General features: G+C 40.0%; 3 protein-coding genes across 6 annotated transcripts in view; 1 reads left to right on the top strand and 2 right to left on the bottom strand.

The window, feature by feature from the left end:
- Window positions 1-10568, top strand: part of LOC139325926 (fibrinogen-like protein 1) — an 18628-nt gene extending 8060 nt beyond the window's left edge. Inside the window, exons 4-8 of the mRNA XM_070955972.1 lie at window positions 2929-3088; window positions 4257-4354; window positions 6780-6868; window positions 7657-7847; window positions 10264-10568. Of these exons, the coding sequence (XP_070812073.1) occupies window positions 2929-3088; window positions 4257-4354; window positions 6780-6868; window positions 7657-7847; window positions 10264-10444 (719 nt within the window). The 3' untranslated portion in view covers window positions 10445-10568. The remainder of the gene's footprint in view (window positions 1-2928; window positions 3089-4256; window positions 4355-6779; window positions 6869-7656; window positions 7848-10263) is intronic.
- An 898-nt stretch (window positions 10569-11466) lies between these two features.
- THSD1 (thrombospondin type 1 domain containing 1) lies at window positions 11467-28760 on the bottom strand. The gene is made up of 4 exons (XM_070955959.1): window positions 28692-28760; window positions 26450-27400; window positions 21802-21969; window positions 11467-13714 (listed from the first exon to the last, which is right to left on the bottom strand). Exons 1-4 carry the CDS (start codon window positions 28747-28749, stop codon window positions 12339-12341), a joined length of 2553 nt encoding a protein of 850 aa, XP_070812060.1. The 5' UTR covers window positions 28750-28760; the 3' UTR covers window positions 11467-12338.
- Window positions 28761-33979: 5219 nt separating this feature from the next.
- VPS36 (vacuolar protein sorting 36 homolog) lies at window positions 33980-57939 on the bottom strand. 4 transcript variants are annotated; one of them, XR_011601123.1, is made up of 15 exons: window positions 57796-57915; window positions 55571-55639; window positions 51078-51148; window positions 50411-50525; window positions 49547-49636; window positions 47902-47988; window positions 45929-45961; window positions 45375-45452; window positions 44549-44683; window positions 41737-41802; window positions 40511-40575; window positions 38306-38390; window positions 37038-37158; window positions 35696-35772; window positions 35586-35597 (listed from the first exon to the last, which is right to left on the bottom strand). XR_011601123.1 is itself a non-coding variant. In XM_070955933.1 (14 exons), exons 1-14 carry the CDS (start codon window positions 57889-57891, stop codon window positions 35504-35506), a joined length of 1161 nt encoding a protein of 386 aa, XP_070812034.1. In that variant the 5' UTR covers window positions 57892-57939; the 3' UTR covers window positions 33980-35503. The 4 variants fall into 4 exon arrangements, 3 of the variants coding, with proteins under 3 accessions (XP_070812034.1, XP_070812039.1, XP_070812047.1); XM_070955933.1 differs by lacking the exon at window positions 37038-37158 and having other exon boundaries at window positions 33980-35597; window positions 57796-57939; XM_070955938.1 differs by lacking the exons at window positions 37038-37158; window positions 57796-57915 and adding an exon at window positions 57563-57725 and having other exon boundaries at window positions 33980-35597.
- Between the last annotated feature and the right edge of the window lie 4950 nt (window positions 57940-62889).

Below are 62889 nucleotides of genomic sequence, written 5' to 3'. Positions count from 1 at the left end.
ATAGATTGAGATAAACACTCAATAAAGTGGTTGTTGGGTCCAATGGATGAAATTTTCAAATAAGAGAACTGGAAAGTTTAGTAGGCGGTGTATAGAAGCTAAGTATGGATGTGGCAGAAGCAAGAATGATTTATCAAGATAGAAAAATATGGTGAGTGCTTTAAATGTAAACTATATTTAGCTATAGTTCTTTGCTTTCATTTGTTTTTACTTTGCAAAATTTTGCTTACCTGGAAATGTAATCCCACACGAAATGTTTATTCTGGTGATTGTGTTGTGCCCCACCAGCAGCCAGGAGAGCTGACAGCAGATTTGAACAGTGAGGAGGTTGGGGAGGAATGTGGGCCAGTCCTGTAGTCTGGGGAAAGGCTCAGACGAGGGCTCTGAGTCAGAGGCAGAGAGGTGGCCAAGGCCATCTGGTAGTTCTTTGCTGCCTCCAGAGCCTGACATCAGCGAGGCAGAAGAACAGTGAGAGCCTGTTCCCAGTGTGCGCATGCGCAGAGCTGTCAGAAGACAGGAACAATTTAATTTAATTTAATTAATTCAATTTATATGCCGCCTCTCTCCGAAGACTCAGGGAGGCTCATAATACATTTTAAAAAAATCATTATAAAAAAACATTTAAAAATTAAAAACATTAAAAACTCATTCATGGCATTCATGGCCGGATCTCGCCAGATCACAAGAGCAAGATCAACGGCCCCAGGCCTGCCGGAAAAGCCAGGTCTTCACCACTTTTCGGAAGGCCAATAGGGTGGGGATGGTCCGGACCTCAGGAGGTAATTAAGAAAACAGGGTCGATTTAGGAGTAAGGCTTGGAGATGATTGGCCCCTCCCATAAGATAAAAAAGCAATCAGGACATGAGCTTTTGCAGGAAGCAATTAGTTAATCTGGTTGGTAAAAGCTTTGGGAAAGTTCTGTTTGACTCTGTGCTAAGTTTGGCCTTGCCCTGCATGTAGCAGTTAGTTCTCTGGCAGCATTCCAAGGGAGATAAAGTGAGTGTTTGTAAACAAGACTGTTTGAGAAGCCTTTCGGACTGGGAATGACAATAATTCACAGCCGTATGAATAAAAGAGATTTGCCGGGACTAAGATAGTGCTGTATACTTTCTAAGGAAGCGGACCTTGCCACTGAGAAGGCATGTAGAAAGGCAGCATCTTCAAATTATGTTCTTGAGAATTTGGGAGAAAGATTATGCAATTGTTGTTTGTTTTAGATTTAGAAGGATCGTTTTTCAGAGAAGGGCTCTATCTGCTTTAACATTGGCTGTATCAGAGTGGAAGTACGGCTTTTGAAATCTTTCCCAAAATGGGACTGAAAACGTTCTGTGTGTCTGATATAAATCTTATGAATAAATTTAAATAACTATGGTTTATCTGTGTCTACACCAGAATTAGGATTGGTATTCGAACAAATGGGACATACAAAACAAATCAGTGTTCAGATTCCTCTTCCACAAAATCTAATTATTCACTTGTAGCTTTTAATAAGGTATAGTCAATCTTTTTGAGACCATGAGCTACACTTTTTAACTGTTTCTGTTAGATCGGCGCTGGAAAGAAACACGACTCAGCTCTGGTCCATTCAGCACTTTATTAGAATGGTGAAAAACAGACTGCCGGCAGTGGCTCCCGAGCCTCCTTATATTCTGCTCGGGCCAGCCAGCCGGCCAATGACAGCTGTTCAAACTTCCTGCCAGTGGAAGTGACCAATCCCCCGGCGGATGTCCTTATAAGGACATAACAGTTTCAATTTTAAATGTTTATGGAGATTCTCAATCATCCAGGTGATGGTTGTCTCAAAGGTGCTTTTCAAAAGGCAATTGGGCTTTCTTGGTTTTTTTCCTTGAAAAAGTTTTGCTTCTCATCTAAGAAGTTTCTTCGGAACTGAAGAAGCATCTTGGATGAGAAGCAAAATGTTTTCAAGGAAAAAGGCAAGAAATTCCAGTTGTCTTTTGAAAAGTACCTCTGGGATATGTTTCAGTTTTATTTGCCTGGGAAAGCAATGGATGGTCTGAGCACACACTGGAAGATTCAAAGGAATTGATTGGATGTCTTTCATCTCAAGCTTTGCTCACCCGTGCCACCCTTTCTTTGGGCCCCAAAGAAGGAAAAGTCACATCATTGAAAAGCAGTGATTTTCTTTCAGATGTTCTAAAAACTAGGGATGAGATGGAGAGTCTCCATAACCACCTGAATTGGGAATTGCCCAGCCAGGAGGATGTACTGGCCAAGTGTGGCATCAAGGAGACTCAAATTCAAGTCCACTCTCTGGCGTGGAAGCTCAATGGATGATTTAAGGCCAGTCACTCTGTTCCAGCTTACCTCAGAGGGTGGTTGTTATGGAACCCATCAGTAAAGAATTTTAACTGGTGGGGTCTAGGAAGAAAGCTTTCTCTTCTGTTGCCCCTGCCTTATGGAACATTCTGAACCCTGAGATAAGGCAGCCCCCCCCCAATTCTTCTGGCCCTCAGAAAAGCTTGGAGACCTAGCTCTGCCAGCTAGCATGGGGATCTATGAGTAGTAAGCAACCCTGGGATGGGTGGTGGCTTGTGGGCACTTTCACTGCCTTTTTAGACTTTGCTTTCAATTCTGTTTTCAATTCTGTTTCTAATGCTGTTTTTTATGTGGTTTTATGGCTTTTATTTATAAATCGCCCACTCAGAAAGTGAAATGGGCAGTGTATGTATTTGATAAGTAAATCAATAAAATGGGAGGAGGGAGTCATTACATATCATCTTCAGCTCTTTCAGAGAAAATGGGATATTAAATAAATGCATCCACGATTTAGATGTATAGTAATATCCTATGAATTTGGGGCAATAAAGGAATACAAAAAAAAAAAACATTTTCCTGTTCTGTGCAGGATTGCTGGATGTAGTTCCAATATTTGGAGCTATTATTGTTTTGTTTTGATGCTTTGTTTAGATTGTGCAATGCTGTTTAACAGAGGAAAAAGAGAAAGTGGGTACTATAGAATTAAACCACGACAGGACAGAGAACCTTTTCTTGTGTACTGTGATATGTCAGATGGAGGTGGTTGGACAGTAATTCAACGGCGGTGCAACGGCAAAGAAAATTTCTACCGGTAAGTTTTTGAGTGTAGTTAATAGCTCACCTGGAAAGACTTTACGGCTTCTTTATGTGCCATCCCAAATTAAGAAATGCCCACACAAAGACAAAGATGTGCATAAAATTTGCAGACATTATTTGCTATGAATCACACACACACATTTAGAAAAATATATTTCCAAATGAAATGCAAGAATACATATCCCCCAGCTAGAATTAAGTCTTATTCTCAGTTTCTCTCCAGGATTATGGATTTCAAAAGCCAAATTGTGTTGCTTTATAGTTGCAGGTTTATCTGAAGACCTGGCAAAACTGATATTTTCTTTTGCAACATGGTAGTTCTGCAGGAGTTGTAGACCAACTGTTTTCCTGTGGCAAAAATTCCTGTTTTAGTTCCTGGCTCTGAGTTTTGGTGTTGTGTCTGTACCGTAATGGTTGCAATATACTGTATATACTGTGCCTCTGACCTCCCTCTATTTCAGCTTCTGTAGGAGCAAACAACTGTGGTTAGAGCTTTTTAGCTATGTATTTGGTTACAAAAATGGGATTCTTTATTTTCACAATATTCAAAAGGCTTTAAATGGAGAAGGCAGCTATACAACCAGAAATATATTTTTTTCTCAGAGAAACTGCTTAGATTTTTTTTTCAACAAGGCACAAATAAATGCAGACATTGTAAAGTAGAAATGTGGAAGGGGAGGCCCTAGAAATGGATTTTATTTCACTGAATACAAAGCACAGAAAGAATAATTTTGTTATCCCTGTATCTCTGCAGTAATTCAAGAGGGAGGACAATGGACAACATTTTTGGTGGTCTTATTTTTTAGCTGTGGATGAACAATGATTGACTCATGATGTTCTTTCTACTGTATGTTATCTCCATTATCTAAAAATAATACAGCTGAGATATTAATTAATTAATCAAACAAAAAATTAGCACAACCCAATTGGGGGCTTACAGGCAATTGGCTGGTAATCAGACGGAATGGCCTGAATACATACAATAACTGCCATTTTTACAGCAAATTCTAAGTAATATTCCTAAAAAATCTCATGTACACTGTCTTGAATTCTATCATGAAAAATAGATGTGATGTAAAGGTAATAATCATTAAAATACTATAATCACATATTACTTAGCACTAAGTTACTGAGCCTAATTCGTGTATACCTCTTTGTTGCAGAGAATGGCTCGATTACAAAGAAGGATTTGGACAATTACAGGGCAAGAATGATGAATATTGGCTTGGTAATGATAAAATTTATGATCTTCTTTTCAATGGTAAGGATACCTATCAATTAATTTAAACACAGATAAATCAATGTTTTGTATTAGCCCACTAGTGAATGCAGACATTTAGTTCTTCTTAATTTCTCTTATTTTCATTTTCATTTTCATTTTATTAGATTTCTATACCGCCCTACTCCTGAAGGACTCAGGGCGGTGCACAGCCAAACAATAAAAACACATACAATACAAAATTTAAAAAATAGAATAAAATCAAATTAAATAATTTTGGCCCCGACAAATTTAAAACCCCAAACTTTTAAAACCAATTTAAAATTGAATATATAAATACTAAAAGATATTTAAAATTTTAAAAATCTTTATAAAAGAGGGGGAAAATTAGGCCAGGCCGGCCTGGTGAAATAGTAAGGTCTTTAAGGCGCGGCGGAAGGTGCGCAGATATGATACATTCTGGAAGAGTCTATTAAGAATAAATTATGTATAGTGGTAGAAATATGTTTGACCTCATAGTTTCTTCTTGCCTCCACACAAAATAGCAAGGAACACAGTATTGACGAACATCAAGGACAAGCAATGAGAGAATCTAGGCACGTTTAGGTGTGGAAGAACAGGAGAATAGTATATTACCAAGACTTGACCTGGTATGGGATATATACAGTATGGGAACAGAGGTGGGGTCCAGTATAGATTTCTATGGGTCACATTGCCCATGCTTATTTTTTGTGACTCCAGATAATCTTATTTATAATTAAAGTGGCCAGAACAGGTCTAGTTCTGTTAGTAAGGAAGACTATTAATATCGCTTTAGGAATGCAATGTATTCTTCTCTGCCTAAAAAAAAAAAAAAGGAATGGGATACAGCAGTTAAAAAAGCCAGTGGGATCTCAGGTCACATTACACATGAAATCTACCAGGATGTCAGTGGGTCTAGAAACCAAGCATTATAAATGTTTTGCTTGTAAAAAAAAAAAAAAGGAGGGGGACATGTTTAGTTTGCAAAATAGGAGATTATGGATGGATACAATAGCAATGTATACTACAAATGTTATACAGTATGCAAGGTAGGATAGGCCTGTTCTGTGTTGAAACCAAGGGCAGAACAAGACTAATCAGTTGCAACAGAAGGAGATTTAGGTGGAATATTAGAAAGAATTTCCTGATGGCACCAACTGTTGAGCATCTATAGTTCCTTTAGACATGTTGTGGGTCCCCGTTTTCTCTTTATTGGGCATTTTTCATTTGGCACCTAGATGGCTGCTTGTTGGGATTGATTGAATTCCTGCCTTGACCAGTAGGCTGGACTAGATTTTCTTTAAGATACCTTCCAATTCATGTAATGTAGGATTAGCAAGATGTAGACTTTCAGTTCCATCTACTTCTGAATAATACTGTTTGTCTGGGACCATTTTCATTGGGTTTGACTGAAATTTTCTTTCATGTCAAGCTTGATTCCTAGGAATATCATTGAACACGCATGTGGTTTTTTTATCAACAAGATGCAAACAGCTAGACATTGCCTTCTTCCAGGATGTTTTTTCAACCTCCATCCTACAGTAGTCTAAAACTCAAGGATGACTGTCATCTGAGTATAAGATGACAGACTGTATAAGTTGGATCCTACTTGTTTTTTTGTGATTAGTGAAGTTGTCAGCGTTCCAAGTAATGCACCCATTGAAAGCAGAACTCTGAGGCAGGTAGATTCCTCAAAGAACAATTTATTGGATATATCATATTGGTACAACTGGTGAAAACTGACTCTGAAAGTTCCCAGTTTTCACTCAATTAAAAGTGAAAGTTCTCCTCTTCCCCCAAGACATCCATCATATTGTCCAATAGAGATGCTGACAGGTTGCTTAGTTACTCTACTCCTCCTCTTTCCAGCCATCTGTTTTAGGTCTTTGGTTCCCACAGGAAAACTTTATGTTTAGGCTACAAACCCCGAGTTATCTATTTCCTCCTCCTCCCATCTAGTGGCAACCCTGAAGCCGCAAAGATGGTCCGAGCCAGATTCGCTTCAGGGTTAACACAAGGTAGATGCTGCTACCAATTGCTTCCTAAGCCCAATATTAAGGTGGTGATACTAATTTTTGATCCTCTCTAGATAATGTAGAGCTCAATCTTTTTAGGGATTATCAGTCCTCCTATAAAGATACTGTTCTCAGGAGAGAACAAAAACTAATTTGTATAGTTTTCCATCAAGTTCAAGGGAGAAAAGATAGAACAAAGCCTTTAGTCATGCTTTACACACTTTAAATGTTTATCATCAACAATTCAATTAAAAATGTCTTGTTTGCATGACACCTTAATATCATCCCTGCCCTGTAGTTCTAATCCACCAAAAATAATATTTTAAAAATGTGGTCCCTCAAGTGAAAGATTGCTCACTCTTGCAAAAATTGCAGTGAATGGTTCGCTATGCCCCTTATTAGTGAAAAAAAAAATTTTTTTAATATTCTAGGAGGAATTTCACTGAAAATTGATCTAATGGACTGGCATGGAGAGAGAAGATATGCAATTTATGATGACTTCCAAATCAGGAATGAGACAGTGAGTAGTTTGACCTATGCGGATGAATAAATGGTCCTATAGACCTGTTATATGAGAGCTGGCAGACAATAGAACGCTATGTCATCAGGATCCCCATTAGCTAATATAGTAAATGAAATATATGACCAAAGACCTATATAAACAGAAAACTGAAGCAATCTCCACTCAATTTGAGCTGAAAATCATGGGGAAAAAAGTCTTATTGGTAAATCGAGCTTCTAGAATAGAAGTCCAGAAAATCGTAACAATGATTCTAAAGAACCCACTAGGATCCCCTCAAGAGAGGTGAAATCATATCATAATTTGGAAACTCTTATGGAAGCATTCTGCTTCACCAGGGAAACGGCTCCCCTTCCCTCCATAATTACCACTTGCCATCCTTTCCTCCATTCAAATGCAGAAATGTCAAATAAGGGGTTGGCATTTAGAAAGCTACGTTTCCAAAGGCTGAGAAGGTCAAAAGAGCATTGTTGGCGCTTGGGAGAGGTGGTCAAAGGCGAGGCAGGGAACATCTGCATGCTGTCTTCATTTGTGGGCCATTAAACACTGCTAGCAGGGGCTCCATATTTAAACGGTGCCATTGTTGGGTGGGAATTATGGAATGCTCCAATTTCTGCCTAATCCATGAAAAGCTTTAACTGGGTGCTAATCAAGACTAAGCATAGCTGGCTTCCATGTGATTAGGCTCTGAGGTTTTGTGATACTTTGTGATGGCAGCAGTCTGTGACATATGACTCGCTCCTTAATCTTGAAACTTAGTAACATGAGGTCCTGTGGCTTTCCTTCAGAACAATTACAGGCTATGGTTTGGCATTTATTCCGGGACTGCCGGGAATGCTTTGTCTGGGGGGAGCAACTTTGAGAGCCAATGGTCTGCATCACTCAACGGCATGCCCTTCTCTGCTCCTGATCGGGACCATGACAGGTTCCTAACAGGCAACTGCGCAGAAGAGAACAAATGCGGCTGGTGGTTTAACAGGTGAGTTAATTAGCAGCAACCCTTTTGAAGTCAAAAGAGAAGGCAATTGAGCAGATCTCCCTTCTCAATGTCTGAATTTGGGGAGGTTTGCGATTTTGTGTGTCACACTCAAATATACCCATTGCCAGTTGTAGAGAAAAATAAATGTGATACAGAGATAGGTAAGGAAATCCAGGTTTCCTCCTTCTCCACAGCTAGGAAACTTCACTGATTTATCTGAGACCAGGCACCCTCACTTAGCCTAATTCATCCCTCAGGATGGGGGAAAGGATGAAAAAAGAGCCATCTTCAGTTTCCCTAAAGGGAAAGTGGACTTTAAAAAGAGATGAACACAAATCAGTTTGCAAGCACTAGCATTATCTCCATGTCTTCAGGAGGGGAGCACAAGAACCTCCATCCTTTCCATTGCTGCTATGCTCAAATGCAAGCAGGTTTAGAAAAAAAAATTATTATTAACACAATTTCACGTGGCAAAAGGTGAACAAGGAGAATTGCAATGTAGAGAACAAAAGTACATTGGTTCTCTTCGTGGGCCAAATTATGTAGTGCTTTTGCCAAATAAGACTTAAAATAGATCAGTTCTCCACACGTCCTAAAACTAGATAAAGAGAACCCAATTAAACTTGTTCATTGATTTGTTGAGTAAAATGACCCAAAGCTACAAATTGCTGCAAGGCAAAAGTATGTCAATTTTTGTTTCAGTAACCAGTGTATCCTCATGTGGCAGCAATAACTCTGCCAGCAACTAAATGTTTCTGAAGACTGTTGATCAACCCTGCATAATTGGCTTGGAGAAATTTTTGCCCATTTGCTCATTCCTCCTTGAAAAACTGTTTCAAGTCACGAATATTGTCGGGCTTCCTCTCCTGAACTGTCTGCTTCAGGTCCTTCCACATTTCTATGGGTCTAAGATCAGGCCTTTGACTTGGCCGTACCAAACATTAACTTTCTTCTTTAACCATTCTTCAGTCATACAACTTGCGATTGTTGTTTTCTTGCTGCATGATCTACTTTCTCTTGAGCCTCAGTTCACGGAAAGGTACCCTGACACTTTCGTACAGAATTTGCTGATATAATTCAGAGGAACTCATGGTTTCATCACCAATGATGGTAACCTGTCTTGATCCAGAGGCAGCAAAGCAGGCCCAAACATGATACTTTCACTACTATGTTTCATAGATGGGATAATAAGGTTCTTATGCTAGAATGCACTGTTTATCTTTTACCAAATATGATCAAGCGGAAAGGATTGCTTTGGTCTTATCTGTCCGCCGAACATTCTTTCCAATAGCATTCTGGTTTATCTATGTGCTCTTTTGCAAACTGTAGAATGTTTTTTGGGGGGAAGGGGGGCAGAGCAGTGGATTTCTTCTTACAATCCTGTCAACATATACCATTGTTCTTCAGTGTTTTCCTGATGGTGGCTCATGATTCACCGATGCAAGAGAGGATTTTATTTCCTTAGACATTACCCTAGGATTTTTTTAGATTTTCCCTTGGTTATGATCTTGGTTGGTCAACCACTCCTGGGAAGGGTAACAGTGGTGATGAATTGCCTCTATTTCTACAGAGTTTGCCTGGCAGTTGACTGGTAAAGTCCAAACTCTTTGGAAATAGTTTTGTAAGCTTTTCCACTCTGGTGAGCACCAACAACTATCTTTTAGATATCTTCAGAAATCTCCTTTGTTTGACACCCTTGCACATAGTACCTCCATGTGTTATGAAGATCAGATTTTGATAGTGAATTCCCAGAATTCTATTCTTTAAATGAGGCAAGACCTCCTATACAATGCTTTTCACTCATTTAGTTTAAATGGGTTCTCTCTCTCTCTCTCTCTCTCTAGTTTTAGTATTGTGGGAAGAGCAGATAATTTTTTAAAGTCATATCTATATAGAAATACTGAAAATTCAGAAACTAAGGATCATTGTATATGTTCCTTTTCCAATCCTGCAATCCTTCATCCATCTTTTCTTCCCATCTTCCTTCTATTTAAAAGATTACCATTAACTGAAGGGCCCCAAATGGAAATAGCATGAATTCAAGAAAATATAGATCAGGCAACAGGCCAAGTGGCGGCTCATGTGGTTTTATTATAGAAAATGATCAATTTTATTTAAGGGCAACTGGTTAAATTGTAATTTTTCATATTAAACAAAATGTGTATGCTACTTTCTTGATCTGGTGCCCTTCAGCTGGGTTGGAACATCCCCACCCCCAATGAATCCCTGGTTCTGCTCCAGTGCAACTAAAGTTCACCTGGTTGAAAGACAATTCTAAGACCAATTGGTCATAATGTAATATCTGGTGATAATTAAGATTTATATCATTTTATCCACTAATCTGCATTTGGGCCATTCCCTGGCCTTTCATTAACATCTTTTTCTGGTTTTTTTTTTCCTCTGACATTTCCACAAGGTGCCATGCAGCAAATCTTAATGGACGATATTACAAGAAAGGGACATACTCTGGTCGCTTTGATAATGGAGTGGTTTGGTCAACCTGGCGAGGCCTATGGTATTCCCTGAAATATACAGCTATGAAAATCAGGTTCCAGTCCTTTCTGGATGGAGAGAGTGGAAATGGTGAAATCAACTGAGATTTTTTTTTAAATGCACGTTTGAGAAAGAGAAGCAGGCATGCCAAAATTACTGTATATGTGGTCCTTGGCTTGAGACTTAGCATACTGAAAAAAATCTTACAGTAAGGAGCATGCTACAGTAAGGAGCAAAATTAGAGTTTGCTTTGGTTTGCCAATCATTGTATTATCCCTGTATACCAGCTGACAATTAAAAAGACGGCTTTTCATATATACAGAATCTGCCCTCAAAAATGGGCCTGGAGGAAAAAAAAGCCGCTCTACTTTGTTGAAGGCACAAAAGACAATCCTGCTTATTATTTACCTTTCCTTTACAAAAAGTATTCAGTTGTTGAATTCCCGCTTTCCATAAACTGATATTTTTAAATTTGTTTTTGGAATTCATTTTGTTCCCTCTCTTCCAAAAATTAACCACCCTTCAGGGAAATGTAGAAAAAGAAAATGTTGTATGTCATTGGGAAGAAAGGGTTTTATGGTACATAAAGAGAGAATGAAATCAGTTTCATGTGAATCCCATCAGAGACTTTCTAAGGAAAGGAATGGGTTTCTGGCTGCTGTAACAGATTGAATGAATGTTAGATTGGGAAGGCAGGTTTACCTGGAATCTCCTTGTCCTTTTTAAATTTGTATTTTCAAAACTGATGACTTTCTTAAATTTGAAAAAAGGAAAGAAAAGTGAAAATCTTGACAGCTGCCTAATTAAGTATACAGCTAGATGTGCATTTTCACAAGAGTTTTTTTTAATTATTCTCAATAAGCACCATGTGTTTAAAGCTGTCACTTTTCAATTTATAATGTTTGAAATATTACAAATCCATGATGGGCTAAGTGTAGCTTTGGGATGGATGTTCCCAAAGCTTTGGGATGGATGTTCTCTCAGCCTTCTGGTAAAATGTGAACTATTATATTAATTCCTAATGTGTGAGAAATTATCTAGTACATTTACATCAGCAATATTTAATGCAATTAAACCAGCAGCAATTGCAAAAAGACATAATTACAATTATATCATTGTCTTTCAAACAGCATAAAAATAAACATTAGTTCATTGTTTATCAATGTCTAGAATTTGTCCATTACAAAACACTAATAACATTTCTTGTTTCACATTACATTTTTTCACTTACATTTTCTGAAACAAACACTTTCTATTATTCCCATGTCAGTGGGAGAAACCAAGCCCGAACTGCTTAATTTTAAACATTCTTCAACTGAAATTTATTGAAATTTGCAAAAGATATGTTTCTTTGTAGGGGGAATAATCTTTTTTAAGGTGGATTCTTCTGAAGCAGACTATTGCTTTGCGACTGAGTATATCTAACAGGCTTGGCAAATTTGTAATTGGAGTTGCTGTGATGCAAACAGTGGTTAAAGAAGCATCCAGTGCTTGTCCAATAGAAATGAATAGACTGGCTATATTCCAGCTGTGCCTGTAACCACACTAACCTCTTAACTAATACCAAATGCAGACCTCCAAGTCTGATTTTATAGACCACTGAATGCCACGGTGTAGAATGTCAGACATCTTCACAGTCACTTAGCAGCCATTGGCGAGGAATTCTGAGGATAGTAAGGGTAACCAATTTAAAATGTATTATATGCTCCAATACCATTGTCCAATACTGTAAACTGTATATGTAAGCATACAGGGTAACTTTGGCCCTAAAGAGTCTATTTCTGAGATAGTTTAGAGAGAAACTCTGCACAAGTACATATTTAGTCATTATTTTTGTGTTAGGGTATCATTTACTTTTCCCAAGTTTTGGCCTGCTTCAATGGAATGATAATTAGGTCTCCTTCCCTTCTTAAGGAGTTTTCTGTTAAAGTACACTTTGAAAATTTAAGAGCTTTTGCAGTTGCTAATGCTGCAGCTTCCCTTTTGCCCACAATAAATTCAGATCACCAAATTTTCAGCAGTCAAAGTACTTATTTCACCTTCATTTAACTCAAAATATCCAGGCAGGTCATACATTTGTTGTTCTGAGTCAATCAGAGCAAAGGAAGTGTTGTCATAGAAGTGGCATCCAGTATCAGATGGAAAGCTTTGACATCTGCTCTTTCTATACTGCGAGGGACTCAGGGTCTCTGCTTTCTGATGATCATCCTTGAGAGTTAGGAAAGTAGACTCTTTCCTCCAAGTACTGGCAGGGTTTAAAAAACGTCCACTTCTGGTTCTCTTATGCTCTGAGTTATCGACGCAAGATACAAAAGATCCCAGTGGACGATTGTGAACCAGATCTGGTGTCTTCTCTGGAAGCTTCTGTTTGTGAGCAATATGTCCCCCCCAGCTCAATGACTCTGTGGTCAATGGAATGCTGTGATACAGTTCAAGTTCCGTAGTGTTCTGTGCTACATTTTTAGATTTAACGCAGTGTTGTTTTTCCATAACATGATCCCACACTTTGGCTCTGCAGTGGTTGAATGAAGGCTGACTTGGCGTCAGGGTGGACATGCTTCTTTTCCGAAATGGCTTTGCTTTTCTAGTTTCATGAAAACTTGCTGTTCTTCTGAACTGTGAACTTTTTTGGTATCCTCTTTCTGTTGACTCTCCTTTGTTATCAAAATATCTGTGATGGCTTCTCCTCATTGAGGAATGACCAGGGCTCCACACGGAATCGGCCTGCAAAAATGTACTATCCATTCTAGAACAGGGTCTGTCCCCTGATAACTTTAGGTAATCGGGTGGCTGTTCTGGAAATGGAGATTTTATTCTAAACTTACTTGCAGCAGCTACCTCCTGGTTTTCTGTTTTCATTGTGTCCATGAGAGAGTTCTGAGCCACATGATAAAGTTTGGTTGTTTCTGTAAGTCCCTTTTTCTTCATTTCTTTCAACTGCTGCTGGGCAAGGCGATAGCTGTAAATGGGAGGGATGATTTTTTGAGCACTGGACTGCAAATTTTCATGAACTAATCCTCCTCCATCTTCGGGGACCGAATGAAGGCTTCTCCTGAAATTCAAGGTTATATCAGAAGTGTCTCCTGGGGAAAAACAAGAGGCTTCTCCCTCAGAAAAGGTTTCCTGTTGACATCTGTCTGGACAAATATCCTCTTCATCAGAATTTTTTCGGAAGCCAGATGAATGAGGGGAGTCACAGTTAACTGGACTGCTGCACTTCGGGGTTCTGCAAAGCTTTCGCCATAAGGTGATAAGGATCGTTGCAAAGATGATAGATAAGCATAATGATATCCCAGTGATAGTTATTAGATTATTGGCAGCTCTTTCTCCTTCCATTTCAGGAGACAGTGGTGTGAGGAGGCCAGTTGTGGTGACTGAAACAAAGAGCAAAGACATCAGATAACAGACAGTTTATAAGTGCCAATCAACCCAACAAATTAAAATGCTTACTGTTTCTCACTCTATGGCCTTAAAGCACTTTGTAAACTACTTCAGCATTGGCTTCCTGATATCACTGTATGCCAGAAATTCACTAGTTAAAATGCAATCTTTTAACAGACTGATTTCTGATGCTTAAATATATGTAGCTTTGTAGTCACTGCTTTTTACTCAGATGTGGTGTTGGAGCTGGCCCAAAATAAGTTTGGAACCAATTTTCCCTCTTTCGTAACTAAAATTTATTGCACAATTAAAACATAGTACAAATGTGTGCTATTTGTGCAGAAGTGACAGCTTCATTCGAAATGGCTGTTCTAGCTATTCAGGAAACAAGGCATTTATTGTAAAAAAAATCTACTTTACTGGGACATTTTAGACCTGCTCTTCGTGTTCATGATTTTGTGAAACATTTTTGAGATATGTAAATTAAGACTGCATAAAAGAAATAAGCTTGCCATCTCAACTTAATCAGGTATTTAGGCCCACACAATGCTCTGTTGACCAGGAAGTGGACAGCACCAACCACAGAAATATTCTCTCTAAAGTAGGACTTGTAGTCAACCTTGTTTTGAGACAGAGCAAGCTCTGTATCAACCTAAATCTTTTAGCTTGACATGCTGTGGGCAGCAATTCGAAATAGGGCTTATCCTGGGTTTCTTAGGAATTTTGTAATCTTGGAGGTAAGGTTAAAAACTGTTAAAGACCATGTATTTACATAGCTGTCACTCAAGAATAATTTTATGACATCAATTGGTCAATGGGTCTACTTGTTGTAAGGATATGTATCTCAATATGTCCCTGATGGCGAACCTATGGCACGTATGCCACAGGTGGCACGCGTAGCCATATCGGTGGGCACGCAAGCTCAGCTCCGGAAGTTGGCAAATGGGCCATTTCTGGCCTCTGGAGGTCCTCCGGGTGCGGTGTGGAAGGCCGTTTTCACGAGCCCGAAGCGCCTAGAAAGGCTCTGGAGGCTGGGGAGAGCAAAAACGGGGCTTCCAGTCCCACCGTGCCATCGCGTGCCAGGAGTGGGGGGGAGCAGGGGGGGAGAGCACGCACATGTGTGGGGGGTTGCATAGAATTATGGATGTGGGCACACATGTGCGTGACCACCCCTCCCCCCTGCTCCTGGCACACGATGGCAAAAAGATTAGCCATCACTGCAATATGTAAACAATATATGGCAGCCTTTCCCAACCTTATGCTCTCCAGATAAGGGGTGTCAAACTGGCGGCCCATGGGCTGGAAGTGACACGGGCAGGCCACACCCACCCCAGCTCCGTGAAGGGAAAACGGACGTTGCTTACCTGAACGTCCCTTCTCGACGCGCAGCTGGAGAATCCAAAGCTTCGGGTAGTTCAATAGTTGAGTAGCCTACACTGAGTGTGTTCCTTTAAATTTTTCTCTTCAGACACGCCCACTTGCTCAGCAGAGTCCCAGTTTTGTTCACGAAGTAAGGAGCAGTATAGCGTAAGGAAAAATCATCAGCAGCCAAGTTGGGAGGGTTGGATTCTCCAGCTGCGCGTCGAGAAGGGACGTTCAGGTAAGCAACGTCCGTTCTGCAACACGCAGCTTGGAGAATCCAAAGCTTCGGGATGTACCCAAGCAAGTTCAGACAGGGGGGGAGACAGGCTGCTGCACGTCGTCTGAAGAGTTGCATACAGCTTGGAGCACATGGCGACCAAAGGATGCCTCCGCCGAGGCAAAGGAGTCCACCTTGTAGTGCCGGATGAAGGGATTCAAGGATGACCAGGTAGCCGCCCTGCAGATGTCGGAGACGGACGCGTTGGTAGCCCAGGCGGCCGTGGTGGCGGCGCTCCTGGTGGAGTGAGGGAGGATTCTCTGCGGAACTGGTCTGTTCCAAGCTGAATAAGCCCTGGAGATGCAAGATTTGATCCATCTCCCAATTGTCGTAGAAGAAACCTTCCAGCCCATGGAGGAGGGCAGAAAGGAAATGAAGAGCGATTCAGATTTTCGGAAATGCTCCGTTCATTTAATGTATCTGCGCAGGGCCCGGCGGACATCTAAGAGGTGCCAGTTTGCTTCCCGAGGATGTCAGGGTTCCGGGCAAAAGTCCGGGAGAATCAACTCCTGGGCTCGATGGAATGAGGAATTTACTTTAGGTAGAAATGATGGGTCTAGCCTCAGTACGACACGATTGGTGTGAAAAACACAGAGATCACTTCTCACCGACAAGGCCGCAAGTTCAAACATTCGGCGAGCCGAAATAACTGCGACCAGAAACGCCACCTTGAGTGTCAGAAACCGGAGACTGATGGAAGCGAGAGGCTCAAATGGAGGATGCATGAGGGCCTGTAGGACCAAGGTCAGGTCCCAGGACGGGTAGCGATGGATAACTGGTGGACGCAGATTTGCTGCCCCTCATAGAAAGGCGCGAATCGTAGGGTCCTGCGAGAGAGGAAGATTTGCGGAAGAAGAGAGAACAGTATTTAGTGCAGCCACCTGGCGACGAAGAGTGTTAGGAGCAAGGTGCTTATTGAGGCCCTCCTGGAGGAATCCCAGAGCTTCAGGAACGGAGACGGACGTTGGGTCCAGGTGAGACTTGGCACACCAGGAGCAAAAAGAAGTCCAAGTTGCATTGTAAATGCGGCACGTAGACGGCCGCCTGAATAGTGGGGATCGCACTGCTGGGTACGTTGACTCTCCTTAGCAAGATCCTCTCAAACGCCAGGCAGTCAACTGCAACCATGGGGTTCTGGGTGCAGCATGACCCCCTGGCTGAGAATGACCCTGTCCCCTGGTATCCGCTACGGTCTTGCCACCGACAGGTCCATCAAATCCGCAAACCAGGACCTCCGAGGCCAGTGGGGTGCGACAAGAATGACTTCGGCCTTGTCTGTTATTATCCTGCGAATCAGACGAGGAAGGAGTGGCAGAGGGGGAAAGGCATAGAGGAGGCCTCTGGGCCAGGGAGAGGCGAGTGCGTCGACTCCTTCCGCCTGAGGACACAGATGCCGAGCGAAGAACCTGGGAAGGTGTGTGTTGTCGCGGCTGGCGAATAGGTCGACGAGAGGCATGCCGAATCTGCGAACGATTTCGGTGAACAGATCTGGGTGAAGGCGCCACTCGGCGTGGTCCAGATGTTGCCTGCTGAGTCAGTCCGCTCTGATGTTCGTGGTCCCGGCAATGTGCTCTGCTGCAAGGGATAGGACATGCACCTCCGCCCAGGTCAGAAGCAGAGTCGTTTCTTCCATAAGTGGCCCCGAGCGGGTCCCCCCTTGGCGGTTTACGTGCGCCTTTGCTGTTACATTGTCCGTGCGTATCAGGACATGATGCCCCGACACGATCTGCTGGAACGGTAGGAGGGAGAGGCGGATCGCGCGGAGCTCCAGCCAGTTGATCCCTTTGCGGCGATCCTCTGGTGACCACGTGCCCTGGGCGACGTGAGAGAGAAGATGACCTCCCCATCCCGTCAGGCTGGCGTCCGTTGTCACTACCATACGCTGCAGATTCTGAAAGTAGCAGCCCTGGTGCAGGCTCGGGGAAGACCACCAGAGGAGGGACCGTGAGACCTCCGGCGGGAGGGAGACTTGCGTGGAAGAGTTGCTTCGTCTGGCCCTCTGAAAGGGTAGGAGGAACCATTGTAGCTGGCGGGAGTGAAACCTCGCCCAAGGGACGACTGACAGGCAGGATATCATTTTGCCGAGCAGGCGGGACAGGAGCAGCAATGCCACCCTCCGGGAGGAGAGGACCTGGGATGTTAAGGACTGGAGACTGGAGCACCGATCTGCTGATAGGAACACCTGGCCTTTCACTGAATCTATTACTGTTCCTAGGTGAAGGATCCGCGTGGTGGGCTGCAATTGGCTCTTCGGAATGTTGAGGGAGAAGCCATGTTGACGAAGGCAGCGACACACTATTCCGAGGTCCCGAGAGGCCCGGACTGGAGAGGGGGAGAGCACCAGGATATCGTCCAAGTAGCAGTGGAGCCGTACTGGCTGTTGACGTAGGTGGGCTGCCACTGCTGCCAGGAGCTTCGTAAAGGTTCTGGGGGCGGAAGAGAGGCCGAAGGGCATTGCCCTGTATTGGAAATGCCTGCTGTTGTAGGCAAAGCGGAAGAAACGACGATGGGACAGTCGTATGGGCACGTGGACGTATGCTTCTTTCAAATCGATAGAAGTCATCCAGTCCGATGGTCGAATGGAAGCCAGAATTGAGCGGAGAGACTCCATTATGAACTGATGGTAGATGATAAACTCGTTCAGCCTCTTGAGGTCCAATATGCCCCTGTAACCCCCCGACGCCTTGGGGACCAGGAAAAATATGGAGTAGAAGCTGATCCCGCGATGTTGGGGGGGCGGTTCTATGGCCTGGATTTGGAGCAGGTGATGGATTTCTGCCTCCATTAATTGACGCTTGGCTAAATTGGACGAGAGAGGGCATTGGACGAAGTGAGAGGGGGGACGGGAACGGAACTCCAGGGTAAGACCTAGACGGATCGTCTGGAGCACCTAGGCATCCATCGTCGAAACCTCCCACTGAGAGAGAAAATGAGTCAGACGGCCGCTGATGGGAAGGTGGGTGTAGTCATTTTCCTCTTCTGAAGGCACGGGCGCCCGTACCTTGGAAGGGCCGTTTGGGCGCTGGGGTCTTGCGTCCTCGGTCTCTGAAGGAAGGTCTATCGAAAGAGCGATCGAACCCTTGCGAGTAGGACCTGGAAGAGAAGGACCCGGAAGGTCCAGCGTCAATCCGAAAGGGCTGCCTGGTGGAGTAAGACGAAGGTTTACGTTCTGCTCTTCTGTAAGAGGATGGCATGACCTTCCGCTTATCCTTGTCCTCTACAAGGATGGGGTCTAATGCGTCTCCAAAGAGGCGGGAACCTTTGTAAGGAGTTGAGGCGAGGCGCCATCTGGACTTTGCATCAGCTCTCCAATTTTTTAGCCACAATAAACGGCGAGATGTAACGGATGACACCAGGGCGCGCGAAGCAAACTTCGCGGCGTTCAGCAAAGCGTCTGCCATATATTCAGTAGCCGCCACCAGCTTGTTGACATCTTGGCGGAGGTGTGAATCATCAGCAGGGAGGCACTCCTGAAGTTGGCGGAGCCAGATTAGAGATGCCCGGCTGAAGAAGGAAGCTGAGGTGGCAGCCCTAACAGCCCAGGCGGCCGCATTATGCGTACGACGAAAAGTAAACTCAGCCTTCTGATCCTCCGAGCGCAGTCCGTCGGCAACGTCGTTGGAGATCACCGAGGAGGTGGTCAGATTGGCCACAGGCGTGTCTACGGTTGGCAGCTGAAGGAGTTCCTGGAGACTAGGCGCTGAACAATATAGTTTTTTGTCCAGACCCGATGGGGCAGGTAAGGAGGAGGGTGTGGACCAGGAACGTTGGACCACCTCGGAAAAGAGCTGCGGGCATGGAATGAAGTCTGCTTCAGGCTTGAGCACCGTGAACAAGGCCTCATGTTGTTGAGAAGGACCCGGTTGATCCACCTGCGGGGTCGGATCTGCCATTTTCGTGGTCAATTTAGCTTTGTGTAGAAGGAATTTAAATAGCAAGGGCCTGAAGAGCCCAGAGAAGGCCGGCTTTTCCGGTGGCATATCAGCATCGTCGGATAAGTCCATATCTAATAGGTCGGCCTCGTCCTCCTCCGAAGATGACTCCCCGCCGTGTCCATAGTGTGGATGAGAAGCATCCACGTGTGTCATGGTGGGATACTGGTGAGAGGCCGGCTGGGAGGCCCGAGGCAGAGGCGGCGGAGGAGGATATCGTGGTTGAGGCCAGGCAGCATATTGCCCTGGATGTTGAGAGTTTGCTGCCAGAGTGCGGGATACAGTCTCTGAGATGATCTGTTGAATGTCATAAGGAAAAGGCGGTGGGACCGACTCCGTGGCACGCAAACCTGCAGCCGTGGGAGTAAATGTCGCTTCCGGCTGAGACCTACGAATATGAGAGGTGTTGCACAAGAGGTCCACCGGTCCTGTGCAAAGTGCCGGAATAGCCCCAGAAGAACAGGTTGTCGATACAAAGGCTGTAGTGGTAGTGGATCAGCCTGATGGATGGGCTGGTCGCTTGCTTCAGCCACAGGTGATAGTGGGACTGGTAAGCGTGAGGATGAAGCCTGATTGGACTGCTTGCGTGCCTTCTCAAATTGTCGTTCCAGGGCCTTGTGCCTCCTGGAAGCGTCCTTGTCTGCAGCAGAAAGGGATTTGGACCTCTTTGAAGGTAGAGAATTAGATGAGGATGATGGATGCGATGAATGCTTGCGAGACTTCTTGCGGTGCCTGTTCTGCTCCAGGTGACGTTCAGGAGAACTGTGAATGTCTTCCAGGTCGGAAGAGAGGTCACGTTTGGCCATATTGAGAGCGAGTTGGGGTAAGTGAAAAGAGAGTCGTTTAATCTCTCTTTCTCTTTTTCTTTCTTTTTTTTTTTATTTAATAATATCTATAACTGAAAATTAATTGCTATTATTATTATTAATTATTTTTGTTTGTTTGTTTGTTTTTGAAATAGGTATGAACTGAGGTTCAAACAACAGTGGAAGAACGAGGTAAGGTCAGGCAGGTAAGTCCAGAAAGCTCCAGTTGCTCCACAGAGGCAAATGGCCAGAAGGGTTGAAAAAGTCAGCAGAAAAGAGAGTCAGCTCCCAGCAGCCAATTGCGCACGCGCGGAGCAGTTGCTGGGCAGAAAAAGGCAGCCCTTGGTTTCTCTAGCGCCAAGGAAGGAAATGGCGGCAATTGAGGGCTGCAGACAAATTAAATATATATAGGTGTGCTAGGGAGACCCCTCCCCCCAGCGACTCCCCTGTAGCTGGGGCAGAAAAGGCAATCCGTTGGAAATCAGACAATTTGAGTCTTCTGATGGGGGGTGGTGAGGGGAAGCAGGCACACCGCGCGAGCTGTCAAAAACACCAGCTCCTAGTGCTGAGGCGGTCAAGGAAATGGCGCGTAAAAGTCCAGAGGCTCCAAGCGCCGCCGCCGAGTCAATAGAAGGGAAGGAGCCCACCGATGAGAGGAATTTGCAACCGAAGCCTCAGAAGTGCTTCCTGCGGTGCGAAATTGCGATCGTAGCCGAGAGAAGCGGTTTGTGTTTAAAATGCAGTCCGGCGATCGAGGGCTCGGCTAGAGAAAGGTGAAGACGCTCCCTTTGCTTCCGAGGCATGCGATCACTCAGAAGTGATCCAAACGCCTATGGGCAGTTCCCAGTAGTAGAGAAAGTGCCGCTGTGAGCAGGGCAACAATCCCAAGCCGCCTTGAGTCTCGGCAAGTTCAGAAGGGCGGGGGGCGGTATTACCGGCACGCTGGGGAACCTACCCACATGCCGGCGGCAATTTGAAGGGCCGGGGGAGTCAGGAATCTAGCTTGCTCCCCGTAGCTAAGGAAGACAGCCATGGGCGGCCTGCCAGAGGCAGCAGGCAAACTCACACCTGGCAAATCCAACGAAGAGAGAAAAGGCAAAATAACTAAGGCAAAAAAACCCAGAAGAATCCAAAGCTTCAGGAAGGCAATAGTCTAAAAGATAACTGGAGAAATTGTCAGACAGTGTCACAGGCTCAACTGAGTGAACTAAACTGGGACTCTGCTGAGCAAGTGGGCATGTCTGAAGAGAAAAATTTAAAGGAACACACTCAGTGTAGGCTACTCAACTATTGAACTACCCGAAGCTTTGGATTCTCCAAGCTGCGCGTTGGAGAAACGTCATGATACGTCATGTGATGGCAACATGACGCCACAAGTTTGACACCCATGCTCTAGATGTATGGGCTTGCAACTTGTAAAATTTCCAGTGCATATATAAATATTATACTACATTTTCACTGGACTCTAGGTGGCCTTAAATGGTAGTACCCTGGGAAATATTGATTACATGAGTACATTCAAGCGTGTCAATCAGACACAGCTCTCTACTTGGGTTTCCTTCCTTCAAAGCTGCCTGCCCTAGACTTCCATGCTGACTGTTGTCCCCAAACAATATATTGGGCAGAGAGATCTCTTGAACACATACAAAAATATTGCAAAGTTGTATAGACTATAGTGTTTTTGAAACATCAAGCTTACATACTGGGACATTCCTCCAAAGAACACGGAGAAGTTTCTTGTTGCCTTCCTGGGCAACCTTGCATCATGTGGACTGGGGAAGGCATGAGGCATTCCCGAAAACGCTCACGAATGCCACCTCCACAAGTGGCACTACACGAACTCCAGGCTTGCCAAGTGCTCCAGGATCCTCCTAGGAGAACATAAATTACGTTACTGTAGGAAACGTTCTCTGAAAGCTATCAACCATCCTGCACAAAAAGCAAGATAGATGAATTTATTACTTCTAAAGAGTAGATGGATTCAAATTCCTTGTGGAAACTGAAATTATACCCCCCCCCCAAAAATACAGTCAGCCCTTGACCCGTGCGATCGTCAGAGCCTTTTTTTTTACTTTTAAAAGCATTTTTTAACGACCTATTCAGCCGAATAGGTTGTAAAAAAATGCTTTTAAAAGTAAAAAAAAAATTGCTCGCCACAGCTGACCACCCACCCCATGCGCTGTTCTACTTTCCCCATGCCTCCTTTTGGCATGCATGGTACGCACTGCGCAAACACAAGCGCGTGCGCAGCCAGTGAACCGGTAGTAAACCGGTTCAGATTTCACCACTGGCTTGCCCCATTTTTACGACCTTTCTTGCCTCAGTTGTTCAGTGAATCACTGCAGTTGCTAAGTTAATAACACGGTTGTTAAGTGAATCTGGCTTCCCCTTTGACTTTGCTTGTCAGAAGGTTGCAAAAGCTCACGTGACCCTGGGCCATTGCAACTGTCATAAATATGAAACGGTTGCAAAGCATCCAAATTTTTAACACATGACCATGGGGATGCTGCAACGGTTGTAAGTGTGAAAAACAGTCATAAGTCTCTTTTTTCAGTGCCGTTGTAACTTTGAACAGTCACTAAATGAGCTATTATAAGTTGAGGACTAACGGTAGACCATTAGTGGCTTCAGTTGTTATGGGGTAGACAAAAAAATATGAGAAATTCACCAGATTGCAAATGGTAGAAGATCTGGGATATATAAATGCCGTACAGCAAGGTAATACAGCTGAAGCTGATGACCCTTCAGGAAAGTGCATTTTTGTGATGAACTTGCTTTTCTACTAACTAGAAAATAACCCAAGGCCAATTAGCAGGAAACAGCATCTATATACATATGCATATGTATATACCCATCACACTCTCTTCTTTTAGGGTAAAAATCTTTATGCGAAATGCAGCAAGAAAATGATTAATAATGTCAAACAATGGAAGGCATAAGATAAAATATATATATATTGAGCTTCTACCTTCTTCCGCATGCCACTGCATCCCTTTTTAACCTTGCAAACCATCCTTGCTTCTATCTCATCTGCACATTGGCTTTTGTTCCTTAAGCAACACTCCTGTCTTCTTCACCGATTATGCTTGAGAGATTTAAAGTGTTACTAACTGGGTATTAGTAGAAACATTTTACATAAATCTAAAAAAAGAGAACCAAAAGCACTCTTAGCTGCAGCATAATATGGTCTAATTCTACAAGCATGAATTTTGTCATTTTCATGCCGTCTTGTATCTGGATGGCTTTCAACCTTCTGCATAGGTAAAACCAACATGTAGAATGACTGACCTGGGAAAAAGTCTCCACTTTGTGGTGATCAACACTGCAATTTCTTCAGACTGACACCTAATTCCTAATAGGTGATATATCATGTTATTGAAGCATTAAGTGATTGTCACTGAGTGACAATGATAGAGGAGTAACATGTGGAGATGGAGCAAACCTTTTTCTACGCAATGCTTCTAGATTCAGTCCCTCAGCACCTCCAGTTAAAGACATATAAGAAGTGGCAAGAGAGACTCTAGACTTGTTGGCCATCCTGGGCAGCGGGCCCAATAAATAATCTGATGTTATATAAATTTTAAAATTTCACATTAGAAACACAATGTAGACAAACATGATATGAAAAATTGTGCTGCTCAAAATCTGTTGAAACATAATATTTCTTGATTACAATTTCCCATTAAGCAAATACCGGTACCCATAATATGCTAATTCTGGCCTATATCTCCAGGTAACTCCTCTATAAACAAGGGGAAAAAAATACCTGAATACTTGGTAAAAAGAACTGACCTGCCTAGTTTCAGATCCAATTTCATGTAGATAAATTAGACTGTGTCAAAATAGGTAAGAATCCAAGATGGGAGCAGATAAGGCTGAGCTCAAAATTTCATTCACTAAGCTTCAAAACCTACACACACTGTAGGATTCCAATCTCTATTACTCCCAATTACTGTGGTCACATATATTAGCCACATACTACTGGGCTACAGGTTTCTCACCCTTCTTCTAAAAAAATCCATAGAAACAATTCAAGAAATGAAAAGAACAATGAGCCCTATCTTCTGGGACTGCTAGGAACAAGTGAAATGCTTCAGACAACTTTCAGAAACCTCAGTTTGTCAGTTGCATCAAAGTTCTCCAGATTAAACTAACTCTCAGGTTAGTCACACTGGTTACCATACTAGAAGAACCTAGATTAGCAAATTCCCCTATATCAAAACTCAAGAATGGTGTCAAAGACCCCTTTTATCTCTATTGGGTCAGGAATGTCTTCCTTTGAACCACTTCCTTTCTCCTTTCCTTCCTTCCTGGTCAATGAGCTACTGGGATGGGAGAAATCATTCTTGCAAGTGATTTGAAATAGTTGGTTGAGAAAGTTTTTATAATTAGGCTGAGTCATCACCCATCCATGGGTGCCCATAGAGCTGAGAACATGCAGCTCTACTGGAATTACCAGAGGGTTTGTGCTGGCAGCCCTGGTTCTAAGCCTTTAGTAACTGTTTCAAACAGAGAAATAGGTGATTCATTTCCTGGCATAGAAGTAATGTTTAATTTTTGTATGTTGGGCTGCTGAGAAGGAGCAGAACTAATTGTAAAAAGCCTGGCAATTAGAGACAACTTCTTCATAATTGTGGAACATTTAATAAATAAGACAATTTACCTCAGAAATGACACCAGTATGATTTTCAATGGCTTACCCTGGAGGCCTTCTCTCCCAGACAAAGTAGAAGGTCCAGTAATAAACAGCTACCTATTCAACTGCCAGAATTATTGCCATGGTGAGACTGCCTTGTGCCCTCCCTCCCTCCCTGAAAAGGAATTTCTAATAATGCCAAGCAACAACCCACATTCTTCCAGTTTGAACTCATTCATGTATAGCTTGAAGAGTCTATCCAAATTAGCCCCAACACACAAGTTGTATTGGTGGGCAATGGAACCTGGAACCTATGGTACCGTGTAGGAGTTTGGTTGCAGTATCCTAGTACCGAATGCCATAATACCCATATATCACACTGCCATAATCTAGCACTTTACAGATATGTTGGTCTGTGAATCTTGGCAGCTGTAATCCCAACACATTTTGCAAGACACCATGTGTGATCTATGATCTCCACAATAATCTTATGTAAGGTTCATCTATTTACTATGTGAAGAGATTCAAAATGGCTGTTGGTTCATTTCTTTCTAAGATCGTGTAAGGCTACACTTAAAAAAAAACTATCTGTGTTGCATGTTACATAGTAGTCATGATCATCACATTTCTTTGGATATTTGCTAAAATTAATTGCAAAAGATAGAGGTATTTTCCCAGTTGGTTGAGCAAATCACTTGTATCTCACCACAACAACTTGGCATGTTTTTGTAAGGGACTGGATACTCCTTTCTTTTTCTAGCTGAGGTTTGCACCATAAAGTCTGGTAGAAAATCAAAGTGGTTTGCCAAGCCTTGCCCAAGGCAGCCTGGAACACTTTGTGACTAATCTGGATCTGAAGCTAATGCTCACACATTCTGCATTATTTAAATTTACTTGAATTGCCTCATCATCATACAATATGATGATGAATTCCTAGAATGGGGAATACTTTTTAGAAAAAATATTTAGACAATACAAGAGAAGATGTATAAGTTGAAATGAAGCAAAGGACACAAATTAGATGGTTATGAGATCTGGGTTGCAATGATCTGAGAAATTATTAGATGGCAGGGGAAAAAAAATACAGGTAGTCCTCGACTTACAACAGTCTATTTAGTGACCATTCGAAGTTATAACAGCACTGAAAAAAGTGACTTGTGATGTTTTTTCACAGGGCTAAACGCACTTAACAAATGTTTCACTTATCAACATAAATTTTTGGTTCAGTTGTGTCCATAAGTTCTATCTGTATTTTTCGTCGCAGCTATCTTGTGGTCTTGTGGATTTTTGCAGCTCACATCTGGTGCCTCAACTTTAGAAACCACAAAAAAATTCTTTCTTTTTAAATAAGAAAGGCAAGATTTCAATGGCGTAGTCCAGCACCCTACATAGGAGACCTTGTATATAGAATATACAATTTATTTAGATGTTTTAAAAATTCATAAGCTATTCATTCCTTTAATAGGTATAGGAACATAGAATACAATCCTTTCTCCTTGTCCTATCATCCATCTAGCAAACTGTCAAGGCAAAAATTTTACCATATTTAGCAGACCTATCCTGTGTGTGCAGCTCAGCACTGTTGCAGGCTTATTTGCAAAACTTGATGGATTATGCTTTTGTATTATACTCTAGTTTCCAGAAGAAATATGCATCCAAGAAGACCCTGAAATCCTTCAGTTTCAAATGAGACATTTTGGAAAAGTAATACAAACCAACATTCCTTTGGATTAGTACACATTCTTTTGCCCATGGCGCGGAATTCACTTGGTTGGAAGAGCTAAATTCAAAACAGTATTTGTTTGTGCCACTGTCGAACAATGTGCAACTGAGTTCTAGCTGATGGTCCTCTGGATTCAGGATGCTTTCATATAGCTTTGACACCATTTGGTCCAAAGGGTTATACTTAAACACAGCAATGCGTCCAGCAGAAGATGTACATGGAGGAGAAATAACAGAAGCCACAACCGATGACTCACATAGCACTTCTTCTGATATGGCTAGCTTGTATCCAAATTTGCGCACAAGATCTATAGGTCCTGATGAAGCAATGATTGAGCCTGTCTCTGCTGATTTCAGTAATGTAGTGATGTATGCTTCTGGGCTAATCACATGGCAGTCCAAATTCACCCACTGGGACTCAAAGAGCGAAACGCTTTTCCTTGTTCTCAGGCCCAGTGTCTCATTTGAGATCAATGTCCCTAGTTTGTATAGGTTGCTGGTTAGAATGACATCCAGAGAAATCACTGTTTTATTTATGGGACATAATAACTCGTTAGTAAACAGCCCGAGCTGAAGGGAATTCCCATGACCACCTGACGTCCTCCTCAAATCAAAGTCAAATATAGGCCATTTCACGTTGAGTAGAAGAGTTTCTCCGTTCTGTTGAGAATTAAGCCCTCCGATGTTTTCAGAAGCCAGCTTCAACCAGTAATTTCCAGCATTCTTAAAATAGGAACACTCAAAACCAATCACACCTTGACGCTGGTTTTCTGGAAACTGTTTTTTGGCAACAATTTGGTTGCTGCTGGCCTCCATGAGTAGAACAGAAGTATTTTTCAGTGTGTTGTTAGCATCATAATAATTCTGAAAACTAACAGATACTGTAACATTGCTTAAAGCTATATGAGTCTGTTGGTCCAAGAGAAGTTTGATTGCTCCGAGAACTGGAGGAAAAAAGGAATTTGATAGCGCAATTAATGAGAAGACCATGAAGACGTAGAATTTACATGCTTTTCAGTAAATTTAACCAAGTATAGCATTTCACCTAAGGCATGACAATTCTCAACATCCCTGAAAACTATACACTATGGGAACGGATGCTAGAATTACAGTCTCTATAGGTTGCTTTACATACCTTAATCTACATAACACATGGCTCACAACCTATTATCTGTTTAATTTACAATCCCAATTTAATTTAATCAGGATTGGACTAGAAGACCTCGAAGATCCCTTCCAACTCTGTCATTCTGTTTTAATCCCTATTTAATGTAATGGAATACCAATGTTCATATGCAGAACAGGTGAAAGATTCAAAAAGCCCAATTATGTTTTTCAAAATAGTAATTCTGTCCAAACTGTGTGCATATGTACAATTGCTGAGTTATACAACAATTAAGATGAAGTAATGAATTTGCATTTATAATGTGCTAGGTCCATTAATTCTCTCATTCTTAGCTGTTTTTAATAAAAGTAAGTACATCTCTTAACCACAAGCAAGAAACCCGTACTGTCTCCACTCCTCCCTCCTAAATCTTCTCACTTACCATTCTTACAAGCAAATAATTTTAAAGCTGCTGCATCATACAATGTAACAGACAGCAACTACATTGGCCAAACCTATCTCCGCTACTTTTCATTCCCTGTCCCATACTGGATTTCAATTTTTTTAGAAAAAACATCTGTTTTTCTAGAAAGTTAAAAACCATTAACTAGCTAAAATTAAAGCTCCTAGCTAAAACTTTAAATAGTTCTCTTGATGTTTGCCAAAGAAAATACTTAAAACTGTTTTGTACTGTATATATCAAGGTAAGAGACCTTATCTTCTGCTTGGTTCAATTCAATTGTGGCAATGTTGTTGCTGTTAATTCTAAAATTCATTAAGAATTGTGATTTTGGATCCATGACATTGTCTGCTTCCCCACCATCCAAAACCACCATTGGGGGAGGGTCCTTTTTTTTTTTTTTAACAGAAATTCACCCTTCATATATGGAGGGCAGAGAAAACAGAGAGGACAACAGGCTAGTCTGCTTGCCCCAGTCTTCCTCCAGATGTTTAGAGTTATAGGAGAGGAAAATAACTCAAGTTTCCTCAAGCCACCTACTGAACGTCCAATTTAGTGTTTTTTAATAGACATCAAGGAATGATGGGATTTGCCAGTCCACCCATCTGGATTTGACATTTCAAAATGATAATAGTGCTGTCATTTCCATCTAATGTTTCCACATACTCACCATAGTCACAGAGCACAACTAGAAGTAGGTTTGGAAAAATGTTCAACCTCTGTTTCATCCTGATTTGGTGATCTCCCAACTCCTTTTATTCTTCATGTCCTATTCCAGCCCAAAACAAACTTCAGTTCTTATACATTTCTCTGAAATCAAAAGCCATGGAAATAAAAATCAAAAGACGATGCCTATTAGCTCTCGGAAGACCTGCAATCCTAATTCTTAGACTTTCCAAACATCTTCCCTTGAAGTTGTATTTTCAATCTGATGTCCATCATTTTCGTCCAGTATAGTCTGTGGTCTCAGTGGCTGGAGCATCAGCCTCCACCATATAGCTATCATTGAGACTTTTATGCAAATAAGAAACTAAGAACTGCAAAGAAGACCTCTGGGAACCAGACGTTTGAAACTGGTGCTTCTCTATACTTAATTAAGTTGTGCAAAAGCTAACTAAATGAATTCAGAATCTCAGCAACAATACACCTGAATATGTAGGTTGGGCTAGCCTGGACTAGATACAGATTGTGTTGCCATAGCATGGCAAAAGCATCCAAAAAGGTGCCTTCGCATCATTAAGCAATTCAAAATGCTCTTATACTGCATGCAATGCCATTGTTTTAGAATAGAAATACACCTGCAAAAAAGTGGTTTCTGTATTTCATGAGAAGTCTCACTGTCCATGAACAATCCAAGCCTCTAGCAGACTGGACCCTGCTAGGAGTCCAGTCTGAACCTTTGGTTAAGACCCTCCAGTCTTAACCAAAGGTTCTGTGTCACTGCAAAATTGTTAAATATATGCATGCACAATGCAATTCCACCTCAGGACACAAAGCTGAGCTAGGCCCTTTAACATACTTTCAGTACTGACAATAACACATTACTCTGTATTTATGACAATCCTTTAAAGTTATTTTAACTTTTCATGATCACTTTATTTTCCCATTGCAGACTTGCTCCCGTCTTGATTCTTTCTAATGTTTTCTGCTATTAGCCTGGGGGATCTGGATTTCAATTACATACTTCATTAGTTTGCACAGAAATTATTGGGTAGCTCAGAAATTCAGTGAAAGAAGAAGAGAGAAAAAAACGTGGAGAGAGTATTAGAGCAATCAATGAAACACTAAGAGAGAAATCCAAAAATCATGTTGGGACAAGAAATAATGAGTTCATGTTCAACTGCACATGGCCAGATTTTACTGAATTGATCAACTCCAGAGCAGAAACAGATTGGTGCACAAAGGAATCACAAGCCTTTTAAAAACTATACAGGTAGTATACAGGTAGTCCTCAACTTACAACAGTTCATTTAGTGACCGTTCAAAATTATAACGGCACTGAAAAAGTGACTTATGACCATTTTTCAACCTGTGCAGCATCCCCACAACCCGGTGATCAAAATTCAGATGCTTCACGACTGGTTCATATTTATGACCATTGCTGTGTCCCAGGGTCATGCGATCACATTCGCGACCTTCTGATAAGCAAGGTCAATGGGGTAGCCAGATTCATTTAACAACCGAGTTAGTAACTTATCTACTGCATCAATTGACTTAACAACCTAACTGGCAAAAAAAGTCGTAAAATGGGGCAAAACTCAGTTAACAAAGGTCTCACTTAACAGAAATTTTGGCCTTAATTGTGGTTGTAAATCAAAGACTACCTGTACTTTTGAATAAGCATGAACAAAAACAGTGTTCTATGTGTGCCAGCATCCTTGAATTTATTTTACAAACAAAAGCAAGTATCTACACAGTTTTCAAAAATAAAGAAGTCGTTATTGCAAGCAACATGGTACAGGTGATCCTCAACTTACGACCACAGTGGAGCCCAACATTTCTGTTGCTAAGTGAGGCAGCTGTTAAAGTGAATTTTGCCTCATTTTCTTGGTAAGTGAATCACTACAGTTATTCCATTGTGGTGGTAAATCGAGAACTACCTGCATTCCCAAAGCAAGCCACCGAGCTAATAAGAAAAACGACCCTCCGCCGTCCCACGAATATACATTGCATTTTCCTTCTTCGCCGACCCATAACTTAAGTGCCTACCTACTACTTCAAAAGCGCGCTGGGCAACTGCGGGACAAGAGGCATAACAGGGGGAGCGGGAGGAAAAGAGGCGAGCGCACTGAAGGAGTGCTGGCCGCCGTATCCTCGGCTCCGCGCCCTGGCAGCGCAAAGCGATCCAGTCCGAACTTGATCCTCGAAGGGGATCTTCTCTTCAGTTTGCTCAGAGAAGGAGCTCCTCAGCGGGGCGTCAGGTGAAGAAGTTGAGGAGCAAAAGCCGCGGGGGCGCCAACAGCTGGCCTCGCCGCCGACCTCTCGCCCGTTTCTCCCCACGTTGGGGGCTCATGTCTGGAGCGGGAGCACCGCGGAGGCTTTTCCTCTCTGGCTACCGGAGGAGACGCGCCCCAGCTGGAACGGAGAGAGATGCGCCTCTGGCCTCGGGCGTGGCGCAAAAAAGAGAGAGCGTGTGTGTGTGAGGGAGACGGGAAGCGGACAGGCTGGCTGGCTGGCCCGCCCCACTGGAAAGCGCTGGCGCAGCCGCCGAGCCCAGCAGGATCGGGAAAGAAGCGCGTCCCGCCGCCTCTCACCGCGCCCTTCTGCGGGAAAAGCCTGATTTCCTCCCTGCCCCCCCCGTTTAGAATTGCGGGACTAGTTTGTGAGGCGGGGCAGGACTTTACACATATACACACACCGACCGGCGCGTTGCGGAGAGCGCGCGATGGCGCCCACAAAAGTTTGCCTGTGGTTAAAAACACGCGGTCTCGTGGGAACCCGCGACAATCGGGTTCATCGCCGCGCTCTCGGCGAGATGACAGAATCCTCGTTCCCCTGAAAATCTCCGCGCGCCTCTTAGGCGGGAAAGAAGCGCGGTGGGAAGAGTCCGGAGGTCCCGCGCGCTCCGGGCAGCAGAATGCTTTGAGACAGGTGGAGGTTTGGCGCGGAGAGTGGAGATTTTGGATGGGGCTTCCCCCCCCTCCCTGTGTAGTTTTCTGGTGCGAGGGACGTATTTTTCTGCGAGGAAGCCTGGCGGGCGAAAACGTTTTTGCTGGTGAAAGCTATAGGATCGCTGTCCGGGCACTGACTTTTTCTTTTAAGCTAGAAACAGGATGCGCGTATTTCCTTACTTCTGCACAGAAATCACACACGCTTCCTTAAACTAAGCATAGTAGTAGCCAGCAAGATTTCTCCATTAGATCTGGGCTTTTGACAATTGACAGGAGGAATGATGATTTGTTAATGAATTCTAACTGAAGGACCATTCAGTTGATCCGAAAACGGGTGAAACATTAAATAAACTATTGTAAAAGGCTAAATAATGCTTGTAAGGGCCTGTTCAGCTGGAAAAAGTTATATGCTAGAGGAGGAAATGGGCCCTGCCATCCGTGGCTAGAGATGCCAGAGAGATTGATAATCTTTTGCAGAAATGAAGGCAAGCACTCCCTGTGATAAATGAATAGGACCTGTTGAAAATTTGTTAAAAATGGTGAATGAATTAGATGTATTATAAGAGAGCTGGAGATACACTCCTTGTTTACAGATCGCATTGGGGACAGGCAACTCAGTCATTAAACAAAGCAGTTACTAAGTGAAACCACAACTGTGCTTATGCTCTTCCTTCAGCTATCCTTTGCTGAAGTATACAAATCTGCAAAGATCATAAATGCAAGGGCTGATCATAAAGTTACTGTTGCTACCAATTTAAGATGCTTTCAAAATGGGATTAGTCAGATTAATGTAGGCTGAGACAAACCATGACTCCTACTTATAATAGCTGTTTATCTGATGGGCAATATGAATAGGAGGTACTAGAGATTTCTGTCCTTTGTGTAAGCATCTTGGAGACGACTGTTTAGTCATTCTAAATTAGCTTACAATAGTTTATAGATCTGGAACCTCAAGAGTCTGTCACCAGGGCCCTCCTTGTATTAAGATTTGCTATCATTTTAATACATTTCTGCACCAGTCCACCAAATGGCATTTGTACAAGGAAAACGAATACAGACACATCAGCAAAATGACTGCCGGGGGTGTATGTGTGTGTTTGTTCTTGTATTCTCCCCATAGCTGTTTCATGAACTGAACTTTGTGAGTTTAGTTAAACAAAGATAAATATTATATATATGATAAATATATGAAGGATAAATATATGATTAGAGGACTGAAGACTGTAACGTATGAAAAATGGTTGCAGGAACTGGGTATGTCTAGTTTAATGAAAAGAAGGACTAGGGGAGATAATTCCAATATCTCAGGGGTTGCCACAAAGAAAAGGGAGTCAAGCTATTCTCCAAAGCCCGAGGGCAGGACAAAAAGCAATGGATGGAAACTAATCGAGAGAAGCTACATAGAACTAAGGAGACATTTCCTGACAGAACAATTAAGTCAGTGGAACAACTTGCCTCCAGAAGTTGTGAATGCTCCAACACTGGAAGTTTTTAAGATGAAGTTGGATAACCATTTGTCTGAAGTGGTGTAGGGTTTCCTGCCTACGCAGGGGAGTGGACTAGAAGACCTCCAAGGTCCCTTCCAACTGTTATTCTATTCTATGAATTCTGCTTGATTAGCCATATGTCAAGAGTGTTGCAATGGAGTTTTCATGTCCCTTGCTGCCCAGACAGAGATGAGGAACTTGCACTGTCTGAGAAGAGCTTGGCTAATTCCACTCCATGGCAGCCTTGAAGTAGCAGCCATAAAATATATAGGTGATGAGATTCCCAGCAGTAAGGAAGGTCACCTATGCCATCTTCTTCCTGAGAGGGTCCTTGGTGTTCTCTCAGCTTGCTTGTTTTCTTGCAGTTTATATTTTGGTGTCTTGCCTGTCTGTGTGGGTGGAAGCGGCCTCAGAGATTGTTTGGTTGGGCTGTTTACTGATGGTTCTGGCAGTTTTTCCTCCCTGTTATATTTTCTTTTATAGTGGAAAGTGGGTTGACTTTGCATTGCACTTTTATTGAGAAATTTAAAAAGGGACATTTCCAATTTTCTAATGATCAGAACAATGTTCAAGCACTATTTCTTAACCGATTTAACAGAGTGTACCAAGAAAATAGCACAAAAAATGCTGTCTCAACAACAGGATATATAATCAGCACCCTTCCCTCAAAGTAATCACACAAGGAAAGGGAGGGAGGGTGGTCTACTTCTTTACATATTCTCTTGAAAAGAAAAATGTCAAGAACAAAGGCACTGATTCTGTTTGCAAATTAAAACGTGAACAATTAACAAACTTAATGTACTTTTCTCAGTTATGGACAACCAATCTCCAAATGAGCCCACCTGGCTAAATTTTATTCAGAAGACTCCCTGACAAGCACACCATTTATAATATAAACACTGGTTGCTTTAAACAGATTTATTGAAATCGACAGAAACTGCTGCCAACTATAGTCACAGAAAAATACTGTGTGTTCCTTCTTAGCAGGAATGCCTCACATACACTTTAATATCTGAAAGTAGCAAAAAATTAGAAGTATAAAATCAGCTGTTATATTGCACAACAAAAATATAGTTTCATCAAATAATCAAAATGGGAGATGACAGCAACTTTTTAAAAGATTGCACTGGCAAAATGACTGTTATTCTCTAAGTTTTAAAATTTCAGTGAATTCAACTGAAAATACAAATATAGAGTTAGAAATGTAATGTAACAAAGTACAATCCTTGTATTTGTATTTTAGTTTACACATTTAAAATTAAATTGAATTTTATTATCAGAATAAATATTCAAATAATTTCTATGAATACGAATAGCCACACTGACAACTTTAATACCTTATTTTGGTATTAATGTATGTTTTAGACACTCTTGATGCTAAAACTCTATTGGCTATCCAAGTGTGAACTGTGCATCTGGTGGGGAAACAGAATAACAGGGCAATGAGATTGTTGGTATTTAATAGGATATAATCTTAGTAAAAAAATAACAGATAACTTGTGAAACCAAAGTTCTCTTCTTGTTTCATATAAAAACTGATACAGTATCAGCAAACTTTTCCAAGATAAAGAATGATTAAATCTTTCATCTTTATTTTTTAATATAAAGATGAAACATAAAACACTGTCTGGCTTAGAAGGATCCATGGCAAATGTCCTTCACAGCTATGCCAAAGAAAAGACAAAAATAGAAACTTTGTAGAATCAACAATCAAAGAATGGAAGGAAGGAAATTTGAGTTCACAGGCTCCTTGTCTTAACATTCAGCATGAAGCCATACATAAAAAAGTTTTTTGATCCATTCTTTCTTTGAAAATAATTACAAGCAAATGTAGATAAGGAAGTTTTGTTCCTAAAATATGGACATTTCTAAAATAATTACATTTTTAACATTATTTTGCATTAAACTGCTCTAGAAATATTATTTTCCTCCTGTTAATATTTTATTGGTTTCAAGTTGCAGATGCAAATCCATGGCAAAAGATGGAATAGGGAGACTTCATTTAACAAATAGATTGCTTGTTGATTTGTCTAGCCTTGCAAATAGCCCACAGTTAACCTCCCCTCCATGTTTTTTTAAAATCAGTTCACTTTCTTCCTTCCTTCTTGAAAAAAAAAGTCATTAAATGTCAATAAATGACATTCGTGGCCAATTTGCTCTCAAGACCTGAAATAGCTGCAGTTTCATGATATCTATAAGCTTTTAGGAGTGTTATTTTCTTTCTACACATAACTAATCAATTCTTCCCTGCCTGGTAAATTACTGGTACATCATTACAATTTAGCAAAACCATGATATAAATGTATATATCTCTTGACATTCTTTTCTTCAGACTGCATCTAGCAAACATATTTAAATAAGAGAAAAATAAAGAAAATGAATAATCAGCTTTGGGTAAGAAATAAATTTGGATAGAATCGCAAGCCTTCTACAGAATCGTCTCTGCAAAGCTGACCCATCTTTTCAGCTAACAGCAACCTGCAAAAAAGAGTAAAATATTTTTGAATTATAATCAATTAATTCATCAATTATAATTTCTTCTGTCATTAAAATCAGAATATGTGGAGGGGTTTTACCTTTCTTTGGCTAAAAGCACGGACATTCCTACAAGCTTTGCAAACTCTTCAGCGGTAAGAGATCCCTTCTCAGAAACCTAAGAGGGAAGAAAAGGTTCAGAGCTGAATAAATATTCTGTACGTCACAATGCTTTGCTACCAGCTTATCGGGTTTTTTCATATGTCTGTTGTATAGTGAATATCTATTTTTCTACTATCCTTGATTCATCAGCTTTACCATTCTGAGCAACTGTTAAACTTCCACACATTTTTTCATGCAAACTTTATATCAAGAGTTCCCCAAAATTAACCTGGCAGTTCTGTAACTGTCTACTAGGAATAACCACCCCTGGTTTTAGAGATATAAGACACTATCATGTTATGTCTGTACCCTTAAGCCTTAGATGACTGGTGGGGAATCAGTCAATCAATCCAAAAGCTAGTTTCCCCTAACCCAAGCCCTAGAAGCGGTTGATAAAATGAGGAGTGAAGCAATGAGAACTCCCATAATCGAGTGGTCCTTCTGAAGACTGCATGCTTCTGTTGGCCACAGTGATACTAGCACATGTTTACAAAGACAAGAATGACTCTTGCACTTGAGTATGTAATTGCAATAATGAATAATACTGAAACTGAATACTGAAATACATGAGCCATGGTGGCGCAGTGGTTAGAACGCAGTACTGCAGGCTACTTCTGCTGATCACCAGCTGCCAGCAGTTTGGCAGATCAAACCTCACCAGGCTGAAGGTTGACTCAGCTTTACATCCTTCTGAGATGGGTAAAATGAGGACCCAGATTGCTGGGGGCAATAGGCTGACTCTAAACCATTTAGAGAGGGCTATAAAGCACTATGAAGCGGTATATAAGACTAAGTGCTATGCTAAGCTGGCTTTGTAAACATTCCCACCAGGAGACATATGGATTCCACCTCTGAATGATTAAGGCTCACAAGTCATTAATGGCTTGCTTAGCAAAATTTAGTATGATATGCAAACACAGGACTCTAGTTCCATCTACCCCCCCCCCCCCCATGGAAACATCATAATCTGATAAGTTTTAATAACAGGTTAATAAGTTTATTATTCATTGTGTTACCTAGCTTGCTCTGGGCAAAGTCAGAATATTGCTTGCCACACGTCATGCTAAACATGTTTAATCAAGCTAATACATTATCAGCCACCCATCTTCTTCCAGGTGGATTCGACTCTGAATAACAACATGACCTGCAAACTGGCCTGTTCTATGGAACTAGAGCGATAAAACTAAGAGGAAGAGCATGTTGTGGATTAAGGAAACGTGGAACATTTTTTAAGCTTATATGTTGGGCTTTCCCCATATATAAGTTGTCTGTGGGATTTACATGAGAAACACAATCCTTGTCCGGCCTTGACAAATCCTGAGAGTTCTGAGAAAACAATTCTCTCTTGTCCTCTTCCCCAAGAATGTGGTGAGTCAATGTGATAATCCCATATCAGAAGTATCTATGGGGAGGGAAAGGGCTCTGATTGAAAAGATCAGAATTGCAATGTTCTGATGCAAGCATTGCCTCTTTTCTGTACAGATAGTCCTCGATTTACAACAGTTCATTTAGTGACTGTTTGAAGTTACAACGGCACTGAAAAAAGTGACTTGTAACCATTTTTCACACTTGTGACCATTGCAGTATCCCCATGGTCACGTGGTCAAAATTCAGATGCTTGGCAATTGACTCATATTTATGACAGTTGCAAGCTCCTGGGGTCATGTGATCACCAATTGTGACCTGACAGGCAAAAAGTCAATGGGGAAGCCAGATTCACTCAACAACTATGTTACTAAGTTAAGAACTGTGGTGATTCACTTAACAACTATGGCAAGAAAAGTCATAAAATGCGGCCAAATTCATTTAACAAATGTCTCACTTAGCAACAGAAACGTTGGGTTCAATTGTGGTCGTAAGTCGAAGACTACATGTATGTCATGCAATGCAACGTGAGCACCCAAAAGAAATACAATTTGTGGAACAAAGCAGTACTGTTTATCAGAGAGATCCTATGGACCCATATACAATCAAGTTGTTGGCAGAAGAAAGGGTAACAAAAGGGTAACAAATTTGATAAATATCTAGCTTATCTTCAATACATGTGAAACGACCCTTTTTTCACATAAAGCTTATTCCAGAAACAGGAAACCTTTTGAAGCCAGGCCTGTGCCCCTAAACATTGGGTCAATTACCAGGCCTTTCCTGCTTTGCAATTTAATTTAACAAATTCATTTATTATTTTAAAAAGTAGGGCAAAACCAAAAACATCTAATGTTTTAAAATGGGGTTTAGAATGAATTTAGAAGTTTTCCAAACAAGTATTTCCATGATAAATGATCTAGGGTTAAAACACTGCCTGTATTTGCAGTATAAGAAACCTGTTTCAATAAAGATAGAAAATAATATATGCAGATAGAAAGGAATCTGTCAACATTAAAGCTAAATATACTGAGCCCAAACCAGATAGATGTCTTTTCTCCTGGCAGGTTTAAATGTGTGGATCTCTACGGATGTGTGCTTAACAAAAGATAAAAAGCACAAGGAAGAAGCCCATCTAGATGCCAGGCTAAGCAATAACAATATGACTCTTCCTTTAAAATACATACTGTCTCTAAAGCAGACGCCACCATTTCTTCTTCATTATGTGATAGGAGTTCAATCACCATAACACCACTGTCGAATATACGTAACCTAAATCCCAAAAAGAAAGAAAAACACAAATCTGAACTCTAATCTGTCACCAAAGAGTTGGATTACAACCAATATGATGTCCAAATGCTAATAGCACTAGCAGTAGCCCTTAGACTTATATAATGCTTCACAGTGCTTTACAGCCCTCTCCAAGCGGTTTACAGTGTAGAGTTGCCAACAATCTGGGTCCTCATTTTACCAACCTCAGAAGGATGGAAGGCTGAATCAACCTTGAACCCCGTCAGGATTGAACTGCTGGCAGTAAGCAGAGTTAGCCTACAATATTGCATTCTATAACCACTATGCCACCACAGCTCTAATATTCTGCCTTGGTATCCTCTACTTCCCCTTTGCGCTTAGAAGGACACAATGAAATAGAATACTTCCATATGAGGATTTAGAGGCAGGTCCTAGCAGTTCTGTGGCTTCAGTTACACAATAGGTTCAACCTGGAGACTGAATTAACTTGTCTTCTTGGTTTAAATAGAAGTGTAAACTGATTCCACATTAATACTATAAAAAAAATGATCACGTTGCATAAAGGCAGTGCTCAGGTTTGTGAGTGATCTTTATGAGCACATCTTAAAGTTAGTTTCTGCCCATATACTGATGCCTGCTGAGCTCCTTTCTTGCAAATGGGCAGTGCCCCTACTAGCTTTTTTTCTTTGCTCTGCTTTTTCTCATATCTCCATCACCCATGGTTTCCTCAAGTTCCTGTTTTCCTACCATGGGTTATTTTGTCTTGCTTTCTTTAGCCGTTTTAATTAGCCTTCCCCAAATTCCTCCTCCTTCCTCATTGTATGCAGCCTGCTTTGATCTAAGAACACTGAGGGTTTTTCCCAGAGCCCCTCCTCATCTACTAGGTCCTTCTTTGCAATTCCACACTTCCTCTTTCCTGTTCCTGTAATGTTGTTCTTTATTTATCCACCTTTCCAATGTCTTTTCCATACTGTGCATCCGTAGCATCTCCATGACTTGCACACTCTACTTGATTTACAAGCTCATGTGCAAGCATTTGTGTCAATCCAAATGTCACATAACTCTTTCCTCATGCATTTACATTGTTAATTGCCAAATTCTCTATTTTTTTTAAAAATAAAACCTATAAAACTATTCATTTTAAACAGATCTTGCATATAATTATTAGTCTATTAAATATTAAACTCTTAAACTGGAGGACTACAGTTCTATTTGGAAGGTTTTATATGTGTAAAATTTCCATTTGGAAGGTTTTATGTGTGTGTGTGTGTGTGTGTGTGTGTGTGTGTGTGTGTGTAAAATTTCTGTTTGGTAAGATAAATAGCTGTGTGTTTGGCAAAGGAATCAAATCAAATCTTTTTGTAGTGTTTTCATTCCATTAGTCTGGAACATAGTTGTCAACTTTTTAAAATAATCTTAATTCCTGTGCTTTTAAATAGCTCGACAAATAAATTTCTGTTAGCAAAGCTTTTTCTACATATAGTGATAACAATTTGGCATAATTTAATTGCATATGTCAGAGTACTATGAAAGACATTACAGGGCGGATGAAGAACTGAAAAGTTTAGTCCAGTATGATTTCTACACTCCATAAATACATGAGAAAGCAGCATGGCCAGCTTTATGAGAACAATATTGGACTATAATATGGGCATTTTCATATGATGAGAAAACTCCACACTTAGATTTGGGCTTTGCTTTTTGCCGCTCCCTAATTCTGAATCTTGTTTTTCTCCACATTGGTTTTATAAGTATCTGAAAAACACATCAAATAGGTTCTATGTGCACATGTGGAGATCCTGAACCAAGGGCAAGATATAAATCTAACAAACAAGTAAACAGAGCTGTGGTGGCGCAGTGGTTAGAATGCAGTATTGCAGGTTAATTCTGCCCACTGCCAGCAGCTCAATCCTGACCAGCTCAAGGTTGACTCAGCCTTACATCTATCCAAGGTAAGGACCCAGATTGTTGGGGGGCAATATGCTGACTCTGCAAACTGCTTAAAGAGGGCTGTAAAGCACTGTGAAGTGGTGTAAAAGTCTAAGTGCTATTGCTAAATACAAGGAAGGGAAAGGACTGAGCCCCATCCCACCCTTTGAAAGACTTCCCCTGCACCCCATTAGAATTTGAAGACTTCTTACCTTAGAGGTAACTTTAGCGATTCCAACATCTTACAAGCATTTACTAGATCTTCAGGGGAAAGCAACTAATGAGAAAACATACATAAATTTAATCTTATAATAATTATATATTTAGGATATCCCCACAAGGCTTTTGCATTCCTTTATGAGATTTAAAGAGCAATTAAGAGACAATGATTACAACTGAGTAATGTTGACATATATTATAAATTCAATTCTTTCTTTAAAAAAGTGAGTGTGACACTTAAAGAATGGGGAATAGCATACATTCAGACGGTGCATACTTGCTGAAGACATGCATATTTGTCTTTTTTGAATGCTTCACTGTCATTCTTTAACATGATATGTTGGATTACATAACCTACAGTCTCCAGTCTTTACTATCAGCTAGCTGTGATAATAGGCATCAAAAACTGATGCAGTTGGCCAGCACCAAATTGAGGAAGCCTGTCCTCCCTTGACACCATGTCACTGAGCCTCTGGAAAGAACAATGGCGGGCAAAATTTGCCACCATCTACTTCTTTCTTTCAAACGTGCTAGCCTCAAAATGCACAATAGCTGGAATCCATCTCTCCTCCTGCGCATCTGGCAATTTCACAGCAAGATGCTGGCAATGGAACATCCCTTGGGTTTCCCATTAGCTGATTTGTAGCAGAAAGCCTTGCAGATATTCTGGTTTCAACTAAATTTCTGTGAGATGTTTACATCTCCTAACCAAGTTTATGCACATCCTTTAGCTATTTTATTCTATCAACAGTCCCAGGCTCTCAAAGCAGCAGTTTATGTGTGTATAATGTGTGTGTACACACACACACACACACGTTAACAATCGGCTGACCCACCTTTTTCTGGCTTTCATTTTACAAAACTGAACTTTTTTTAACCATAGGATCCTCTTTGTACTTTAACAGTATAATGATATATATGTTTACCTGTTTCCTAATAATAATCCTAGTGAGTTCAATGGAATTTCATTTCAGGTAAATTTGAACAGAGTTGTATCCTTAAAAATGGCAATCTACACACTTGTTTACATTCTATTGATTTCTAATGCATTGCCAGATAACTTATCGTGCTAGGACAATCTTTATGCTTTTGACCAATAGCAAAACTAATGGTTAAGTTCCAGTATTTGCCATCAGCAATTACTCCAGAAAGGTTCCTTGGCATATTTAGTGAACCTCAATTAGTTTTGTTAAACTGCAGAAGACAATGCATTCCTTACCTCTAGGCCACGAGCACGATTCACCAGACAATAAACTTCTGTGAGGGACATTATTCCTCCCCGTTCCTATTGATTTAAGAACAGCTCTTAAAACACAAATTCTGCTATCCCAAAGCAAATCTGGCAATCTGACAATATCAATATTTCCAGAGAGAGGACTGGAAAATTAAAAATGGTGCTGAAGTTATAACCCGAACAGATGTAGCTTCACAGTAGCAACATTTCTGGTGCCAAAACCAACAGGTGCAGGACAGTGGTACAGAGGACACCAGTACCAGAACATTCAACAGAGGCATAAATGTGTCAAGTCCTTCCAGTCATTTTTTGCCAGTGGTACTTAACGTTGCCAAAAATATACCTCAAATCAACAGTCTCCTTCTATCACCAGTAGAGATATGAAAGACTGATAGTGATAAGAATCCTTTTTCTAAGACTTAACTTTTAACAAAATACTAGACAACCTGCGACTCCCTGGGTCACCTTTTCAGAGGTATTTCCTTATCAGATTTCTCAATGCTTCCAAAATTGTGAGAGCTTCTAATGTACTTTCTTCACTGGAAAAGCTGGGATACATTCACAGGTACCTGCCTTGAAAATAGCCCATGTTGAATAGTATAGCACAGTCAAACATTAGCACAGGAAATGTTTTATGACATTTTGAATTATGCCATAAAATGTTTTATGGTAATTTTTATGTCATAAAATGTTCATAAAATTTGCAAAATTTCAATTTTATGGGAATCATAGATTCTGGACTTTGGACACATCTGCAAGTTAACTCATTTGAGGTAACTTTGGCTCAAAACATTTTGCCCTATGATCCATCATTTCACCCAGTTAAAGATTATAGGAATCGAAAGTTTTAGTAATACACACACACACACACACACACACAAAGAAACATGATATATATTTATTCTGAAATGCCTCTGAATTGAATTTTCGCAGAACTTGTATTACTTTATTTGCCATTCATTCAAATATCTCTCCTCTTAGCATGCCTGGATGTGAATAACCACATTGGTGTCTTGCAATCATCTTTCAAAATGTCTCCTTTATTCTATGACATCCAAATATAACATTTATGCTACAATAGATTTTAATGAGTGTTTCTATACTGGAGACAAATTCCTTGTGTGTTGCATCACAGTTGGCCAAATAAAGTTCAGTTCAGTTCAGTTCAGTGCAATTCAATTCAATATTCTGTATGATGTTCAAGTTGGAAGAAATCCCTCATGGATACTTTTGGTCTTCTCTTTAAGCAACATCCAAACTATCAAACTGTTTATTTTTTTACTGAGTTTTAGCTTTTACCTGCCTGGTTTTACATGTCTTTTATTCTACTCTTTGTGCTATTGCAGGGGTGTCAAACTCAAGGCCCAGGGGCTAGATCCAAGCTCCCATTTTTGCTGGCAGAGGGTTGCAGGAGGCCGTGACAGCCGAAAACGGGAGCTCAGGAGCCCGTTTTCGCTGGCAGAGCACTTGGGCCATCATAGGTGCCCCCAACACAAGTAATGTTGAGCTGGCCATGCCCATCCCAGCCTCTGAGGGTCAAATACAACCCTGATGCAGCCTTCAATGAAATCGAGTTTGACACCCTTATGCTATTGTATGAGTGATTTTACTTGGATTTTTTTTTTCTCTGTAAGGTAGACCTTGCTTTGTGAATGCCTTCGGCAGTGATTGAAGTTAAGATGGTGATGATGAAGTAACTTTGTGTTCCATGTCTGCATTTACAATCTTTAAAGTGTCATGCTCAGTGATTTGCTTGTCTTTACAGTAAGTCACCTTGCTGTCCTGGGCCTGACCCTGTTTTTTTCTCCCCACTCCCACACCCTCATAGAATGGAGAAAATTCCTAAATAAGAAATCTTTTTTGGAGCTGTTTTTCAGTGCAGAGCTTTTATCTACAGCGCTTCCCCCCAAAGTGCTCACCCCAAGTTAAAAAGCTCAGCTCTGTGATCATAATTAGCTGGCTTGCAGATGTTGCTTGAAACTGAAAGGATTTTAATTATTTTCACACCTTGGTTTCTTTTTGCCTCCTAAATGGCTCAGGGTTGGGAGCCAGGAGCGCCATCAGGCAAACAGTTGGTCCTAGCATATTCCTTTTCCATTGTGTGGTTGCTTCCTATCTTGTAATCCCTTTCCCTCAAATGAATGTAAATAAAACATTAATTCTCTTCTTGTTGATTATTCCAGCATTGGGATGAGCATCCCAAAGGACGCAGGAGTGGGGAAAAAGGAGAGCTTTTTTTTTTTTGTTGATTATTCCAGCATTGGGATGAGCATCCCAAAGGACGCAGGAGAGAAAAAGGAAAATTGGAAGCACCGTCACAGTCAAGTGGTGTTCCACTTAATGACCATATCACTTAGTGACCAAGTTGTTAATCTCAATTGTGGCTAAATGAGGACTATGTATATTTTAATGGATTCATTTATAAACAGTTCTGATTTCATAAGGCAGTATCCTTACCTTATTAGGTAAGCTATTAATTTTTTTCCCTATTATGAGAAAGGAAAACAGAATTATAGTAGAGGAACTGAGATCTGTAGATTCAGGATGATGTATGGATGATGTATAAAATAAAGACTCTCTTGGAATCAAATATGTTAACTTTTTTTGACAACAGTTCAGTAGTGATTTTCCAAGATTTCCTTTTTCAAATTCTGTATCTAGACTACAACCTCAGGATTTCCTGTTATCTGATCCACGTGCTAAGTAGATTTGACTTCCTTGACCTTTTAAGTCACAATGTGCTGGTATATAAGGCTGCACATAAAAAAAAAAAATAGAAGACAGTTAAGTACTTTACCTCTAAAGGTGCCTGTAAAATTCCAGCTAATTGTTTTGCCAGTTGCATATGGTAATGAGTGCCAGATCCATAGGTTTCCCGGGTAACTGGATTGGCAATGCCCATGCTCAACAAATAGGATTTAAATCTTATTGTCTAAAAAAATGACAAATTAAAATTGAGAATATCAGATTCTTTATCAAACAGTAATTAATTAAAATAGACTACGTGAACTTGGAAGATCCTAATACAAACACAAAAAGAGGGAAAATTCAAAACAAAAGAATGATATCCCCATACGGAAGAACAATGGAAGGAAGGAAGGAAGGAAGGAAGGAAGGAAGGAAGGAAGGAAGGAAGGAAGGAAGTTAAAGAAATGTTCCTCAGCCTGACATGGTCATGATGTACACCTGGCATATTTGAAAAAAATGTAGCAGGATCCCATCATTCTTTTGTCGCTTACTTTCTGATAAATAGATTTGAGGAAGCTTGCTAATCTACACAGTGGATTGGTAGATTTTCCATGAGAAGCTTCCCTTAATGATATGGGAGTCTCTGTTTTGTGTTTATTAAGGTTGGGATGGTGGAAAAGAGATTTGAAGTCAAGGGTAAGATAAAGTATAAAAATGGAATGTTGATAAGTCCCCACTTGTAATATCATGCAACCATATTATGGACCATATGGCACTCCACTAAATTGGCTATATTTACGTAACACTAATCTTGTTTACTTTGTTAACATTTGTTTACCAATATTGACTGAACAAAATCATAGTTTATTGAAAAAGGAGCTGTTTTACAACTTAGAATGATGAAGGAATCATAATTTAGCAGAATATTAGCTGACCTCATCTTCAGTGATGTCACCCTGCTTTTCTCTGATCTTGCTAGCAATTGATTTGGACAATTCCACCATTTCCTTTGCCTATAAGACACAAAATAAACCACAAAATCATGATGGGGCACAATCTTGCTCCTTTATTTTGAGATCAGTCTTCATGGAACAAGCTTGAGTTGCTGAACTGTTCAGCCGGTCAAAGCTAGGAAAGAGAGTTCTTGGATTAGGTTTGGCTAGCATTTCCCTTCCTTCACAATCCAGTTAGGTATTATTGGAGTCAATTGCTCACTGTATAGACAAATATCTACCATCTAGACATACTGTCAATAATGTTTCACTTTAATATGATAATAACTTCACAAGTAATCATTAAACTATGACGATTCAAATAATCCAGTTTATTTGTAGTGTGTGCATGTATTTATATATATAGAATGATACAAGTTATACTTCTATATAGCCAAGTCCCAGAACCTTCCTCCCCTATTTGAGTCTGTTGAATAAAATTAGTTTCTCCAGTCCCCAATTAATCAGCATGTTTACTACTAAAGTGGAGGTATTACCTTTTCCATCAGCTTGCTGAGGTCTTCAAAAGCCTGAAATAATAAACTGATTTAGTAATACATAATTTCTTCATATTGCAATAATATGCAATTGTATCACACCTGTAACTTCACCATTAACTTTCCTCCCAAATTAAAAAAAACTAAAAAACAATTGGTTGCCATTTTTGGAGTTCAAGTATCAGTAATTTTAATACATAAATAATTATATACATACTTCTGCTTTGTAATCTAAATGGATTTATTCTGACTAGAAAAGCATATTAGAGACTTAGCTTTAAAAAGCCTCCTATCTTCTAGCAATTCATTTTCAACATAGTTTGAAAGTAAATACCGTTTTCCCCAAAATAAGACATCCCCTGATAATAAGCCCAATTGGGCTTTTGAGCGCATGGCAATAAGGCCAAGGGCTTATTTCAGGGTTCAAAAAAATATAAGACAGGGTCTTATTTTTGGGAAAACACGGGTAGTTACTCTAAACCGGAATATTCTCATCTGACCTGTAATTATATATACCATAATTTTACAAGCTGAAAATAAATTAACAGTAGGAAAACCTGGAAGAATTTAATAGGGCATGGTGCTATGTAGGTTTTTTTTACATATATATATTTGCAAAACTCACCATTCTAATTAAAATGGCATATTTAGCCTTGCTCTCAACAGCATAAACAAATTTCTTACCCAACATTAATAAAAAAAAAATCTAGATCAACAGACAGTGTGTTTTAAATAATCCTTCTACCAAATGATTCAGGCTTTAGTACAAAGAAAAATGTATACACACCTGAAAGGAACTTCCTGAGACAACTAATGGAATCACTTTAAAAAAATTAACAATAACTAGCAGATGCAGGAAGTCTATTCTAAAATTCAGGGCATTAGTTTTAAAATTGAATGATCTGAAATTAGCATTACTTCACAATGGTTTCCCTCAGCTAACATCTATTCCTTGTATCCTCCAATAAACAGAGGAAGAAAGAGACAGCAGAGTTACATGTGGCTCATGGTCATACGAAAAATGCAATATTGGTATATTTTTGTAAATCTGCTAAAAGAGCCTCCTTTGTGCTGTTAGTTCACAAGCTGAACAGTAGTGAGGAGATGACTGTTTCTTGTAAAGATTTGTAGAAAATTAATCAGAGAGAGAGACACACACATGACTAGAGCTTCAGGATGCTTAACTTAATTCAACTCGGCATCTACCAGCTTCAGAAAGCCTTTGGTCTGCCTTCATCTCTGTATGGCCATGAAATGAATTTCAATTGTATTTGCTTTCATTTTATCACCTGAATCAGAAACATGTAGTTTAATATAAAAGTCAGTGTCAAAACCTATTATTAAAAGTTGGCTTATATTAGAAATGAGCAGGGTATGTGCTGAACCAGGATCCTCAATTCAGACAAAAGAAGAGACTATGGTTTAACAAAAGCAACAATAAACAGCTCCCCCTCTTGAATGAGCAAGTGTGAGCAAGAGGCTAGTTGTGGTTTTTGTTTATGTCTTCAGCCATAGTTTGGCCTACACCTAAAGGGAACATCTGCATTTTAACTGAATAAAGAACATAATCCACGCTGAACAAAACATGTACATAATCCTGAATCATGACTAGAAATATATCCAATAATAAAGTAACAATTTCCAGTGACAACCATTCTCCGCAAAAGATTTATTCTCCCCAAATTGAACATCCAAAAATAAGATAACCAAAAGTACAGAAGAAAAAAGAGAATAAAGTTACAAAAAATACAAATTAAAAAACAGAAAAAGCTTTTCACAATAGGAAATCCTCAGGTTTATTTCCGTTCCTTTTGCCTGCCCCAAATAGTGATAGCCCTTGGTTTTCCTAACCTTGACAAAACATTTGGTATTGGAAAAGGTCCCCTGTTCCAAAACATAAATGCAATTTGGTGCCTTAAAATCGTAAACTAGAAATGAGTACAGTCATACTAGTTCTGAAGAAAATTACTTGCCTCAGAAATATTTTTATCCATCTCTTTTCTTCTTTCTTCTAATTTCCTCTCAATGCCAACAATTCCTGCAGCTCTTATTCTTCCACTCTGAATAACATATGATAAACCAATTATGATTGAAAAGCAATGCAAGGAAAAATGCAACAAACATTGATAGCTGCATTTACATGCAGTATTACACAGTGACCGTCTTTTGTGTCCAACTAAAACCATGTTTGAAGAAGACAGGAAAACACATACATTTTTTTGCTGACAGGTAAGTACATAATATTGACAGTTTCCTAGTTTGTTTTGCCTTCTTTCTGCCTTCTTTGTCTTATATCTGTGAACTAGGTAGGGTTCAAAAAGATAACCACACATAGGAAAAGAAAATGCTTACAACATCAGTAGTATTAGAGAAAATAAACCAAGGTTGCTACATGATTTGTTATTTATAAATAAATAAATAAATAAATAAATAATTAAAGCAATACAATTATTTTTGCCATAGAGCAAAACATGGTTTCTTTTCACATTCTGAGGTGAGTTGGGCTGAGAGAGAAGGATTGGCCCAAAGTCACGTAGCTTGCTTTGATGGCTAAGGCGGCACTTGAGCTCATGGTCCCTTGCTTTCTAGCTTGATGCCTTAACCACTAGACCAGGGCTGTCAAACTCCTGGCCCATGGGCCGGATGCGTCACGCACTGGCCATGCCCATGCCCGGTTTAGCGAAGGGGGGGGGGGAGAAATCATGATACATCATGTGACGCCGCTGTGACATGAGTTTGACACCTCTGCATTAGATCATACTGGGTCTTTGAGCAATATATGAACAGAGTGAATGTGCACAGAGCAGGGACTTGTCACCTCCCATTCATTATCCAATGCAGATTAGATGTCTTTCTTTTAGTTTTCAATTAATGTCAAAAGGGGTTAATTGCAATTGTATATTATTGATATAAACTGTATAAACTATATTTTAAAGTTCGAAAAATCATTGTTACGAAAAAACACAAATTGTTGTGTTCAGAGATAAAGCTAAATTCCAGGTAGTTAAAAAGGGAAGCAATATTTCCCTGTTCCCTTGTGGCTGTGCTAGAGAAAGAGAGAGGAATTGATGAGATTAAGGCTCATGTAGCTACATGTGAAATCTTGATTTAACAGAAGACTTGGGGAAAATGGATATCTATCATTCATGATAGTTTGTTAAATTATAATGATTATCAGAGTGATTCCATTATGCAAATTTGTAAAATGACAGAAACACAATGGACATTTGTCTGTTGCATTCAAAGTCTGCTAAACCAAGTTTCACTGTAATCATTATTCACTATCCAAATAAAGACAGGATATCACTGATTTCCTAAAATCTTTCTCAGGATACCAACTATATTGGTATTTTAAATTTATTATATTTTTCCTTTTACCTAATAACAAAAGGTATCAACCATGTAATGTGTCTCTTTATGAAATAAAGACCCAATTATATCTTTTATATTATTTTGAAAGAGGTTCACTTGCAACTATTATTGTATTAATCCAATATACTTGCTTGACAACACATCACATCCTAGGCTCCCAGGCAGCCTCTTCCTCTTTGATGTTTTCTCTATCATGTGTTAAATATCAATCTTACTTAGAAATGAGATATCCAACTGCATACATACCTGTGAAGCCCTGTCAACATCTATGGTTTGAGAAGCTGGCATGTTCTCCCATCTGCGCTGAGACATTTCTTCCGTAAGCCTCCTGAAGAACTAGGTATGTGGCAATAATTTCCAAAAGTGAGCAATTACAAAAATGCATTGAAACTAACATTTCAGTATTTTGGATATGCTGCAAATAAATAAAAGTTGCTTCCTTAAAACCTAAACTAGGTAATAATGTGAAATGTAATGTACCGTGTTTTCCCGAAAATAAGACCTTGATAATAAGCCCTCCCCTAAAATATTTAAACGCAGGCGCAGCCGATCCCCACCATTTCTTCTGGTTAGGGTTAGGGAGACAGAGCTGGAAATCAGGTAAGATGGCAAGAGGAGCCCCGGCTTGCTCCACGCACCCCAAAATAATAAGACCTCCTTGATAATAAGGCTAAGCGCTTATTTCGGGGTTCAAAAAAATATAAGACAGGGTCTTATTTTCGGTGAAACCCAGTATCACTCATCGCTGAAAGAATCCAAAAGTACTTCAGTCCATTTTGATCCAAACACAGAAAAATGTATAATAATGTATTATAAGAATTCACCATTATTCAATTGCAAAACTCAGCTTTACTCAGAACAGCTTACATCCTGTGACAATGCTCTAAACACCATCAAACATCAACATCTGCCTAACCCAGCACCTTGGAAAAAACTTGATAGGTGGATAAAAATGTTAAATCCAGTCTGAACATCTGGCTTACTGTGCAACAAACCATAATCATCATCATCTTGGTATTCTGTATAATAAATTCCCTTATCTCTCTTTTAACCACACTAAAAATTATTCCTGTTATTTTTATACAACAGTCATTTAGAAAGCATACCTACCTCAATCTGACCATGTTCTTTGAAAGAAAGCTTGATATACGAGTATTTACTAGTCTGGAATGGGCCAGGATCCTTATTGGAACCTACTGGATGAAGATGTACTACTATTTTGGCACTAAAGATATATATAAAAAAAAAAGGAGAAAAGGAGAAAATGTATTTTTTGTTATTAAAGAATAAATTCCTAAAACCAAAAAGCAATTTTTAAAATTTTTCATTCAGATTACCTTTCATTTAAAACAGGTCAAAAAGTAAGTGGGGGAACAGAAAGTTTCCATAACCTTTAAATCATTTTGTGTTTTTAATCATCAGTTAAAAATTCTACACTTTGAATATATTTACTGGAACATTTGGGACAGATACATTGTTCTTGGTCAAAATAAGGCACAAATAAACCTTTGAAAGCCAAGACCTGCCAATCAAAATTTCCAATTATCAGATGGCATAGAGTGTAAAATTCCTGCAAGAAAGTTGCAGGAAAGTTGATAGGGGGAAAATATTTAATTTACATCCTGTCTTGAGTTCAAAGGTCAAGGTGGCATATCCTTTCCACTTTTCCCTACAATATCCCTGTTCTGGAAAAAAATGACTGAATAGCAAAAGAAAATACAGCAATGGCCAATAAATCTTAAATGCCCTTTGAAGATTTTTGTTGATGATATTTTACCTTTTTCCTATCCCCGCTGCTTGCTCTTCAATGAAGATAATTTGGGAAAGGGGAACAGCCATACAGCATTCCTGCAATAAGACACAAGGGGTAAAGCGAAGACATATTTGGTGGAACACAGTATTTATTCTAATAAACTGTAAATAGCTAATATTGTTCCCACAACAGGGTCTGTCATCAAATAAACATTAAATTACATGGTATCGTTATGCAAAAATATTAATCAATAGCATAGAACTAATATCCAGTAAAATCTTATTATTTTTTTGCTTGGCACTTTTAAAAAAAGCTTATAAGATAGAACCCATTTGTCAACCCAAAGAACATCTGCAAGCTCTATCTTCCTATTTTCTTCTATGTTGCCTGAGAAATAGGGGTGCGTGGACCTCAGCAGATCTAGAAAGCAACGTACTGGGAAAAACATACTCTAGCAGATTCCTCCTCTTTTCATCTGATGCTTTGTGACACTGGTGATAGCTACTCAGTATCAATACTGACAAATATTTTACAGGTAGCCCTTGACTTACAACAGTTCATTTAGTGATCGTTCAAAGTTACAACGGCACTGAGAAAAGGGACTTATGCTGTTTTTCATACTTATGATTGTTGCAGCACTCCCATGGTCATGTGATCGAAATTCAGACACTTGGCAACTGACTCGTATTTATGATGGTTGAAGTGTCCCACAGTCACATGATCCCATTTTGCGACCTTTTGACAAGCAAAGTCAATAGGTGCGCCAGATTCACTTAACAACCGTTTGGCTAATTTAATAACAACTGCAGTGATTCACTTAACAACAGTGGCAAAAAAGGATGTAAAATGGGACAAAATTCACTTAAATGTTTCACTTAGCAACAGAAATGTTGTGCTCAATTGTGGTCATAATTCGAGGACTACCTGTACTTTTAGACATCATGAAATGTTCTTTACATATTAAAGGGTGATCTTAAAAGCACAGTGAAGATATAAATGTAGTAAATATGTAATCCGTTAACTGCAGTTTGGAAGGCCCTTCAATAACTAAATTACAAGAAAATATGAACTTATTGTTGCTTTCACCTGCTGCAATGCAGAGTAAGACCCAGTGAATTCATTGGGCTTACAACTGAGTAGTCCTGAATAAGATGGAAGTGCAAATTATATGGCAAACATCTGGGATATAACAAGATCACCAATTTCACAGTTTTTATGGCGATTAAACTTTTCAATACTTCAATAGCATACATAGAAGAAAAAAAATGGATTTCTGATTTCCATTTATCCATTTGTTGAAGAAGACAATAAGCAGCAATACATTTATAAGCCACAATGGCACAGTGGTTAGAGTGCAGTACTGCAGGCTACTTCTGCTGATCACTGACTGCCAGCAGTTTGGCAGATCAAATCTCACCAGGCTCAAGGTTGACTCAGCCTTCCGTCCTTCCAAGGTCGGTAAAATGAGGACCCAGACTGTTGGGGGCAATATGCTGACTCTGTAAACCGCTTAGAGAGGGTTGTAAAGCACTATGAAGTGGTATATAAGTTTAAGTGCTATTGCTATTTATAAATGTAATCACTATCCAATAACATGGAAAGGAGAATAGAAGCTTAAATAATAGAGGAGCACATGCTGACTGGACTAGAGCATAGGAGAGAATAATCAAGATTATGAACAAATCCTGAAACCATCCAGTCATATATCACAATGATGTATCACACCAATTTGTTTTGTAAGAATTCTCTGTTCGATAGAGATAAGGAGCTATAATCCTAAAAGGTAACAGCTTCCTTAAACCAGGTTGGTATTAACAACGTTCTAATAATGGGAAATCTTCTTTGTGGATTGTTCTCTTTTGGACATTCAAAAAATAAACTGAGATTCCTTTACCAGATTTCTTTGGAAGGTAGTGCTATTATTTGATAACTTTAATAATAAAAAGCAACAGGTTGCTTTTAATAAGTAACTCTTACTAATTATTTATTATTATTATTTATTCAATTTATATACCGCCCTTCTCCTATTGGACTCAGGGCGGTGCACAGCCAAGGATAAAAAACATACCAATACAAAATTTAAAATCAATTAAAAGAATTATACAACTTTGGCCCACAATTTAAAACAATCCAATTAAAACCGAATTTACACTTAAAAAGCTAAAAAGCTAAAAAGAGCTAAAAAAGAGCTAAAAGGGGGGGGGAATTGATCACAGGACTTTTTGGACACAGCTATTGGTAGTACAGGGGTTTAAGGTTTAAGGCACCCTGTTATTAAGCTTATTAAGACCAGCTGCCTGCAATTACTGCAGGGTTCGAATCTCGCCAAGGCTCAAGGTTGACTCAGCCTTCCATCCTTTCTAAGGTAGGTGAAATGAGGACCCAGTTGTGGGGGCAATAAGCTGACTTTGTATAAATATACAAAAGGATGAAGGCTATTGCTGAGCACATTGTAAGCCGCCCTGAGTCTTCGGAGAAGGGCGGCATATAAATCAAATTAAAAAAAAAAAAAACAGCTTAGACTGAAAGTTCTTAGAATATAAATTACAAAGTTTACAGTATTATATACATTATTAATATAGTTTTGAAATGTTCATTGAATTCTCCATAATAAGGCTAAGCAGGTCAAATAACTAAAATGGTTAGGCATATACTTATTTTTGTACTCAAATTCAGTTTACAACTGCATGCAGGTACTCGGAAGAAGGTTTGAAAGGATTTGCTTCCCAGTAAACATAGGAAATAGAATCCAAAGTTACTCATGCAGATTCTATTCACTCAGCACATTTTAAAAATTAATTGTTAGATAAATGTCCTCCCTTTCATTCAAGAGCTCAAGGTAGGGAGCATGGTGGCTCATGAGGTTAGGACGCTGGGCTGATTAGTAAACTCACGTTCGAGACCTGATTGCTGCTGCATGGTGGGGTGAGCTCTCATCATTCGCACCAGCTCCTGCCCACTTAGCAGTTCGAAATCGATTAATCACAAGTAGATAGGTACCACTTCGGTGGGCACATTAATGGAGACATGAAAGGAGCCCCCAATCAGGAGTTCCCAGGCAACAATCATGTCACCAGCTAATCTTTTCCACCCGGAAGCACCTTAGGCACTTTGAATACAAGTGCAAAGAGCTCAAGGTGGTATATAGAGGACTCCCTCTTCCCATGTTTTCTCACAGCAGCAACTCTTTGTGGTAGGAGAGATGAACTGGCTCAAAAACATTCTGTTTGCGGATGGAGCTTCTGGAGCTGAGGATGGTCTCCCAATACTAGTTCAATCACACACCAACTCTTTATTATTTTACCATTTTTCCTCCTGAAATCCCTCCATTTCATCATCTACTGTAGTGGGTTGAGGGACCCTCCCTAGCCAACGGTGAGAATACACAGGAACTGTAAGAAAGGAATTATTCCCCTTCATTCCATAAACAGAAAGCAATTCACAGAAATAAATGACTTATGTCACAGAAGTTATACAATAATATGGCTTCTCCAAATTTTGCATTTTCAAATTTTGCATGGAATTACTGAGCTAACAATCCTTAGCAATATTAATCTATACCAGTGATTGCGAACCTTTTTGGCATTGAGTGCCCAAACTGGAATGTGCGTGCATGCGCGTGTATGTATGCGAGCCGGAGCGCCGGAAACCCGAAGACCAGATGGCCAGTGAGCATGCTGGCTGGTCTTCAAGTTTCTGGCATGTGTATGCTTGCCGGCCAGCTGGTCTTTGCATGCGCTGCAGCACCAGAAACCCAAAGACCAGTTGACCAGCAGGCACATGCCTGTTTCTTGGGCTGTTTTCCGGGCTGCTTCTTGCCCAAAAAATGATCCCAAAACAGCCTGAAAACGCCCAGAAAAAGCCCAGAAATGGCCTGGAAAAGGGCCTGTTTTTTGGCCATTTTCGGGCCATTTTCCAGCACTCCAGTGCCTGCAAGAGCAGCTGGCCGGAAACCAGAAGAGCAGCTGGCAATGGCGTGTATGCCCACAGAGAGGGCTGTGCATGCCATCTCTGACACGCGTGCCATAGATTTGCCATCACGGATCTATAAAATCTTCTTGGGGATAAGCAGATATGACTTTTGGAGGCTTTTGTTATCCTTTAGTACTTGAGCTAGGAGGGACCTAACTCTCCTCCCAATGGCTTCTGTACCTACCAAGCAATTGAAGCAGAGTCTCCCAATAGAATCTGATGTAAACCAATAGTATTGATCTTTTGGGGAATGGCTGGCCATAGGCTGGTTTTTCTTTGCTAAAAATGTTTTTGGTTTTCTGGTCCCAATCCCTCAGAGAAGAGCTTGCATGTAGGATAACCCACAGCTATTTTGAGAACTTGTTGAATGGTCCAAATAAATAACACTCATTAATTTCTGAGCTTTCTTTGCTTGCCATAAAACTTCTAAAAATAACAAACTGTAAAATATGAAGTTGAACAGAGAGACTTATTTTGGCCATACAATTATCAGACTTTATCATATATTACAGGAAAATTACATATGCCAGAATAAAACTACTTACATGATTTTTCTGATCTCTCCAGATCAATCTGTGTGTACTAAGGAGTAATACTCCAGTTTCAAACTTCAACTAGAGAAAAAAAATGAGTAGATTTTAAGATATTCAGAACCTTTGCTTCCCTTAATATGCTATCTTTTGTAGAATCATACATGTTGTGTTAGGAAAATATTTTGTGAACATGTTGTGTTTGGTTAATAAAATTTTCAAAATTAGACTGCAGAAAGGGAGAAGAAATTACATTCCTTCTAATTTAATGATGTGCATCCATTTCCATAGGAAAAACAATAAAGTGCAAGATGACGAATTTAAAAAAAAAGTCAAAAGAAAATGTCATGCAGGAATTCAAGATGTAAAGAACTAACAACAAATGATGGCTGAGACTTTGTGTTTTGTAGCAGACTTATGCAAAAGAAATATTTTCTTGTCACCAAATCTAAGTCATTTTAATAAACATATGTTTTCCTCAAGGTATTTTCCTAACTAGCTCTATCTACCTATCTAAGGGACTCCCTTAGTCAAAAATATAATAGTTCACACTAGCCTGTTTTATGATTCCTTTATTTTCATGAACTAAACCAAGCATTGCTAAAGTGAAAGCTTAATCTGAGAACATATGAATCTCTTCTAAGGATGCCCATCACCAAGGCACCATAGACATGTACAGAAAAGAAGTCTAAAACTCTGAACAATACTTGCTACAAACAATAAAATTTTTACTTCCTTTTTAAGACATGGTCACCATTGACATTAAGGAAAAAAATTAAGCAACAGATTTGAAGATACCGCTACTGGATTGATTCACATATTGTGAGAAGCAATGTTCTGTTTGATTATGATTTATTAATAAACCACAATTTTATGTTCACAGACCATCGTTTCCAAAATATAGTAGTTGGGTTCATAGAAGACAAAGTGAAGGAGAAAATGTTTCTTTTGAACAGAATGTTTTAATATCATGTATTATCCAAGAACAAAGTTATATGACTCTTGTTTCAAAACTATTAATTCTACCCATGAAAAATTGGTAGGTAAGCTGAGTATTGAAAGTTTCTCAACCAAGCATTTTATCTTTAAGGGTTTGGATTTTTCTCCCTTTTTGCTGGTAAACGGTGAAGGGATCTATGAAAAACACATGAGAAATTACAATTACAGACTCCATAACAGATTACAAACAGGAATCTTAACTAGGCTGCAGAAAGAACAATTGCAACCAGCCTGCCTTCCAGAGACGACCTGTATGCTGGGTAGATCAGAAAGAAGGCTGAGAAGGTATCTACAGACCCTTCATAACCTGGACATAAACTCTTTCAAATCCTCCCCTTGGGAGGCACTATAGGGCATTGCATGCCCAAACAACTAGACACAGGGACAGTTTCTTCTTTTGTGTTTTCACTCTGATGAACCCCTAATTCTTGGTGTTGTAATATGTAGTATGGCTGCAATATTATTTATCTTTCATCTTCTTTACTACCCCGTCTTATTGGTATTATGATTATGATTCTATTGTTTTGTATGTACACTCTGAGTTCTGCACCAGAGACAAACTCCTTGTATGTCTAATTACACCTGGCCAAATAAAGTAATCAGTTCAGTTCAAATAGGAAACAACAGCAATTGCCCTGTAAGAATGAATTTGGGGACGTTTACATTCCCATATTTTAACACTGTAATTTTATTATGTTTTGACTATATTTGTACACCGTTTTAGATGTTTATGCCCAAGAGATGGACTGTAATATTGAAGAAACAACTTCACATATGATCCGAGAGGCAACACAGCAGGGCAAAGAAGATGCACAAAATTCCTAACAGATTAGGCACTATACAGCTTTCCTTAGAGACTGCATAAATATATAAACATGGGACTACTGACATTAGTGCAAAAGGGCATGGAGAAATCGATTTCAATACAATTGCCACTTTTGAGTAACGAATAAAGAAGGCAAAGCTAATTAAACAAAAGGAAAAGGACATTCGAGGAACCGGATCTACCATACGCATGATTCGCTGGGGCCTGAAATCCGGGATGGAAGTGGATTCCTGTTTAGGCGACTCCCCGTCTCTCAGTAGCGCACCCGCGGCTTTCTCGGGTCGAAGAACGACCTGGTGGGCTCCTCAATCCCCATTCCCCACTTTGCGAGCTGCCTTTAGGAGAGGCCGGGGCCCCTCCGCCCTCCCCGCCGGCTTCCCTCCCTCCTGGCGCAGCTTCCACTAGCCGCCCTGACCTTTTCCTCCCCATCGTACAGGCGGACCCCGCGCTGCTGCGTGACGAGGTTCTCGTGGATCTCCAAGAGGCCAGTAGCCCAGGCGAAGCGATCCATGGAACCTCCGCCGCGCACGAACGCTTCCCTTTCCCGGCAATACAGACGGCTCGCCCCGCCCATGGCGCCTCCCCTTTGGGTGAGTTCTCGTGGTGACGAGAATGACGTCAGATGCCATCACCGGAGGCAGACCTTATAGGCGTCACTTAACAGAACAGAATAACAAGAGTTGGAAGGGGCCTTGGAGGTCTTCTAGGCCAGCCCTCTGCTCTGACAGGAAACCCTATATGCCATTTCAGATACATGGTTGTCCAATCTCTTCTTAAAAACCTCCAGTGTTGGAGCGTTCACAATTTCTGGAAGCAATTCGTTCCACTGATTAATTGTTCCGATTGTGAGCAAATTTCTCCTTAGTTTTTATTTCGTTTTATTTATTTATTTATTTTCAAGCATGTATTTTATGACAGATACAAGTGTAAACATAATTATAAATACATGAAAAGGATACGAATAAAAGAAAACATTAGGACGGACGGTAGGCACGTTGGTGCGCTTATGCACGCCCCTTAGTTCTAGGTTGCTTCTCTCCTTGATTATTATATACACACACATATATCTGTGTCATATAATATATATGGGTATAAGGATACTTTTGTATTTAGTCATGTTTATGCACTGTATATTAGAGGTGTAGTGTATACTGAGAGCTATATGCAACAAAATTTTAATGTATGCCAATTAGTGTATATTAAAGTTATTCTAAGACTTCTAGTCAGTGGCAGTCAGTCTGACTTTCTAACTGAACAAGAGGAGAGACGAGACTGAAGAAAATAGGCTTTCCTGAATATTAAGGGGCAAATTTGATTGATGTCCACCCTAAACTCAGTCCGTGGAAAATTTATTTTCAAATAAATTGTATAGATCAGATTGGATTTTGCATCTCCAAATGGTATCAATAAATCACAAGAAGGAACGGCATATTTATACTGAATTTAGACATTCACTGTAACACATTCAAAACCCCATTCTTTAACAGAAGCGTTGGTATACAAAATGTGGGAACTTGTATTCTATTTGTTTAAAAAAAACCTTCCATTTCCAGAAAACACTGCTATATGTATTTGGAATGAAATGCCATTACATCACATTGTTTATCACCCCTCACCAATGTGACCTATTAAATTAGTTCCTCAGTATCTAGACTAGGAATTTGGCTAATCTCAAAAAGCTAGTCATGTAGATGTAGCTACTAAATGAATCACAAAGAAATTTTCAAACGAGACAAGACTAAGAAGCTGAAAAAAATATCTCAAAGGCAATGGCAAACCTTTTTCACATTCTTGCCAAGTAAACTATATGGAAATGGCTTTTTAAGTCACAAGGAAACCAGCTCAACTCAAAAGGATGCAAATGTATGGGTTTCCAAGGAAAGTGTGGGAAGATAGGTCCAAGTTATTATGACTGTTCCACTGCAAGAAAAGGAGATACCCTTGTCCTTGAAGAGATGAGCAGAGACCTCCTTAAGGTGGAGGTGGACACAGCTGTACTGCCTTCAATCCAGCTATACTGTATTGGACAATTATTGTCTAATTTTAACAACAAAATACCATATAAATGTATTTTGGGTGAAAAGATTAGATTTCTTCAAAAATGCCTCCTGAGTACTATGAAGTAGAAGCATTTCCAGACCATAAAATCCACCACAGAACAGGGTACAGAAAACAAGAGTAGGAGTAAATGGAATGTAACCAGTGAGGTCTCCCATGGTTCTTTTCTAGGACAAGTGCTTTTTAATATAATTATAAATGATCTGGAATTGAGTGGAACTAGTGGACTAGCTAAGTTTGCTGATGACACTAAATTGTATAAATGGGATAAACAATAAATGACTTTGTATATTATGGGTGCAGGTATCAAAATGGCAGAGATGAACCAGTGTAAAATGATGCATGTTAGGGCCAATACTCCTAACTACTATTCAAACTAATGGGAACAAATTTAGTAGCGATTGGTGAGGAAAGAAATCTTGAAGAATGGTAAACAGTTCAATGTGTATATGGTCTGTAGAAAAGACAAAGAGCATGTTAGGGAGGGTTAATAAAAATTATAGAGATGGCAATATCATAATGCCCTTATTGTATATAAATCAGTATTTTAAGTACATCTATAATATTTCTCAATGGATGTAGAGAAAGTTCAGAAAAGAGCAACTACAATGATGAAAAGGCTTGAGCAGCTTACCTATGAGAAAGGATTGTGGCACTGGAGTTTTTAAGTCTAGAAAGGAGGTAAATGAGAGAGGACATGATGGAGGTGTACACAATTATGCATGGTGTAGATAAAGTGGACAAAGATAAACTATTTTCCCTTTCCCAAGATACTAGAACCAGAAGAAATCCAGTGAAATTCATTCCTGGAATTAAATAATTCAGGATGGACAAAAGTTTTTCCCCCCCTCCCCATATAAATATATAATATGGAACTCACTATCATGAGACATGGAACTGGCCACCAGGATTCAAAAAATATTTGGACAGATTCATGGAAGTCACGTGGATCTGTGGTTATTAACCTTGATGGCAGTGTGACATTGCTGGGAGATTAGTATTGTTCTTTGTGCAATTTGTTGGCCACTGTGAGAATAAACTGCTGGACTACACAGGCCAAGGATCTGATCCAGCAGGCTACTGTTTGTGTTATATTTCTACCCATCTTGAATTTTGCTAGGGTTTTTTTCCCCACTGCCTTCAATTTTTTCCAATATTTCTAAAGACACTTGTTCTGCTTTGTGTAGTCAAAATATTTAAGCTTCAGCTTTATTATTAATGCTTCTAGTGAGTAGTCTAAATCAAAGTCTGGCAAACCCTAGCCTAGACCTTCAATTTATGATCTACAGCTGTGATGTTTCACATTTCAGAGATGGGAATATAGTGGCAAGCTTTCAATTAATCTCTACCAAAAAGAAATCAGAGAACTACACTTGGATATAGCTCTGAGTAAGCATGTGTGCTTATTAAATTCTGATTTGCTATCCATTCACTCCTGTAGGAAGAAATATCCTTCTGGGTTCAGTTCCAAGTGGGGAAAAAGACACTGCAAACATGGAGACTATTTGGAAAGATGGTGGTTAGGATCACATGGTTTGAGTGCCTGAGCAGAAAAGGGGCAAGATGGTGAGTGTGCCTTGGTTTTACGCCCTCTCTGAGCTTTGAACTTCCTGGGGCACAGGAAGAGTATCCTGATTGGTTGTCAGACTCCCAGGGGGTGGGAGGTCTTAACTTGCCTTGCTGGTTGATGTAATCTTCCCAGGTACCATGTGGTGAGTTTCTGTTGCTAGATGGGTCCTATTGTGTTGCAGATGATGGTCCATTGACAAAGGTGGTGGTAGGGATTGGGTTTCTGCCTCTGGCCCATTGACAAAGGTGTGGGGGGGAGGCAGGAAGGTGGGAGCTGCTTTGTCTTTAAAACATGTTTCTCCATTTCTCATCCAGGGAAACACATTTTGCCCTTTTTAATATTTCCCAAAATACTTCATTCTTCCAGGAGAGGGGTGGGGGCCAACTTCCTATACTCTACCTTTACAGTTTTTCTAAAATAGCTTAAGAATATTTTCCTCTAATTCCCACCTGCCCAGTGTGGGGTAACTTTTTTTTGTAAAAAGTTTTTTTTTAACACACACACACACACACAGTATTTTTTTTCTGAACAGAGTATTGGCCAGTTCATAAATTTAAACAATTTTTCAATACAATTTATATATTCCTTTTGCCATAGTATTTCCCCTTCTTTTCCTTTTTTTGAATCCGTATTGCCCATTCATCCTAGCTCTAATCTTCATCAAATTTCATTTTTCCCTTCATCTCTATATGAAACCCCTTAAATTTAAAATCTCATTTAACGTAATTCCTAATATTATATTCATTCATTTAATATCAAAATAATAAACCAGAACATTTTATGCCATACATTTTCTTAAATCTTATTCCAAGTAATACACTCCAATATCTTAATAATCAATTACCTATATAGCAGTTTTTCCTAATTAATCTTATTTATATTTTTAGAATTTGTCCTTTTATAGACTCTAATCATGCAATTAAAAATATTCCAATTATTCCAATTTCTCTTATTTTAAGTAAAACTTATTTCTAAAACTTATTTCATTCATGTATCCATTAGTTTTCCATTATTTTAAACTATTTAAAATATCATAATTACATCTTGTCTCTATACATTTTCTTATATTTGATTCCAAATAATAGACTCCAACATCTTAATGAAAATTAATTACTTGTATGACAGGTTTTCCCCCCTTTTTATAATAACAATAAACCAAATTGCTTCCAAATTGCGTGGGGTAACTTTTGAACACAATAAGCATGTTTAAAACTAGAAGCCATTAAGTTTTAATGGTATTGTAATAAATCTCTACTTATAAAAGAAACAATTTCTTCCAATCTGGTGGAACGATATATTTTTTCCCCGAATTTTTTTCCTTCTTTCCTTTCTCCGAAAATGAAAAGAGGAAAAATGAACTGCACGAAGTTGTGCTGCAGCACGCATTCATTCCCAAAAAACAAGGAACTCACAAATTACAGAAGGAAAAAAGGCGAGGTAGGACTAGGATATAAGCAGATGCAAAACATATGCATAAAGTAGCCGATTTGGACAGTTATCCTCGAGGGAGGAAGAAAAAAAATTGTAACAGCCGGCATGCATTTTTCAAACGAACCACACAGGCTGCTGAGCGCTGGAGAGAAGAGTCAGCCGAATAACATCTTGTTGTTCCCTGGTTGGCTAATTTCAAACCCCCGGCTGCACCAATCGGCAGGGCCGTGTCGCCCACGTGACGGCCAGGCGCGAGATTAAATTCAAACGGCTGTGTAGGACATCGAGGAGTCGGTTGTGTCGCTTCTGCGAGTGAATCTTTTCTTTGCAAGGCAAGCAGGGGGTAAAGCGCCGTAAGGTGGGGTCGGATGGGGTGCAGCTATTAAAAAAAACTGAGCAAAAGCAAGTTTAATTTGGATTTATTAGAAGGACAAGTTTCCACTTGGTTGG

The sequence above is a fragment of the Pituophis catenifer genome, unplaced genomic scaffold (genome assembly GCF_029215685.1).
Source record: "Pituophis catenifer annectens isolate HBS135680 unplaced genomic scaffold, rPitCat1.0.hap2 SCAF_1, whole genome shotgun sequence".
Classification (NCBI taxonomy): domain Eukaryota; kingdom Metazoa; phylum Chordata; class Lepidosauria; order Squamata; family Colubridae; genus Pituophis; species Pituophis catenifer.
This window is presented reverse-complemented; position numbering and strand designations above follow the sequence as displayed.

Coding starts and splice junctions, on each gene's coding strand:
- THSD1 (XM_070955959.1), bottom strand. CDS start 28,749: ATGAAACAGAGGTTGAACATTTTTCCAAACCTACTTCTAGTTGTGCTC. Junction 21,970..26,449: donor ACTAATCCAAAGGAATGTTG/GTTTGTATTACT, acceptor ATGTTCTCCTAG/GAGGATCCTGGAGCACTTGG. Junction 13,715..21,801: donor TTCTTTGGAGGAATGTCCCA/GTATGTAAGCTT, acceptor TCTTTGTTTCAG/TCACCACAACTGGCCTCCTC.
- VPS36 (XM_070955933.1), bottom strand. CDS start 57,891: ATGGATCGCTTCGCCTGGGCTACTGGCCTCTTGGAGATCCACGAGAAC. Junction 50,526..51,077: donor GCAGCGGGGATAGGAAAAAG/GTAAAATATCAT, acceptor ATATATCTTTAG/TGCCAAAATAGTAGTACATC. Junction 41,803..44,548: donor TTTTACAGGCACCTTTAGAG/GTAAAGTACTTA, acceptor TTAAATCAATAG/GAACGGGGAGGAATAATGTC.